Consider the following 72,089-nt stretch of genomic DNA (forward strand, 5'->3'; position numbering starts at 1 on the left):
CAGCACAGCAGACAATAACCGGGGCCCGGCAATTCTCACTACGGCCCTGCAACCGACACATCCAACCCCAAGCTGATGTTTAGAAGCGATCGGGATCTAAATTACTGTGAATGAACTAACACTGAGTTTTGGGGATGAGGCTTTAAAACCGGCATATTTGTGGAGCAGTTTTAACATCTTTTACACCTAATGACCCAATATACCTCTAAATGTACTGCACAAGTACAAATAAAAACTAAATAAGCCCAAGATCATTGAAATACTGTAAATAGTTAATGACTCCTAAATAGTTGCGAAACGTGAGGTGTCCTGGCTTTAAGTGTAAATATGTAAAACAAAGAAAATGTGTTTGGCCGTCTTTGCCTTGAAACAACTGTGCAAATGTTTAAGGTACAGTAAACAAATAGGTATAGAGGTCCTCAAAAAACAGAAACATTTATCAGTCTAGCCCACCAAAAAAACAATAAATTTCACTAAAGACAAACAATGCAAATGGTGATTTTGGTTCCAATTTTAAAGTCCAGGTGGAAACATAAAGAACAGGAGGATCCAAAAATGTTCAGATATCAAAGTCATTTTTTTGCAAATGGATTTTTGGTAGATGGATTACCACAAAACAATAAAAATAGAATATAGTGTAATTCTGCAAGACAATTAAAATTCCTAATAGCAATGAGCTTAAAGACTCGTGCTAAATCTCAGACGCCTCCCAGCATAATCATATTAATCTGTTTGGCCAATGAAGTCAAATACCATTCTCCAAAAGATGCCCAATTCATCGCATCAACATATAAAAGGCTAATTAAAGCTTGACAGGGAGTTTTTATGTAGACTTCATCATAACTCCCAACAAGGGTACAAGTTGTCCACCAATATTTCCTCAGTAAAACATTAAGAGGGCACATGGTGTAATACTGTTCAAATGATTTATTTTAACATATAATACAACCAAAGAAGTTGCCTATACATCAATGTAAATAAAATAAATGCTTATTTAAAGCACAATTATAGAGGTCCTTAAACCAATGTCATTCAAACAGGACCTGATAGAGGTTGTCTAGCTTCCAACGCATTTCGTCATCCCTGAAGAAGTCTAAGGATAAAACAGGTTGGGTCGCACTGGAACACATACCTGGTTGCATCTGGGGATAATATTTATTTTGATGCCTATGATCCTGCCCAGCCACAAAATGATTAGCCGATTCCACTAAGCCAGATCCACCTAAAGCTGAGAAAAAGGCTGCGGGAAATTTTCCTGGAATAAAAAGTCTTACCGTTAGGTTAGGAAAATCCCAAGATATTTGAGTTTTTTATGTTGCCACTTGAAGCTACTGTATAGTAGGTTTTAAGGGATTCAGTGTCACATAGGGAGATGTGAAGAAGCATGACTGAGTTAGAGAAGTTGACCTTATATCCAGACAATACGCTATAATGGTTCAGGAGACTGTAAATGTTTTGCAGAGAAATCCTGGATTGGGAAAGCATTAGCAAAATATCATCGGCAAAGAGAGCTATTTTAGATGTGGTCTCCGACCCGCACTCCGGGATGCTGGGGTACATTCAGAGAAGCTAGGTATTCAATTACCAGAGCGAAGATTAGAGGGGACAAGGGACAACCATGTCTGGTGCCATTTGAAATAAAAAATCTATTGGATGGGATACCATTTATGGAGACCCTAGCGGAGGGGCTAGAATAAAGGACCATGACCATCAGTCAGGAAGTCCCCCATTATTCCAAAGGGCTACAAAGTATGTAATATAACATTCCAGGAGATCCTACCAAACACCTTATTGGCAATAAGGGCTTAGAATAATAGCTGAGGAACCCCTTGAGTTCATGACATGGATTAAATCTGTGTGTTGTCCCATGCCTGACACTCTGGTATGAAATCTACTTGATCATAATGAACCAACAAGGGAAGGACCTGGTTAAACCTATTGGCTAGTATTTTAGCATAAATTTTAACATCCAGATAGAGAAGGGATCGATAGGGACACTTTGAACGCTTAGTTGTACCTTTTGGTTTATCAAATGCCCTTGCCAACTTTCAATTTTTTGTTAGCAATGTGTTCCATGACATTCTTGATACATTTGTCATAATTTATCTTGACAATATATTAATTTACTCTCAAGACCCTATTGAGCATGTTAAAGGCACGTTAAAACAGGATTGGTGCCGTTGGAAACTATTGATGGGTCATCAATCATATTAGGAACAGTTTTGTAGGACACGGCACCACTAATAGTTGCAACTGTTCAAGGACAATGTAATACTTTCATTGGACATTGTTTATTCTCCAAGGATTCAGACTGTGTTGGGGATTCCCTGTCTAAAGAAGCATAATCCCAACATCAATTGTCAGAGTCAAGAAATCATTTTTCAGTCCATTTTCTGCTCTCAGCAATGTCTTCCATCCACAGTTAAAACGGCAGAAAGTTCTTTTAGTATATTTGGAATACGCAAATGTAACAAGAAGCAAGCTGGAACACTTCCTCTTCATATGCAATATAACTATCCAGTTGATTTGATGCCAGGAGTGCCTATTCCCTGTGGACATATTTATGCCCTATCTGAACCTCAGGAAAAGGTCCTGACAAACTATATCGAGGATAATCTGGGTAGTGGTTTGATCAGACCCTCCACATCTCCAGCAGGGGCTCCAATATTCTTTGTAGAAAAGTAAGATGTAACTTACACCCCTACATTGATTATAAAGCTCTCAATGGCTCAGACAATCACAATTGCTCTCCATTGCTTTTGTTTCCAGAACTTTTTAAAAGGCTTCAGTTTATTAAAAACTTCACTAGACTTGATCTGAGAGGTGCAGGGGCGTATCTATAATGGCTGCAGGGTGTGTGGTGCACATCCTGTACCCATTTATTCAATACTTACCTCTCTGTGTCGCTGGTAGAAGTGCTGTGCAAATCACTGGCAAAATGGCGTTTTGGGCAATTTCCTGGCATTTTGCGCATAAGCAGTAGGGAAATTGCTGTGAAAATGGCTAACCGCGCCATTTCCCCAGTGACCCACGCATGCGCAGGAGACTCTGGCATAATCTTAGAGTCTACTTTAATGCCCGGAGTCTTCTGTGCTCAGTGGGGTTCGGACGGAGACTGTACACGGACCCCCTCCTCTCTTAATATGCCCCTGGAGAGCGGCCTACAATTTGACCCAAGTTCGCACTGGAGATGAGAAACCTGCTTTCAGATCTCGATATGGGCACTTTGTATACTTAGCTATGCCTTTTGTTTTATAAAATGCGCCTGCATCTTTTCAATTGTTTATCAACGTGTTCTGTGACATGGTGAGTGTAATAATATAGGAATTGGTATGAAATACCGCCGGCCGCATGTAAGTACTAACTAACCTAACCTAACCTCCTATCCCTAACCCTCCCGGGGGGTGCCTGACCCTAACCTCCCCCCCAAGTGCCTAACCCTAATCCCCCTCTAAGTGCCTAACCTCCCCCCCTTCCCTGCTGCCTAAACCTAAGTCTCCCGGGGGGGTGCCTAACCCTAAGTCCCCCCCGGGGGTGCCTATCCCTAACCCTCCCTCACCCTAACCTAACCCTCCCGGGGGGGTGCCTAACCCTAAGTCCCCCCTGGGAGCCCTAAACCTAACCCTCCCCCCCCCCCCCGCGCGGCTGTCCGCTCGCAGTGCCCGGCATCCCTTCGATCGGGATGCTGGGCGCCGGTTTCCCGGCGTCGGGGAAATGTCAGGCGTCTACATCTAGACTGCCGGCATTTCATCCCCCGCCAGGATATGACAGTCGGGAAACCGGCTGCCAGTATTAAGGCAGCCGGCTTCCCGATTGTATACCATTATATATGTTGATGATATATTAATTTACTCCTAAGAACCTACTGAGCATCACAGGCATGTCAAAACTGTCCTGGAAAAACTACAGCAATATGACCTTTATGCCCAATTGAAGAAAGTACTTTTCATGTAGACATTATCAAGTTTTGGAGTTTTTGAATTCTACCAAGACACGACCTATGCAAGACTGACCCACTCCCCTTGATGTCTGGAGTTTGCAAAGTTTTCTCAGACTTTCAAATTATTAAGATGCTTTATTAAGACCTTTTCAAAGACTGCGCTACCTCTCACAGACCTAACATGGAAGAGAACACCCTTAGTCTGGTCCACCACTGTTACTCATAAACATATTTTGTTCAGGTCTTTAGACACACTGTCAAAGACACCTCTCACACTGTCAAAGGCACCTCTGATTGGTTGCTGTGGGCAACATCACTTTTAAATCTCACTTCTAAAAACTCTCACTTTAGTAAATTTACCCCAAAAAGTATTCCTGACAAAGGGACTAAGCAAATTATATATAAAAGATTCCAAATGACGTATATGATTTAGAAGCAAAACTTCTACTACAAATGAAATAAAATCTGTAACATTTTACTCTTTGCCTCAACTTACTGTTGCCTAATAACGGTTGCACGTTGGATGTTCCTGGGACCGTGAAAGCACTGCCACCTAAAGTTAGGAAACCACCATGATTACATACAAATGTATCAACTGTTCCTAGAGAGCTGCTGCTTTCTAGCAAAAACATGCAGAGGATGTCATGTTACCTACTGTAGCCCCAAGGCTTTGTGAGGAGCTTTGTGTGACTTAGATGTTTATTTATCTAAGGGGGAGGGAAGAAACTACTCAGTGACTCCATAATTAGGTGATGCTAGGCATTTCTATACAGCCAAGGATTTGCATGCTGTGCTTCATTTATTATCAGTTATTTATATAACGCACTCATTTTCCATACAGATAATATTTGGCCATTCACATCAGTCCCTGTCCCAGAAGAGTGTGGGAGGAAACTGGAGTACCCCATGCAAGCACAGGGAAAATATACAAACTCCACACAGTTAGGACCACAGTGTGAATTGAACCCACAACCTCGGTGCTATGAGGCAGTAATGCTAACCATTACACCATCTGTGCTGCATAGAAGCATCTTACTAAGACAGAACAAATGTCATATTTTCTAAGATGTTAGACAATTCATGCAAACCCAGCATCCAGCACACTAGCCGGTTGTTCCTCCCCATTAACTCAATGAATGGACAGCTTGCATGCTGCCAAATTCACTAACGTAATTCTGCAGGGCAAAGACTGACATCATTTTCTTCTACACAGCGCCATCTATCGTCTGCTTGGTGGAAGTGCACATGGTCCATTATTTAGAGATGGAAATCAAACAAAAATTCAAGATCAATGGTTTAGCACCGATGTTCGATGTTTTACCCTGCAATGGTGAGGATCCAATGTTTTCTTATCATCGATAGTTTACTTCTGATGTAGGTTGGCTATGATTATCTCCCTCCCTCTTCAGCATCAGCTGGGCACGCAGAGCAGGAAGGCTGGGCAGTAGGCAGTTGCTCTGTGCCTGCCAGTGCGTTTGTGATGGTGGCACTCAGCTCTATGGTTTGTGTAACTAACAACTCCTGGCAGGCAGACAAATAAAGCAGCAAAGTGTGTGGGTCCCACATAATGCAGGAGTATGCAACCTGTGGCACCCCAGCTTCTGTGGAACTATACAGCCCAGCATGCCCTGCCACAATTTTGGCTGCTAAAAATAAGTCACAGCATGCTGGGATGTGTAGTTCCACAGCAGCTTAGGGATGGACATCGGAAGCCGGTGGTTAGAAACCATCGATGTTCCTGATTCAATGGAAGCACTTTTTTCAACAAATTACGGGTATTCAGAGGTTGCCAGTTCTCGTATGCAGCTTTCCGATGCCCATCCGATGGTTAGCTGCTTCAGTGCAACTGCAGATGAACAGAAGTGATGTCTGCAGCTCAGATAATGTGTGCAAGCGTAAAGCTCTGAATGCTTCTGCACATTAAAACCATCAAAAGGTTGCGATGCGATGGCGCATTGCCGGATTTAATGTTGGAAGCCCGGCAACCTTTCGATGTTGGTTTTCCAAAGTCCATCCTTACAGCAGCTGCAGTGCCACATGTTGCCTGTAGTGTGTGTTCAGCAACAGCCCACAGTTGGTGAGCGGGCAGAGTGACCACAATGCAGCCTGGCATCTGATGCTTCCTGAGGTTGGGGAAGCTGCGACAGGGAGCGATGATGATAAATCGGTACATCTACGAACATCTGTGTTTTTCGGGCGACCCACCGCCCGCCTGTACACTTGACGCTGGAACCTCCAAAACTGACATCACACCTGGGCGGGCATCAATTGTGATGCCTGGACAGACCAATTGAGCATCCGATTGGTAAGTGTGTATAGCTTACCAAATTGGCCTTGCGGTCAGCGCAACAGCCGGCCTACCCTTGTCATGGGCTGACCCGGGGAGATGCTTCACAATTTCCCCGACCAGATCAATCACTGACAGGGAAGTTCGGACTGACAGCAGCGTCAGTGGCAAGCATGCCGATGGCGTGAGAATCTGGGGAGCAAGCGCGCTCTTGGGCAGTCTCGCAGTACACAAAGCAGTGTAAAACAAAAACACCCAGGATGGTCACAGAAGGTTGTAAGTGTAATACGAATTAACGTAGCTACTTTACTTCAAACAAGTAGAAGCATCGGCAAAAATCAGAAACCATCAATGTTCCGAAGCCAGTGTGTAATTGGTCCAAACCATGTTTTGTGACCGATGGTAAAAAAAAAAAAACATCGGTACCACCGATGTTCTTTTCCGATGTCCCATCCCTGCCATTATTGTGAATGACATTTGCTCTGAGAAGTAACTGGCCCCCTAGAGAGGAGTTAAGTCTGGTGTTATAAACATTGCCATTGCCCTGGGGTACTACTTTCTTGGAAATCTGCTGTGGAAAAAAAAAACTGCTCTCTTTCTGTCTCCATACAGTATATCCCCTGCTAACTTCCCATACCAAATAAATCCCATAAGGGGTGTATTGTAGCAGGCTGCAACTCTTTCCCTTTAACCCTTTCAGGGCTTGAGATGCTCCAATGTTCTTTGCTGTAATAACCATACTGTAATTGGGTGATCAATAACCACGGCACACAAAGCTGTCTGAATGCGACAGTCCCAATATAAGGGATCGGTATGAAATACCGCCGGACGCGGTTCAAATCCCGAACCTGGAAGACCAGCAGTGAAGATCCCGACAGGTTAGTATTTTAACTATTACTAACCCTACCTCCCCCCGTAACCCTAACCCTCCCTTAGGGGTGCCTAACCCTAACCTCCCCCTCAAGTGCCTATCCCTAACCCCCCTGTAAGTGCCTAAGCCTAACCCCCCCTTCCCCGCAGCCTAAACCTAAGTCTCCCGGGGGGGGGATGATTAATCCTGATCTTCCCCTGGGGGTGTCTGACCCCCCTTCCCCTAGCTTAACCCTAACCCTCCCGGGGGGTGCCTAACCCTAGCCCCCTCTTCCTCTAGCTTAACCCTAACCCTCCCGGGGGTTGCCTGACCCTAAGTTCCCCCCCCCCTGGAAGCCCCTAACCTAACACCCCCCCCCCCGCAGCTGTCCGCGCCCACCGCCTGGCTAACTTTCATTTGGTATGCCGGGCGTCGGGCTTCCGGTGTAGGTAAAATGACAGGCGTCGGGATTTCGACGCCTGTCGTTAGACCCCTGTTGGGATTAGACAGTCGAGAAACCGGCGGTCGGCATTTCGACCATCGGCTTCCTGACTGCATCCCCAATATTTTGTCTCATTGCAGCAAACCCTCAGGGGGTGAGCCAGACAGAACTAGGTCTTTGTAATGCAAGAAGAAGAAAAAAAAAAAAGTTTTGCATCTAAGTCTATACAGAGGGATGATAACGTCGCAGCTATGTCTTTGCAAGTAGAGGAAATATAGTGGTGACAATATTGTGCATTGGAGGATTATGTATGGTTGCAATTAAGTTAATTGAACTGTGTGGAGTTTTTTTCTTCCCCTATAACTAATTCCAGCCAAGTCAAGAAAACTTTGAATGAGCAAGATATTTTTTTTTTTTCTCTTCAAGGGAAGGAGTCTCCTCCTTGTCCCCCAGTCCCTCCGCCCATATTAAAGTCAGGATCACACCAGCATTTGCACTAGTTTAAAGACCCCCTTAACTTGAGGAAAGGAGGAAGAAAGGCTACAGCAAGGGGGGGGAAACGTCAAACAGCGTCTGGAAAGAATTACCCTGCTGATGGGATGGAGAAATCTGCTTAAAGAGGACCTGAAAGCAGCTTATGAGCCCCACACAGGCTGCACCCTGATGCTGCACATCTGGATTGCCCACTGCTGCGTGCCCTTGCAGACCAGCAATAGATGCACCCTGCCAGAACCGGGCAACTGCACAGAATAACATCGTTTAGGCACTTTTGAGCCATTTATTTTATACTTAGTCTAGATAGATTTTTTTTATTTTTTCAAAAAAATTTGGAATACAAGTGGGAAAATAAAGATTTTTTATATATATATATATTTTATTATTATTATTATTTTTCCTCTTCATTTTCTCTGAGTGGTCGTTTTCTAATCACTGCCTCAAACCTTGCTGCCCAGGGCTGATCTCTTATTATTACCTCAGTATTTTGGAAGACCACACATCTCACTGCAGCGCCTGGGACTGTACATAGGACTCTGAGATCGTCAAGGTAAAACTTTACTTTTCTGCTTCTTCACGAGTTGCTGCTGTTAGTAGTTCAGAGTCTCAGGCTGGGAAGGGGAGGGGGAGGGTCTGGGGGTGTCGCGGGGTGCTGCTGGGGTACTGCAGAGCTCAGCCTGCCCTGGAAGGGGCTGCCTGGGCATGCTGAGACTTGTAGTCCCAGAGCTCAACAGCAGCTGAAATTTAAAATGTGGCTGGCAATTATGGCAATGGGAAACTTGATGAAGTTAAGGACTTGTCACTTTATTTAGAAATAATATATATATCACTATTTAACAATTTTTAGAACGGTTGATTGATATATTTGACATCATTGTACCTATTTTACTATATTGTATACTTGCTATATGCTATAATATCTCCTTTTTATTATGAAATGTGCTATGTAGCAGTCTTTGTTATTTTGCTGTCTCAGTTACTGATTACTTTGTATACTGTAAGCTGATAGAATGTATCCATTCATTGCACGGAGCATCTTCCGTTAGAATGATGGTTGTATAGGAGGAGGGGGCGTGTGGCTGCTGGGTGCCTCCAGCAATACAGTACGTTCCAGTTACTTGTCTGGCTATGAAGATGGGGGGGGGGGGTCAAGTCCAACCTCAGAGGCGATGACAAAAGGGGGTTAGAGTGAGGGGACACAGACACCTTCTATTGAAATTGCAAATCCAGGGGGGTGGTCTTTGTCTGGCTGTGAATTCTTATGGCAGAGCCCACTTCACACCTCAGCACAGCATGTGAATGGTAGGAGGCTAGGGTCTCCCTGTTATAGGAGCCAGCTGTGTGGGGGCTATGAGCACCCCCTATACTTGTACTGCCACTATCCATGTCTATGCATGCCATGTTTCAGTCATACAGGGGGGCACCCGCTATTATTTTCAAAAACTGGCTCTGGTGTCTGCATCTATCCCTGCTGGGTCTGAAACGTGGCATCTAATGTCCCCACTCACATGAAGCCTGCTGCATGGTACAGGGTGAGGTACTGTAGTTGGCAGATCCTCAGCATCCAGATAGCCACAATGTACTATAGAACCGGATCTGTGCTCCCTCCCTGTTCGGGCCAGGAACCAGAATTGTGCTGGATCCAGTAGTGAGGGATATAACGTTATTTGGCACACTTCTAGCCAAGCGAAAAGCGAAGTCATTAATAAGGGAGACAGAGGCAGCCAGTGAGACAAACACGTGGATTCATAACATGCTCAATGTGATGGGACAGTGCATCACTGTGTCACTCAAATGCTGATTTTACAGCAGAAAGAACTGGTGTTTCCCAGTGAAATCAGCAGCAAGCTCCCCTGCTCTCTGCTCCTATCACTGGCAGGAGCGAGCTGGGCATTTAAACCATAAAATGCACTGTACAGAGAGGCCAGTGTGTGAGACTTGGCTCTGCTCCTAAGCATCCAGCTTTACAGAGTCATGAAGTTGCCTCTTGTACTCTCCTTGGCCACGTGACCCATTTGGGGGAATACCTTTGACGTCACAGGACTGCAGACACCTCCCTGAGTGACGTAATAACCCCCCATCCTGCCTGTGATTGGATGGCCAGCAGTAGGCTGGGGGTTCCCCACAGTTGAGAACTAAATTTGGAGCTCCTTGAGAGACAATAAAGGAGCATGGACAGTTTTCCAGTAGTGGTGACAGCTCAGAGATTGCATTGGGAGCCTGATGCTGTTGGGGGAGAGGAAGCTGCTTATCTCTACTGACATTAGGACAGGGGATTTTGTTTTTTCCATTGGAGATTTGTAGAACATTTTCCTTTGCCTCAAACTCTTCACGGTCACCTTCTACGTTATCTCCAGGGGCTAAGAATAGACAATGAATGGGTCTTTATTCCATCTATAGCCCTTAGTGGTATAAAGGTGCAGGTCTAAGAGTCACAATGGAAATATATAGATAGGCAGCATCACATACAAAAGCTGGGAGGATCTGGCATGCTTTAGGACATGTATTTTGCCCAGTGATAGCAATAGGTTAGGTATAACAATAGGTGTACCCCACTGCGGACCTTTGTGGCTCCTTATAAATAATACTAATTAATAATAATTATTATTAATAACTACATATATATATATATATATATGACATTTTAAAACATACAGTATAGTGTGATCACTGCTTTACATGTGTTTTCAGTTCTTCTAGGGGCCCACTTATCATTGAACATTTGCAGTTAATCGCAAATATTTAGTATCACCCCCATATATGAAGGAGGGATCGCAGCAGATATCTCCTATATCTGCTGTGGTCCCTTCATTCCTGCCGGCAGCCGGAACCCCCTTAGGTTACTATTGGGATGCGATGCTGCCAGATTTACCAAGATTGACACCTGCGGCTAATGGCATATGAAGATGGCGTTAGCCTGTCATAGACTATGAACTACACTTCACATAATCAGCTGGCAGAGCGTTCCCCCAGAACACTCTCCGTCAATGGTGGCTGCGAATGTGCGGTCAACTGGACTGTGTACGGACAGTAGCCGCAACAGCACTCCGGGTACGCGGCAGGGGCTTCCTCCTTTCGGAGAGCCCCTGTCCCTGCGAGTGTCGGATGAAACATTTAGGTGTATTTTGCAATGTGATCATAGGTGGTAATATCATGCCCAGTTCGCTTGCAAATGCGATCAGTAATAATGGGCCTCTAAGAGTGTAATGCAACGCGTTTTACCAATGTGCAGGTATTAAGCCATTCATCATCATCATCATAGCAATCTGTTGTTCTCTGTATGTCCTGGTTTTTCAAGAAGAGTTCCGGATGACACTGAGAGGGAACCTGTCACTTACACACAGTGAAGGCAGCCATTTTGGGGACATCAATGAAATGTGAAGCAGAAAGTGTATTGACATGGATATTAAGGTAGCCTAAAGAATGGCAGCCTTTACTATATAGATTTTATTGGTGTGTTTTTAACTCATTTTGGGGCAGATGTATGAAGCTCTGGAAAGCGATAAAGTGCAGAGTGATAAACGACCAACCAATCAGCTCCCAACTGTCATGTTACAGGCTGTGTTTGAAAAATGACAGTGGAGAGCTGATTGGTTGGTCGTTTATCACTCAGCACTTTATCACTTCCCAGAGCTTCATACATCTGCCCCATTGATTTACTTTTCAAGGGAATTAATGGAATTATTATTCTTCTTTTATGTGTATACTGTAGCTCCATCATATTATACAGCACTTTCCAGAGAATATTCACCTCAGCATCAGTAATAGTTTTTCTGTTTTGGCTTTCAAAAACTATTAAGGGACTATTTTGCATCTTATGCCCAAACTGGGCTTCCTGTCCAGTCTAATATAGTGTAATAATCAGTGGTACAGTGGATTCTCATAAAATGGATAACGGTGACATGTATTAAAACTTGTGAGTTGCCTCATTATATGGTTGTAAAACTTTTCAAATATACTGTGCATATACAGCTATACTGTGTATATACAGTATATATATATAGAGAGAGAGATTAGATAGATAGATAGATAGATAGATAGATAGATAGATAGATAGATAGATAGATAGATAGATAGATAGATAGATAGATAGATCGATATTAGATAGAGAGATAGATAGATAGATAGATAGATAGATAGATATATGTAGCACCTTTCCTTGTGTATCAACACCTACTGTATTTCCCTATAGATTGTAAGCTTGCGAGCAGGGCCCTCTTACCCTTATGTATGTCATGTATGTATGTCTTTTACAACCCAGTATAATGTTAATCTTGATTCAAATTGTAAAGCGCAACGGAATTGGCTGCGCTATATAAGAAACTGTTAATAAATAAATAATATTAGATAGAGAGATAGATAGATAGATGTTAGATAGATGTTAGATAGATAGATAGATAGATAGATATGAGATAGATATATATTAGTTAGATAGATAGATATGAGATAGATAGATAGATAGATAGATAGATAGATAGATAGATAGATAGATAGATAGATAGATAGATAGATAGATATTAGTTAGATAGATAGATAGATAGATAGATAGATTGATATTAGTTAGATAGATAGATAGATAGATAGATAGATATATATTAGTTAGATAGATAGATATGAGATAGATAGATAGATAGATAGATATTAGTTAGATAGATAGATAGATAGATAGATAGATAGATTGATATTAGTTAGATAGATAGATAGATAGATAGATAGATAGATAGATAGATAGATAGATACTGACTGCTCAGTCCCCTAGTGGTCATTCAGAGAAACACAGTTCAAGGGTGGTCCAGTTACATCCAGGGGGAACACACAGTAGCAAAATGTTTTTACTTGGGATTTCAATGGCCTTTTAAAAAAATATATATATACATATTTTGGGGAAGAGGAAATATTCTGCATTTTGTTACTATGGGAAACCCACAATTAAGTTTTCCATAACGTTCCCCTGTGGGTAACCACATGATAATACTTTTATTTGATGTTACTTTTTCTAAACTTGCAACAAGACATCAATAGAAAAAATAGGATGGACACAGGAAAGTCATACACATTGTTATTATACTAAATAAATAGTTATTACACTTAGGGGTCTATTTACTAAGCAGTGATAAGGTACCAGCCAATCACCTCCCAACTGTCATTTTTCAAACACAGCCTGTGAGATGACAGTTGGGAGCTGATTGGCTGGCACCTTATCACTATTCACTCTGCCTCCTAACACTGCTTAGTAACTAGACCCCTAAATTGTCAGTATTGGTTTCCTTCATTGTGATTGCACCCTGACACCGCCAGCTTGGAACTGTCCAATAAATATTTAGAATGTAACATATGCAGCATCCTAAAATAGAGGGCTCAGTGTTATAGTACCACGTGAAATATTTGTGCATACCACTTGTATTATTATACTCTTCAGTCCGGTTATGTGATGGAAGGTTTACATAGACAACAGTGAAACATCTGTCTCCGCTGTTGTGAATAGCAAGCATATGGCCAACAGAGCTGTCACCTCTTGTCACACACATGTCCTCACCACCTCACTGACCTGCTCATTGGCTCCCAGAGACTGATACAAGTCAGTGACAATTATTAGTAGGTGTTTCACTGTAAGGGATGGAAGTCAGCGATTACTGCACTCTGTGGTCGTCGACCAGAACCTAGGGGAAGGTGTGTCAAATCTTGGGAAGAGACAGAAAGGAGAGAGATCAAGTACCGGTCAATCAACTCCTGTCATTTTTCAAATACAGCCTGTAAAGTGACAGCTTGGAGCTGATTGGTTGGTTTATCTATCTCCACTTTATCTCTCTCCAAGGTTTAGTACATCTACCCTCCTGTCTTTCTCTTATCACAGTTTCTTCTTCGCATAGATCCCAGTTTACTTTGTGTGCTAACAATGTATCTTGGAGTTGTCTTCTGACCTCTACTGTCTAGCAGGACCCGTCCTCTCAACATCTCATACAGAGAAGATATAAATGGTAATCAAGCTTCATTTACACCTTAAACATTTGCTGTTCTTTGTACACGTTGGATCCAGTTCAATGAGGGGAGAAGCTGCAGCAGAGGAAGCAGATGTCTAAGTTGGGATATGCTAAATTCGCTAAGGACTTGCCTGAACTTATTACTGGCGAGCCAATTCGTATGAAGCCCCTTCTTGGAGATCGCACAGGCCGTTGGAGACTTGGTTCCTGTGTGCGAAAGGTTGCTCCATGCTCATATCTTGTGGATATGGAAGGTTCTTTGTACAGATGCCATCGGGTGGATTTGCGAGTAGCAGAGCGGCCAATTCTACATGACAATGTTGGGCATTATGTTCCTGGCCTGAATATGGAACCAGTTGCACCAATGACAGGTCAGGAATTGGAAAGGCCACAGATCGTGTCATCAGAAGAATATGTAGAACATGAGAATATGGAACATACAAGTTTACCAGATGGCAGCCCATTTTTATCACCAGTTAGAGTTATACAGACTTCCGCCCAACAACATTCAACTCCGGCCCAACAAAATCCTGTCTATACTCGAAGTGGGTGCCAGTTACATCCACCTGGCAGACTTAGGGTCTGATTCAGAGCCGGACGCAATTAGCGCTCGCTCGTTCAGAAAAAGGGGGTGGCTATTCAAATTAACTGTTCGCTCTTTGCGGTCTGTTGACGCCTCCATGTCTGAACGAGCGAACAAAACTTGCGGACGTTTATTTGAAAAATACACCCCCTGGCCGCTCGCATCATACGTCATGTCCGCTATTTATTAGATTAATCAAGTACATCGATCAGCGTATGAACTGCTCGCTATTCTTGTGGTTGGTTTTTCCTACCACTATATTGCGAGCAGTTTTGACTACAGTAGTGCCCCCATATAATGCTCCTATAGTAGTACCCCTATATAATGCCCCTGTAGTAGTGCCCCCATAGTTATGCCCCTGTAGTAGTGCCATAGTTATGCCCCTGTAGCAGTGCCCACATAGTTATACCCCTGTAGTAGAGCCCCCATAGTTATGTCCCTGTAGCAGTGCCCCCATAGTTATGCCCCTGTAGCAGTGCCCCCATAGTTATGCCCCTGTAGTAGTGCCCCCATAGTTATGCCCCTGTAGTAGTGCCCCCATAGTTATGCCCCTGTAGCAGTGCCCCCATAGTTATGTCCCTGTAGCAGTGCCCCATAATTATGCCCCTGTAGCAGTGCCCCCATAGTTATGCCCCTGTAGCAATGCCCCCATAGTTATGCCCCTGTAGCAGTGCCCCCATAGTTATGCCCCTGTAGTAGTGCCCCCATAGTTATGCCGCTGTAGCAGTGCACCCATAGTTATGTCCCTGTAGCAGTGCCCCATAATTATGCCCCTGTAGCAGTGCCCCCATAGTTATGCCCCTGTAGCAGTGCCTCCATAGTTATGTCCCTGTAGCAGTGCCCACATAGTTATGCCCCTGTAGTAGTGCCCTCATAGTTATGCCTCTGTAGTAGTGCCCCCATAGTTATGCCCCTGTAGCAGTGCCCCCATAGTTGTGCCCCTGTAATGCCACTTGTACTACAAAAAGAAAAAGCTTACCTTAATCCCCGCTCCTGCATCTGCCGCCATCCTGTCCGCCCGGCTGCCCCTCGGAACTATGGGAGAGACGTCATGACGTCTCTCCCGTAGTGCGCATGGAGAGAGCCGGAAGCTGGAGTTCAGAAGAGAACTCCAGCCTCCAGCTAACGTGGCACTGCAGGGAAGGAGCCGGGCGCCCGCTGATAATAACATCTCAGCGGGCATCTGGCTTAGAGCCTCCCTGGGGCACCGGGCTGGAGGTCACTGACGCCGGGTGCAGCGGGTGCGCCGCTGCACCTGGCGCCAGTAACCTCCATTCCTGGGGGTAATGGACGGACATATGCATGACCGGCTGTCCATCCATTACCCCCAGGAATTTCAGTTTTACCCCAAATGAGGCAATTACCCCTGTTCCCCGACCACTGGTTTATAAGGTGCAGCTATCTGTGATGGGGGTGTGGTTTGTTTTTACCTGTGTTTGCACAACATGGCTATTTGGAACTATTATGCAGTGTTTGTCATTAGTGGATGCTGTGAATCCCTGCCTCGCTGCTTGTGCCTCACAGCCATAGAGGTGCTCATGAAAATGAAAGCTGCAGTAGCTATCCTAATGGTCAATATGAACACAAACGTACATCACAGTGATGTATACCAGCCCATCACCCATAGTTCATTTGACCCCATTGGCTGCTCTGTTGACCAATAGACTCGATCACAGTCTTTACAAATTGTGGTCGACACAGGAATGAATGTTGGGCTTATTGGCTGCTATAATCTGTGTTGTAGCAACAGAGACAAGCATTATGCAACAAGTAGTTTCTTACAGGATCCAGTAAGATGCCATTAATTGACCCCACTGCTGATGGCCGGCACATAAACCCAACATGGGATTCCGCAGTAGCAATAGACAGCTGACTTGGATTCTTGGCAGCTCATTTTAAGAAAGAGTCATGGCCCCCTTTGCAATCGTATTTGATGCTAAAAGGAGTTGTGTTGTCCGTTTAGTAGTTAGCAAGCAACTGTACTCTTAGTGTACTCTTGTTTCCGACTGTACCGCTTGCGCGATCTACAAATGGCTTAAGTGACATGGTCCTCATTGCTGGGTATGGGAACCCAGGAAAGCCTTGCAGGATTTTCCAAGTACAGAAACAGACAAATCTCAGGTGCACAACTCCAAATTATTAATAATATATATAAATGCAATAAAATTTTGCAATCAATAGAGGATGCAGCCCAATGCGCCTGCACAGACGGCCATCACACGTGCGCATTAGTTAGTGTCAGGCTATCGGCAATTCGCCAAAGGATGCGGTGGAGGAGGAAGGCAGCACTGGACCTCGCCAGACACGTAAGTAATGTTAAATGACTAACGATACTAAATACTGTATGCTGCCAGCAAATAGGATAGTTGTTAGGTTCATTGAAGATGATTCAGACGTTGTACAGTCACATGATCATGTCCACAGACCATTCATGAACGCATACTTGCCTACTTTTGAGAAAGCATTTCAGGGAGATTGTGAAAGCAACACCTAAAGCACATATAAAGCACATATAAAGCATATATAAAGCACATATAAAGCATATATAAAACCACTAATAGCTCCCATCCTGCTTTTCAGCCCATTCATTGTTTTCCTAATTTCTGGCTATGACACTTGGCAGCCAATTGATCTGTGAGACCGTTGCAGACATGATATAATTTTCCACCGCGATAGTACATGCATCCAGTAACACAGGCTCTGGTGGGCAATCAACTGCAGTTTACATTCTTTACATTAATCCCTTCCTATATACTTATGAGCTTACACTGTACATGGATTATCACTGAAACTGTTTCACAGGAGACGATATGGCCTTGTCTAAAATCAGAGGAGCTACAGGAATATATATACAGTATACATAGATTATTTGTACTACAACTTTATGCCATTATATTAAAATAAAAGACATACAGGGTAAAGTTTCTCTATTTCACAGACGGGATGGGTACGGGATGCCAGCTCTCGGGATCCCGGCGGTCAAAATCCCAACGCTTGTCGGTCAGTATCCTAACCCTCCCCCTCTTCCTACCTCTATCCCTAACCAGCCCTCTCCAGTGCCTAAACCTAACCTTCTCTCCTCGGTGCCAACCCTTCCCCCTTAGTGCCTAACCCTCCCCCTAGTACCTAACCCTCTGCCCTAACCCCGCTACTTACCTTCAGGATGACAGCGCCGGGTTTCTGACAGGTGTCAGGATTTCTGTGCCGACAGTCTGACCGCCGACATCCCCTTTGTCGGGATACTGAACGTATCCCCCACAGACACTCACCTTTCTCTGATCTGTTACTAGACTGCCACTGACTAAACTGGAGATCTTTCATTCTAAAGAAGACACGGGGAGTTGTTGGCCATAGCAACTAGATTCTAGATATCAGTTATCTATTACATTCTATAAAGTGATAGCTATAATCTGATTGGTTGCCATGGGCAACACCGAGACTTGTCCTTTTTAGATGGTTTGATAAAGCTACCCTTAGTCTTACACAATGGAAACTGACATTTTGTGAACTGAACCATCATCAATTGGTATTCAGCACGCTTGGCGACTCCAGTGACAGGAGGGAACCCTCCAGGATCATGGAATGCGGAGGGCTGGGGGTGGGTGTTATGATGACCCAAAGTGTCTCCTGCACTAGTCACTTCTTCTGCAGGAGTTCCCGGAGGTATGGTCTCCAACTTCGGCAAGTATGTGATGTAGCCAATCAATTTTCAATGAACTGCTGACATCACTGAGGCTCGGAGAACAAAATGGCTGCCTCCACAATGTGCAGACAACAGATACACTGGAAACAGAGAAAATGTAAATTAAAGAATGAGCGTACTGGGAGCATTTTTAGTCATTTATATTTAAATGGTATTTGAACATTTAACACTGTTTATATAACTGAGATATCAGCTCTAGCAAGTATTATGACATTTATTAAAAGCGTAGTGAACAGTCCATTAACAAATTGAAATCAATGTGGCAGAGCGGGAATGTTTTTGAAGTGACAGCGTAGATATATTTAACACAAGAGAATAGAAGTATAATTTGTTACTGCTTAATACTTATTGTATTTTCTTTGTTTTTTCCCCCACACAAATGTGGGTTATGACTAAGGCACTGATTCGCTCTGAATCAGGGCGGGCCAGGTTTTTTTGCCCCGGCCTCCAGGCCGCTCGCTAAGCTTTAGCGGGCGGCCTGGCGATGGTCGCGATTCTGGTAGGGTCTCGTCCACCGCAAGCCCCAGTGAACTTCCTGCTCTAATAGAGCAGGAAGTTCACTACTGACGTGACATCACGTGTGATGTCAGTAGGGCCGCCCGCAAATGGCAGACGTTCCTAAGGGAACGCCTCCATTTGTGCAGCCACCCCCCGACCTGCCTACAAAACGGGGCGAGCTGTCGGTCAACATCGACAGCCGCCCCGTCTTGTAGCGAGCCCCGGAGCAAGTGATTTCTCACTTGCTCCGAGGCTTGCGCACGCCGCTCGTGTGCAATGCCCGGCCATCGACCCGCTTGCGAGCGCTATGCCCTCGCGAGCGGTTCTGAATCAGGCCCTAAAGCCTGAAGGGGATATTTATAAAACTTGCGATAGCGATAAACTGGAGAAGTTGCCTAGAGTAACCAATCAGAATCTAACTGTCATTTTATAGACTGTGCTAGAAAAATGACAGCTGGAAGCTGATTGGTTGCTACCTGTAACTTCTGCATTTGATCTCTGGCTAAGGTTTCATACGTCTCACCGTGTGTGTGATCATCTAATTCACCGGCACTGATGCTAATTGCGTTATGTTAGCATGTGGCACACAAGAGCCTTTGAACAACAGTCCCCGATTCTTTTCAACTATTCAATGAACAACAGCCCCACACTAATGTTTACAACAGTTGTGACTTTGATATATAATTCAGCACTTTCCAAAACAGGGGCAGCTCTTGTTGGCGATTTCTGTCCCCCCCCTCCCCCGAGTTGCAGTTTGTCCTGAAAGGTGATTTTGTCCCTTTCTATGAAAGTAGACTTTTTTGTCATTGAAAAAAACATATGCTATATTGAGGTGAATTCACAGCATTCCAATACCACAGTGAAGTCTTCAAATGTCCTGGCACTCTGCCTGAGAACAAGTGATGTGTGTACAGGCTCCAAGTTAAAACTCCCATTTACAGTATGTAGCATTTAGCCTTCAGCAAATGTGTAACGCTGCCGCAAAACATTGTTAAAAATAAATGTTGCTATCTGCTCAGGTGGGCACGCTATTCAGGGCACTGCTGTGTACCCAGTTCACCCCTAACCCCATCCATTACTGGAAAACTACAGAGTATGTTAATGTTATCCTCAATATATTGAATTGCCATTGTACAGCGCTAAAGAATATGTGGGCGCAATATAAATAAAAGTAACTAAATGTTTCTAAACATCTTGAGGGCTTGCATATGTAGTCAATTAAACATAAAGGACCTATCGGCGCGGAGAAAAGCTCGGTGGTTTTAACGCCCAGAGTTGTTCAGTTGTACTGTATTTTCCCCACGTGCAAAATGCTGGCATCTGTGGGTTTCACCGCGCATTAAATCCAAGGGGGTGCATTTTTTAATGCAGACTTTTTCTCGTAGCTCCTGTAGCTGCAAGGAAATGTGCCCCCTCTAGGTCTTAATGCGGGGGGGGGGGGGGATCGGCAGCTAATTGATCGGCAGCTAATTGCCTCAGTCAGTGCTGTTTGGAAATGGCCGTTCGGAGCAGATGTACTAAACTATGGAAAGTGATAAATTTGGAAGTGATAAACTACCGACCGCTCAGCTCCTGTCATTTTTCAAACTCAGCCTGTAACATGACAGTTAGGAGCTGATTGCTTGGTAATTTATCACTTTCCAGAGCTTAGGATATCTCCCCCTAAAGAATTGATTTTTTTTTTTTAATAAAAGGATGTTTAGCAACTTTTCTTCGACAGGAAAAATCCTGCCGTCAGATGTCAAAGGGAAAAAAATAAATAATTTTAAGCCAAGTTGTTGGGTTTGCAAATCTGTACAGACGTTTCATTCTTCCGCCAGCGAAAATGACTTCAGCATCTGCTCGTAGCTGGGAGATGCTGTCTGAAGTCAAGGCTAATCCTACAATGGACTTTGTAACGTGCAGGCTGCTTGGGCTGGTCGAGGCTGTACAGGAAAGGCAGCGTTCAAAGTTGCATGATGTAAGAGGGTGGTGTTCCAAAAGCCATCTGAAGCCAACAGATGACGCCTGTTGCGGGTAATCAGAGCATGCTCAGCTGGCTGATAAAACACAAAGAAACGAAAGGCCAGCGGCAGGCTTATCGTGCTGTTCCCCGGACCTCAATCTTTTATTTTTTCTTCTATAAAAACAAGCTACCACCTAAGCTTATAATCTGGGGCTGTTATGGGGATCTCAAAGATGGGTGGAAAAAGTTACTTACAGGATCTGTGCCATTGGATCAGTGCCTCAAACCTCTTAATGTAGAGGCTACACCCAGTTTTAGCAAACATATTAGATTAGGAACGCATGTGAAATTCTCCGTTGCAGTCAGAATAGACGCAAGTTCGGTTTGGTAGAAGCGCTGCACATCGACTAAACCAGGGGTTCTCAACCACGGTCCTCAAGCCACACTAACAGTCCAGGTTTTAAGGATAGCCATAGTTGAGCACAGGTGACTTAATTAGTACCTTAGTTATTTTGATTTAACCATCTGTGCTTAAGCCTGGATATCACTAATACCAGGACTGTTAGTGTGCCTTGAGGACCGAGGTTGGGAATCACTGGACTAGACCCTATTCATTCTTTGCGAAGTTTTATTAATATTAACAATGGGCCTGATTCACAGTTGAACAATGTTTCTCTGTTCACACAGTTGAGCGATCATTGGTGGTTTGCGCATGCGTCACAGCGAATAAATTGCTGAGAGGAACAACTCGTAATTGATTGACAGGGAGAGACCGTATATTGGGTGGTCACAGGGAGTTTCAGCCAAAACTCAGGCGTGTAGGGGCCGTTTCCTGGGCATGTACTAACCAGTGTCTGTGATCGCGCACGCAGAGAACACAGGGCCTGATTCAGAGCTGAACGCTCTGACCAGAGCGCTCGCTCTGAATCAGGGCCCTCCTCCATGAAAATGGAGCGGCCTCCTGGCCGCTCGCATAGCTGTGGGTGACCACCCACAGCATATGCGAGCGGCCAAAAAGATGGTCGCGATGGTCTTGACCATCGCGACCATCGGACTTGCGACGGAGACCCTGCGGTAGGGTCTCCCTGCCACAAGCCCTGGAGTGATTTTGGCTCTATCAGAGCCAAAATCACTCCCACTGACATCACTAGTGATGTCAGTGGGGCCAGCTTCAGACGGTAGGCGTTCCCATGGGAACGCCTCCGTCTGGCAGGCATGCCCCCGGCACGCCCACCAAAGGGGGCGTGCTGTCAATCAACATCGAGAGCAGGCCCCCTTTGGTGCGAGACCCGGAGCGATGGAAAGCCCGTCGCTCCCCGGGTCTCGCGCATGCGCACGACGGAGCTCCCTCCGTCGTGCGCATGCACAGTGGAGAACATCGACCCGCTTGCGAGCGTACTGCCGCTCGCGAGCGTTTCTGAATGACCTCCACAGTTTCAGCGTCTCAGTTACCATGGACATTCTAAGTGCCCATATACTCGCTCGTGCCCATTATAGTTCATCATCGCATACCATACTGAAAGAGATAAACAAACCATTTAAGATTTGGAATACAACAAATTTGCGGAATTGCTTCTCAAATCTTTCGGGTCAGTTAATTTGGGAGCAATGTAAAATTTGTGCAATTTAATACACACCCCCTATGGGACTTAATTTGACTTAACTTAAATTCATGATGTAGGGGCGATGTACGGGCAACGTAGGGTGCCATAGCAGTGGCACAGCACCGACATAGCCGCGTATCGCTCTTAACTAAATTGACCCCAATTGAATTTTGACTTACACAAAATTATTATATGGGTATTAGAGATGTGTATTTTTTTTTTTTTTTTTTTAAATGATAAAAGATCACAACCGCGACTCGGATTGATCTGGGTCTCTTTAGGAGATTAGAACTGCGACTTCGATCTATCCAGATTCACGAAATCAAGGTGGATTTGGATTTCAATATAACTGGACAATGGTATATATTTAAACATAATGGGCCTGGTTCAGACTCGCACGCTGTGCCAATTTTAATGCAAACGCCTGTTTTTCTTCTGCGCACGTGTCTTATTCGCACAGTGGATGCGCCTCACTATTGTACATACAGGGTCGCAGTACAGATTTTGACGCAAGATATAAGAAATGGGGTGTTTCTGGGCGGTGACTGGGCGTTGACTGGGAGGTAATGGCTTGGATGGTGTAATGGTTAGTGTTACAACCTCACATCACTGAGGTCATGGGTTCGATTCCCTAACTGTGTGGAGTTTGTATGTTCTTCCCGTGCTTGCGCTGGTTTCCTCCGAGTGCTCTGGTTTCCTCCCCTGATCCAAAAATATCCTGGAAGGTTAATAGGCTTCAACAAAAAAAAATAACCCTAGTTTAATGGTGAATATCGATTGTAAACTCCACTTTGGCAGGGACTTATGTGAATGACCAAATATTCTCTGTAAAGTGCAGTGTAATATGTGCGCGCTATATAAATAAATAACTGCTAATAATTAAAGAATAAATAATAACACAGGGAGGTTGCTAAAAAGATACTCGAAGATGTTGCATCTTATGGGAGTATTGCAGGTATGTCACTAAACCTCTCACATATGAAGCCATAATAGGACTGGATTACAGGACTCGATGGTGTAACTAATTTTGGGGCCTATTCATCAACACTAAAATAAAGTTTTTAAGGACATTTTCCTTAATTACTGTTATTTTAGTATTCATGAAGAGACTTAACACAAGAGATATCACTGATATATCCTGGTTAAGTCCCCCTGCGTTAATTTCCACCCTCCCCATACATTAGTACATTAGTTTGGGGATATGGAAATTAGGCTATTCATCAAATTCTGAAAATTATGTATTTTCGGAATTTGGAGTTACTTATACGCCACTGTGAGGTGGCGAATAGCAGGTAACACTCACCTGTGTCAGTGTGTGCAGGTCCCCCGGCGTCTTCCTCCGGTGCTCTGGTCCCTCCTCTGGCTCCAGTGGCTGCTCGGACACTATGTTCTCCCAGCAGAACACAATAAAGTTTAGAAAAAAAAAGTTGTTTTTTTTTCAAAACTGTACTGTGGTCTGCTGGGAGAACACGTGTCAGAGCTGCCGCCGCAAGCGGAGGCTGCTGCGCAAGCAGGTAAGTCGGGGACGGGGGGAGGTATGCGGAGGGGGGAGGGGGGGTTGGGGGAGGAGACAATATTACCGCATCTGTAGGTAGTGCTGCGCATGTGCTGGTTTTAGAGATGTAACAGCACATGCGCAGCACTGATTACAGCTGCGGTAAGTTAGTGTAGGCAGGGAAAAGTATGTATTTCCTGAAAAGCTGTCATCGCAAAAATGACAGCTTTTTGGAATAGATAGTTATGGAGAGGAGAAATGATGAATTCCTCCGGTAATTATGTAGAACTCCATGCAAGTTCTAAACCTAATTACCTCCAGATAATTTTTAGGTATGATGAATAGGCCCCTGTGTGTCTAAACTAATGACCTAGCTGTATTTCAGCGTCTACTGATACTAACAGTGGGTGTCACAGTCTTTGCACATTCGGGCAGATGGATGTACACAAGGCAAGGACTTTGTAGTGCCATTATCAAAAAAGATTGCTGCAAAAGATCGCTTTCCCTTGCAGTGCCAGTGGTCACACAGTAGGGGGCAGACAGAAGCATGACTCATAAACAGGTGCTACCCCAATAGTTACACCACTGACTATAGTTTTGTCTGTCAAACAGGAAATAGAGTTTGTCTAACTCTAGACTAATATACTGTAGTCTCCAGCATCGGACAAGGATTGGAGGCAGATATAAACGGAGAAATAATTGCAAAATGAAACATTTCTGGCATAAATAGCAACCATGATATGTAGTTAGATTATTTCATACGTTACAAAGCATGGGAAATCTTTAACTCCTTATTTATTACAATTATTATATGTGACGATAACATGCATAAATTGTAAACAGTTTTCGAGTCCTTAATGAATTCCCTTGTACCCACTTATCATCTGTGAAATCTAATATCAACGTTTCAATATTCACTGCAAAAAGTTGTGTAATACTAATAATAATTTAATCCCAGCCGCAACGTATTATGAATGACTTACTAAATTCTTATAATGCACAATCTCGAGGTAGATCTACTAACTCCTAAGCCTTGGTGAGCGATAAACTGAATGGAGATAAAGTACCAACCAATCAGCTCCTAACTGTCATTTTTCAAACACAGTCTGTGACATGGCAGTTAGAACCTGATATCTCCATCCACTTTATTTCTCTCCAAGGCTTTGTACATAGACCCCAAAGTACTAACCAATCAGCTCCTGTCATTTTCAAATACAGCCTGTAAAATTACAGTTAGAAGTAGAGATTTGCTGTTCAGTTCTACAGAAAACCGAATTCACACAAATTTTGTGAATCCGGGTAAATCCGAGTCGCGGTTCTGATCTTTTTTTGTATTTCGGAAATTTGGATTTTAAATCCGAATTTCGGGTTTTGGATTGCATGAATTACATTATTTTACCTGTTTTTAAAACTTTTTATCTATTTTAAAAAATATTCAAAAACCAAAACAGGGGGGGGGTCAGAGCACATCTCTAGTTAGAAGCTGATTGGTTGGTACTTTATCTCAATCCACTATATCTCTCTCAAAGGCTTAGTACAAAGACCCCAAAGTACCACCCAATCAGCTCCTGTCATTTCTTTCAAACACAGCCTGTAAAGTGACAGAAGCTGATTGGTTGGTACTTTCTCTCTCCACTTTATCTCTCTCCAAAGATTTCCCATAGTTGATACATTGTTGCATATGTCATGTCGATTGCTGTAAGGGTAATAGGTGCATCCTTCTGTAGACGTGCCACTGACCAACCTTCTGTAGACATGCCACTGACCATCCTTCCGTAGACGTGCCACTGACCATCCTTCTGTAGACGTGCCACTGACCATCCTTCTGTAGACGTGCCACTGACCATCCTTCTATAGACGTGCCACTGACCATCCTTCTGTAGACGTGCCACTGACCATCCTTCTGTAGACGTGCCACTGACCATCCTTCTGTAGACGTGCCACTGACCATCCTTCTGTAGATGTGCCACTGACCATCCTTCTGTAGACGTGCCACTGACCATCCTTCTGTAGACGTGCCACTGACCATCTTTTTTTCTTTGTTGTTTCAGATGCATTGTGAACGTTTTTTGACCATCCTAAGAATAATTGGAACAACCCTTTTTGGAGTGTCCCTCTTACTAGGAATTACTGCTGCTTATATCGTAGGGTATCAGTTTATCCAAACGGACAACTACTACTTTTCGTTTGGACTGTACGGTGCAATACTGGCGCTTCACCTCCTCATCCAAAGCCTCTTCGCTTACCTAGAACATAGGAAAATGAAGCGATCTCTTGAAACGCCTATTAAACTGAATAAATCCGTAGCCCTTTGTATTGCTGCATATCAGGAGGACCCTGACTACTTAAGAAAATGTTTACTGTCCGTCAAACGGCTGACCTATCCTGGAATGAAAGTCATCATGGTCATCGACGGTAACGCCATCGATGATATCTACATGATGGATATGTTTAGCGACATCATGGGGAACGACCGAAGTGCCACTTACATTTGGAAGAACAACTTCCACGAGAAGGGCCCCAATGAAACAGAGGAGTCGCACAAGGAGAGTATACAACACGTGACTCAGCTGGTACTCTCCAACAAATACGTGTGCATCATGCAGAAATGGGGAGGAAAACGCGAAGTGATGTATACTGCCTTCAAAGCACTGGGGAGAAGTGTGGATTATGTGCAGGTAGGTAATAAGTCAAAGCTTGTTTGCCAATAAAAACATGTCCCGAATAAAGGGCCTTTTGTGCGTTCTGTGTAGAGTGTTACAGGATATGCCAGGCTCTCTCGGACACAGTGAACCATTCAGACTATTTAAAACGCCGTATGCTCCATGAAAGCTGTTTTCTTCCTTGTATAAAGTGGCTGGACAAACTGTAAACTGAAATGAAAGTGGATAACGTCATTCTTGAGAACTGACAGGGCGCCTCCTCCAGACAGATTTACCCCCCAAATACATGTGTTCCTAGAAGACATGACAGATGCAAAAATTAAACTCTTTCACTGGGTGTAGGAACACAGCATGCACAAATGTAATCGCCTGCAACCTGATCAGGGTAAAATCATACTTTTCCAGACAGCGCAGTATTTTTATACTCTGATTGCAAGTAGAGCGCTGCCTTCGGGAATTAATTATCTGTGGGTGCAAGTATACTTTCTTATGGAAACTGAAGTACCAGCTAGTAATCCTGTCTTTCCTATGTGTGGTACCCTTTTATTTAAAAAAAAAAAAGAAAAAAGTTTGTCAATTTGTAATTTACTAACCTGTAGATATTTGCAGGACGTTGCCCTCTTTCCAGGTGCGCAAGGTTATATTTTACAAAGCATCTCATATGGCGCTACCAGTAAAAGCCACCAAACGGAACACTTTTCAACCCTTTACCTGAAAATCACTATATCTAGGGGACTTATTTCCTGCTAATTATTTCCAACAGGAACTACTGTATGTCTCAACCATATAGTCCTTTTATACTAGAGAGTCACATAATCAAGTTCTGAGGAGTGTTTGCAATAGTATGCTCATCCATGTTTTCATAAGGACATTTAAATAATAATAATAATAATAATAATAATAATAATAATAATAATAATAATAATACAATCTAATAATAATATAAAAAAATATGATAACAATATAAAAAAAAATAATAATAATAATAATAAATCATTATAATATTTGAATGGTTAAAATCTACAATAAATAAAATTGATATTGCTAGAAATTATAATATCATTATACAAAGGTAACATTATAACTATTATTCATTTTATGAATCATTACCATAATTATTTAAATTTAACCTGCATCTTGTTTAACCTAAAATGCGGGGCGTATTTCTAACATCCCCCTTAAAAGAAAGATCGACAGACCCCTCCCAAAATAAAATAACTTTCTTCAACATTTGCAACAAAGCTGCCTTTTTATTTCATAGGAACGTGAAGGAGGAACACATGCCTGATTTAAACGATGGTTTCCTGAGCTGCATATGGCATACACATTTCTCTTTTAACTTGTGCTGCATAACACCTGAAGATTGGCTGTCTTCTTTAAAGTTAGCTGAGGTCAAGCCGTTGTAATCCCAGTGGGCTAGGAGTTGGAGGTTTTTGCAGTTGTGAGTTAGGAGCACTGTAGATTTGTTAGGTAAAGCACAAACAGTTTGGCGAGATGAAACAGAAAATATTTCCTCTAGAGAAAGTTGTTTCATTTTTCAAGAAAAAAATCCCTTCGGCATGCATCACCTCCCAAAACAATTCTACTGTCTCCTAGCTATGAGTCAGAAGGGTCTTATTGTCCCTCAGGACCCCTGTATACTGTAGGCAGGGTCTCCTCGCCCCTGCACAAAAAGTACATCTGGCGAAAGTTGTCAGCGTCTGACATTACATATATGAATTTTCAAATCCCAGAACAGTCTATTGGTATTTTTCCAGGAAAACTAGTTTCTCATTCGAAGAACATTTTTTTTGTTTTTTATACTTTTTTTTTTTTAAATTATAATTATTACGCAAGCAGAAAAATTGACTTAAAAAACTTACCAATGGCTCAATTCAACAAGACTAATTTAGCTTTTATTCCGCTGTTACTGTTACTAGATTATTTATTCTCTAATTTAGTCACTCTCGACTCGTAGGGATTATTTGTTTATCTGTTATTATTTATTTTGTTTGTTCCAGTGCTGAACAGCTGCAAATATCCTATTTATTGAGCGGCATAGCAGCAGTGGGATGATATAATAACAAGAGCCTGTTGCTGAAAGCAGATCAACAAGGCATAGTGGCCAAGGCGAACAATTGTATTTGCAGCTCAAAGATGTTCCCACCATGCAGATAGCCTTCAGCAGCCAAGTATCTGTTTCCAATATGGCTGCTTGGACGCCTGCCTCGGTTATACTCCACAAATCAGGGCTATGACACTAAGGGGAGAGATGAGCACTGATTGAGCCAAGAGATTTAAAGATCAGTTCGGGAAAGCTCTTCTCCCAGTTTATTTTGATTAGCTGAGTCTGCTACCTCCAAAACATTCACGTGTCGGCTTCCAGCTCTGTGTGATAGCTTCCACAATGCTTGTTGTGATGCTGTGATCATATTATAGAACTAGGGTTCCCTTCTTGATGATAGCACTGTTTTATTAACCAACCTCCATCTTTATGTTAATGCTATTATCAGCCCTACCCTTGGTGTACAAACATGAGTCTACATGTGAAAGGACTAATTTGAGCATCTATAGACACTGTAATACCATATGATGCGTCTTTAGATGCCACCATCAATAGCACCATCAAAACTTGCACTAGCACTACGATAGGTGCAGATTTTCTCAATCTCATCTTCTCAGTCTCAATGGGGGGTATCCAATTAGCAGCGCAAAAGTAGAACGAATAACAGGGATAATCGGCGAAACACAGGGATTTTTCGCCGATCATGGTTAATTGGATACCCCCCATTATGGTCTTCAAAATGAGCGGTAAAGTGTGAGTGAGTAATCGTTCACATCGGCATCGCGCCCACGACACTTCCATAACACGCCCATAAGACAGACCATTTTCATACGTCTGACCTTCCAGTCACCGACCACGATCGTCCAGCACATTTCCATACATTTCTGGAGTTTTTAAGGAATTTTAGCACAGTAGCGAATAAAATCGCTCAACTTCATGAATAATGGCGTTGGCGGGAGTGTATACAGCACTTCGTTGGTCGCTCCTGTCCAATCAGGTGCCACATTGCCAACACACTCTCAGTTTGTGGTGCTCTCTAGCTGGGCCGACAATGCTCATGACTTTGTGCTATCAGGTGGGGCCACCGCTGCACTACATGGGGCAATGAGAGTTGAAGGAAGGGGATAACCTGTGTAGAGATAAATAGGAGGGCATAGCTGGTTTAAAGGGAGATGTTGGGTCCATATAACTCTTTAGAAATCTTACAGTTTTCCGGAAAATTATTTTGCAATATGTTATCTTTAATTAACTTGATTTTAAACTATGGTATGTATAAATAATACCATCTAACGTTGCTGTTATATTTGTTTCATTTTAGGTATGTGATTCTGATACGGTGCTCGATCCTGCGTCATCTGTTGAGATGGTTAAAGTTTTGGAGGAAGATATGATGGTGGGAGGCGTGGGAGGAGATGTCCAGGTAAATAAAGTTCTATGTTATATAAGATTTAGTCAATATAGGCACTGTCTGTTTCCCAGGGATTGTCAGTAGGGCTTGCAACCAGGGGCCAAGGAGTCTAGATATAGTGGTGCAGGGGGTGCCATTGCTATCGGGCCCAGTGGCTTAGGGCAGGGGCGCCTACAAGGGGGGAAGCAGGTACTGTTAACCTGGGCCCTGGCTTCCTGAGGGGCCCAGCGGGGGCCCAGGTCTGAGCTGAGCTGCAGTGGAGACTGCTCGTGGCTGCACCAACAGCAGTCTCCTATGCCTATGGGGGGGAGCGATCACACTGATCATGCCCCCCTGGCTTTGCTGAGGGGCTCACAGTGCCCCCCTCCCCAGCGTTGCAAATGTGTGGGGGGTTTTTTTGCTCAAGGGGGCTTGGCCACGCCTCCCGCAATTAGGCCACGCCCCCATCTTTACCTGGGCCCGGCAGGGCTCTCTACGCCCTTGGCTTAGGGAGCCCAGCTCCCCTGCACCCAGCTCACATTTACCATCAGTGCTGAACGACACGGAAAGAACAGGTGACCATGTGTTGAATAAACAAAGGGACAGTTTACAAAGTACTCACCAGTATACTAGTGTATCGAATACATTGTATTGAATACACTAGATCACAGGTTCTCAAACTCTGTCCACCAATGTGAGCTGTGGCACTGTGGCATAATGTGAACTGGTAGGACTGTGTGGTATAATGCATACATGCCGACAATCAGCCCCCTCCTTCCGGGAGGGAGCTGATTGTCGGCTAACAGCGGTGGGTGTGTCCGGCCAGATGTGACGCATTGGGGGTGGAGCCGGGGGTGGGGCCATGTGATCACGTCATCGTGGCCCCGCCCCCTCTTCACAATGCCATTATTTTCAGCACTATGAAGCAGGGGGCGTGGCCACGATGACGAGATTCAGAGCGAATCGCGTCACCGGCCTCCTCGCTGTGGGGATTTCTAGTGGATTCTGGGGGGAGGTCGGGAGGGTTGGGGAATGTCGGGAGGCTTGCCTGCCTTTCCAGGGGGGCGGTAGCGGCACCCGAAAATCGGGAGGCTCCCGGCCAAATCGGGAAGGTAGGCAAGCCTGGTATAATGTGAACGATAAGGGGCACTAGAATGTGGTGTAGTGTGAACTGGGAGCACTACAATGTGCTACAAAATGAACTGGGAGCACTGCAATATACACTGGTGGCACACAAATGTGGCACAATATGAACTGGTGGCACAGTGTGGAACAATATCAACTAGGGAACTACTATGGAGCATAAAATGAACAAACTCTGAAAAGAGAGGTTTCTCTCTGAGAACATTGGAGGCCCCTTTCAAAATGTTTCTATGGGGCCCACTATTTGTATGCCCCTGTAGAGGGCCCACTATTTGTATGCCCCAGGACCCTGTTATATTGAACATATGGGTATGGAAGTACTACTGTAGTTTGGAGAAAAAAAGGAGTATAAAAAATAGAATAGAATAGTCAAAACCACTTCTAATAAAACAAAATAAATGTTTTATGACCCTATATCTCACTGGGTATTTACAGAGAATGAAAGCAGCATTAAATGCTTTACCTATGATATTAGTGTTACCATTGTATGTACTAAGGAGAAGACAAGTTAAACACTTAGGGGCTAATGCATAGTTGCCGCGAGTCCATTTTGCAGATAGATCCTGCAATGTTTTTGCACTGCGCTTGCCAGAGCCGTAACTACTAGACTTTTTGGTGCCTTGTGCCAGAAAGAGCATTTGCGCCCCCCTCATTTTTCAAAGGGACATAATGCACCCAAAAAAGGGCCATGGCTTCATGGGGAAGGGTCATGGAAGAGATAGGGGAGGCCAGGAGATGCTGGGGATGAAATAAGAGATAGCTACAAGCAAGAATGATAATAAACAGAAAACTGACAGGTCCAAACAGCGCCCCCTGACCTGTGGTGCCCTGTGCGATGGCACCGGCCGCACTACCCTAGCTATGGCCCTGGCACTTGCTCTGTAGCTGAGCACTGGCGTCTACGACCTGTCCAGAACCTCAGTACCTCCATTTGTGGATGAGTAGGTGTAACTGGTGGAAACGAGGCAATCACGCGTATTCTAAGGTGTGTGAGTGTGCGCCAGGGGCATGTAGATGGAGTTGCAGGACTATGCGCAGCAATGTGCCTAATTTCACAAGGACCCCTTGCCCAAGGTAAAGGACTGTGCACTGATAATGATGGCAGCTCTGTGAACAAGCATCAACGATCAGCACGGTGACACAAATGCATGCCACTCTGCTTTCGTGTGGATTAGTTCTGCACACGTACTACGTGTGCAATTGCGTCCGACTTGCCTGCGTCTCTGAATAAGCCCCCTTAATGCTATTGTTATGCAATCGTCAGAAGAAGTGAAAGATCAAAAAGTACAGATAAAATAGAAAAACAATGAACAGTTTATATACTAAATTTATAATAACATTTCACCTTCAACTTCCAAAAAGGAAGTATGGGGTGATCTCACCAAACTTTACGGCGTATAGGTAAATTTCACAGTCTCTTTAGCCCTAGCAATGCATCTTTAGGGAGTTTGGGGTCTATGCACTTAGCCTTGGAGAGAGATAAAGTGGACGGAGGTAAAGTACCAACCAATCAGCTTCTAACTGTTATTTTTAAAACACAGTCTGTAAAGTGACAGTTAGGAGCTGATTGATTGGTACTTTAAGTATCTCCATTTACTTTACCTCTCTCCAAAGCTTAGTACATATTCCTTTGATTGCACAATATAAGGAGCACATATATAATTATATGTCTCTTTACCCTACAAAGAGCCAATCAGTTATTGCCTACAGAGATGTCTGACTTTAATCCAGACAGGCCCAAGCGGCGTGTCGTTACCAAGAGTCCCGTGCTGGGTTTGGCTAGATCTGTCCCTTTGAAAGTAATACATCCTTATAGTCACTTGGACGACACTGGGCTTGCTGAAATGCTAATTTATGATTATCCCATGAGCTGGCAGGAAGGACGGCCCCGCTAGACAAGCAGTTATGCTTTCACAATTAAAGTACACGAAGGAGAAACACTTAAGACCTTCCCTTTGATGTTCAGCTCAGTGCTCCATGGTTCCTATGCCTCATACATATAATTTGCTCGTCTGATGTTGTTTTCAACCAAGAGTAATTATTCCAGTATTAAATTCCATCCTTGTACTTAGCTGGCATACTGCTGTATGTTACCTTTTTATATGTATTGTTAGCTCTTGTTATTTTTTATTATTATTATTATTATTATTATTATTATTATCAAATGTTACAGAGCAGTGGTTATAAATAGAAAGGAATGCCGGATGCAAAAATAAATTGGTGTAGTTTGCGAAATAAACCTACTGCGGTACCCCATTCTTAAATGCTGGGGCTGCTAGGTTTTGCAAGGATTTCCTGCAAAAATCACTTTAGTAAATATTCCCCTTTGTGTTTTATATCCTCCGAGTATAAAAGGATTTTGGCTGCATTGGGTGATGACATTACGCAACTTGATACAGCTATATGGTACACAAACCCATTTACTAATGAAATATTTTTATGAAATGCACATTATTAGAAAAGGTTTTGCGGCCTATTTATCAATGAATATTTGCGGGATATCCCTTAAAAACACACGTTGTCAGGGGGTACCAATAAAAATCCTCGGCATTCATGTATGGGGGATATCTGAATTGGCATTTCTATATCAGATATATATATATATATATGCTATCCCCCATTTTCATTCGCAAAAGCAGTCCCAAGTTCTATGGTGGCTTCTTTTTTGCAGAATTTACCAAGCTTATCCCCAAATTTATCAAGCTTGGCCTGGGTAGCAGATGGCAGTAAATGTTGAAGCCTATTGGCTAGATTCCATAAGTTAAGGAGAGGGATCTATAGGATCCCTCAGTGGCACTCTCCATTCGTGAATCCATGGTCAGCAGACCGCTCACGTGCAGTAAGGCTCCTGAAGGGATCCAGTCCCAGCAGGGTTTCTTCATACATCCTGGCCTTCTAGCATGTCTTATTGGCGTGAATAGCGGCAATAAGAATTTAGGGCCTGATTCAGAGCCGGACGCTATTTGCGCTCGCTCATTCAGAAAAAGGGGCCGGCTATTTAAATTGAGCGCTCGCTCTTTGCGGTCTGTTGATGCCTCTATGTCTGAGTGAGCGAACAAAACATGCGCTCGCTATTTTGTAAAGACACCCCCTGGCCACTCGCATCCTACGTCATCTCCGCTATTTATTAGATTAATCGAGTACATCGAAAGGCATCTGAACTGCTCGCAGTGCTTGCGGTAGGATTTTCCTACCGCAATCATGCAAACAGTTCAGGCTTAGAAACAACCAAGTTACGTGGTCGATGACGCTGCTTTGTTAATTATGCACACCCTTAAAACACCCGTTTTGACCGTTTGGCACGCCTGCGTTCGGATCACCACTCCCCGTTTTCAAGCACCTTCCCCTGTTACCACCCACAAACGCCTCATCCTGTCACTCAAATTAGCAGGCACTCGCTATTTAGCGAGCGCTCGATTTCCGACCACAATGACTGGTTGGCGCATGCGCATTACGACCCATACGCATGCGCAGATGTGCGAACATCGCTCGGAGCGAACGAGCAGCCGCTTACGAGCGGCTCTGAATCAGGCCCTTAAATTGGTTTGGTCTAGAACCCAGTACTTAATAAATATGCCCTTTTATCTTTAATGATTCCCTTTTGGAAGGCCAGAATTACTGGAGATAAATGTTTCATTTGTTTCTTGTATAGTTTTGGCTTGCATATTGCGTTAATAACTCATACATTTACTTTTATCTTTCTCTGCAGATTCTAAACAAGTATGAATCCTGGATATCTTTTTTGAGTAGCGTTAGATATTGGATGGCCTTCAACATCGAGAGAGCCTGCCAGTCCTACTTTGGGTGTGTCCAGTGCATTAGTGGGCCTCTGGGAATGTACAGAAATTCACTGCTACATGAATTCCTGGAAGACTGGTACAATCAAGAATTTATGGGTTCCCAGTGTAGTTTTGGAGACGACAGACATCTAACCAACCGAGTCTTGAGTCTGGGCTATGCAACCAAATACACAGCACGGTCAAAATGCCTCACAGAGACACCTATCGAGTATTTACGATGGCTTAACCAGCAGACACGGTGGAGCAAGTCCTACTTCCGAGAATGGCTGTACAACGCCATGTGGTTCCACAAGCACCATTTATGGATGACCTACGAAGCTGTGATCACTGGGTTCTTCCCTTTCTTCTTAATTGCAACTGTAATTCAGCTGTTCTACCGAGGACGGATATGGAACATTCTACTCTTCTTGTTGACCGTGCAGTTTGTTGGCCTCATCAAGTCTTCCTTTGCCAGCGTTCTCCGTGGGAATATCGTCATGGTTTTTATGTCACTCTACTCGGTGCTCTACATGTCCAGTTTACTACCGGCAAAGATGTTTGCCATTGCAACCATCAACAAAGCAGGGTGGGGTACTTCGGGGCGGAAAACTATCGTTGTCAACTTTATAGGATTAATTCCTATCACTGTTTGGTTTACAATCCTCTTAGGTGGCGTCGTGTTCACCATCTGGAAGGAAACAAAGAAGCCATTTGCAGAATCTGAACAGACAGTTCTTATAGTCGGTGCAATACTTTATGCGTGCTACTGGGTGATGCTGTTGACTTTGTACGTGGCGCTGATCACAAAATGTGGCAGGCGGAAGAAAGAGCAGCAGTACGACTTGGTGCTTGATGTATGATGATACTCAATGACCTGCAAAGTGTGCAAAATTCACAGATATTATCAAAAGCCTTATTTTCTAGGAGTTTTATGGACATGAGTTCATGTCTTTAAGGGAAATATAACACTGCTGCTGGGACCTCAACAAACACTAATTGTGGCTCATTTTCACGTATCCAAAGCCAAAATAGTTGAACACTTTTGAGAAAATGAACACAAGTTTAAAAGCCAGGCCTCTTCTCGGGTTCAGGGGAGGCCATTTTGTTTGTGCACTTTTTTTTTGTTTTCATTGTGCATATGCCTGACAGTGTTATGTTCTATATACCTCACTGGTCATGCTTATGTTTTCGGTGGTCATTATGGAAGGGAGTTTGAAAGATTTCTAGGCCTCGTTCACTATTGGTTCTTTTCTGCAGGGCTGTGCAAACGTCTCCACACGTAGGGAGAATTCCATACTTAGAGAATATTAACACTTTTTTTTTAAAATGCAACTTTATTGACAAAATATTTGATTCGCAAAATGCAGACAACCTTTGAGAATGCCTTCATCAAAAGAAGCACGTATAGAAATTGTTCTGATGAGAAGGCTGTGGTAAGGTTGTAATGGACTTTAACATGAGAAGTTCAAAAAGACTGGGGGGGGGGGGCTGATGTATCAAGCCTTAGAGAGACAAAGTGGAGTAGTTGCCCAAAACAACCAATCAGCTTCTGTCATTTCAAAGACTGTGCTAGATAAATGAAAGAATCTGATTGGCTGATTTGGACAACTGCTCCATTTTATCGCTCTCCAAGACTTGATACATGTCCCCCTGAAGTGCTACAGACCAAACGAGAAATGGTCGTCCCTGTACATCTCCTGCTGAGTGTCAAAAAGTGTTAATTTTCTCTGCAGTGTGTATGGAATTTCCCCTATGTATAGGGGCTTTTGGTCCACCCTGTATTTTTTTTCCTCTGGAAAAGTTCCTAGTAAGTTGGCCAAGTGGCTCTAGCAATACACTACAACATTATTTATAAACTTTGTTTTTGAAAGTTACTATTTTATTTTTGTTTTTAAGTGATGGCCCAAGGGCCATCAATTATAAATGCCATGGGTGCTTAAAACAAAAAGCACAGTGGCTATGCTGTATTTTTATATTATTATATTAATTATGTTTTTTTATTTGTATGCCAATGTTTAAAATTTTTACATATTTTATATTTACTTATCTGATAAATCATTCGGATCTCTATTCTTTTTAAAATGTGTTTTGTTTTTTTGTTTATGTTTGTGTTTTTTTGTTTTTTTTCCAACAGATACTGGCCAAAATGTGAAGCTTTATAATAGTTCATATTTTTCCACCAAGAAAAGAATAAAATAATTATTTGTGCTTTGAAGCCTGATTATTATATTGTGGTGAGATTATAAGTGTGTATCCAAACAAATTTAGGAGTTAGATGCATCAAACTTTGTAAACAGTGGAGACGTTGCCATTAGCAATCAATCAGCTTCTACCTATCGTACTTGATAAATGCTAGCCAGAAGCTGATTGGTTGCTATGGGAAACTTCTACAATTTTTACAAGGCTTGAACCATTTTCTCCTTAATTCCTTCAGCTGATTTGAATGACATCATCTAAAATATATTGGGGAGATATTTATAAAAACGATGGCACAGGAAAACTGCTCAGTTACCCATAGCAACCAGTGGTGGCTCCAGAGTCGGGGCTGCAGTGCAGTCCAATATTCAAATAGGGGAGCCACACCAACTCATACTTGCCGACAATCAGCTCCAGCCTTCCGGGAGGGAGCCGATTGTCGGCTAATAGCAGGGGGCGAGGCCGGCCATTGGGGGCGGAGCCGGGGGTGGGGGCGGCCATTTGGTGGCACACTGGGGGCGGGGATGGGGGCGGGGCCGCACGATTGCGTCATTGTGACTCCGCCCCCTCTTCACAATGCTGTTATTTTCAGCATTGTGAAGTAGGGGGCGGGGCCACAATGACGCGATTCTGCGCGAATCGCGTCACCGGGCCCCCCGCTGCGGGGGTTTCTGTTTTTTTCAGGGGGGAGGTCGGGAGGGTCTCAAGCTTCCGGGAGGCTTGCCTGCCTTTCCAGGGGGCCGGGAGCGGCACCCGAAAATCGGGAGGCTCCCGGCCAAATCGGGAGGGTAGGCAAGCCTGCACCAACAGCCATTTCAAACACTGCCAAACATCACTGGCTGGGACTCACTGGCAGTTGGTGTGTCTCCCCTATTTGCATTTTGGACAGCGCTGCAGGCCCACCCCTGGAGCCGCCACTGATAGCAACCAATCACTTTCTGCCTTCTTTCGAGGGCAGTTTAGAAAATGAAAGCAAATATCTAGTTGGTTACCACAAGCAACACCACAGATTTTCTGTACAGTACTATTATAATGTCCTAACTGTAGAAAATATGGTGTTAACCATGAAAAAACACCTATGTTTTCATTTTCTAAAGTACATATTATATTATACTTGCCTATCCCGGAATGCTTTGGAGATTCCTTAATTGCGGAGAGTCCTCCCAGGTGTTCATAATACCGGCCGCTGGGATTCCGCCGCTCAGAATGTCGGCACTCAGAAACTCGATACTGGCATCTTGAAAGTAATTAGCGGGATTAGGGGGAGGGTTAGCGTTAGGGGTAGGCACTAGGGGGAGGGTTAGGCACTAAGGGGGGAGGGTTAGGTTTAGGGTGCGGGGAGGGGGAGGTTAGCCTTAGGCACTTGGAAGGGAGGTTAGGTTTAGGCACCAAGAAGGGAGGGTTAGGGAGAGGGGGAGGGTATCCTAACCCTGTTGGGATGCCGGCATCGGGATCCTCACTACCGGGATACCGAGTGCTGGCATCCTGTACCCAACCCCTCCCCCGCTCACAGGACAGTAAGCCACCCGCATCTCTTTCTTGTGAAGTGGGCCCATAATGACACGATTCAGGTCATCGCACCCTACCTCTGCTGCACAATTTGCATCATTCCACCTGTTCCCAGAGAAATGCGACAAAAAGTGGGCTTTGGTCACAAATTTGGTGGTACTGGGGCAGCCTTTGAACCATACTTGTCTGTGCTTTGCCACAACATCCTGAAGATCCTGAAGAGAGCAGCTAGATTGGACCCCGTAACTAGGAGTGTGTGAGTGATGCCAGCACACAGAACGCAGGGCTCTGTGGGTGGCACCATCGCTGCCCCACAGCCCCTGCATCTAGCTAGAACGCCACGCTGCAGCCAGTATCACTGCCAGGCATGCACCCTGCAGTCTGTGTAACCGCCCAGAGCACCCTAGTGACACTTCGGGTAGTGCCAAACTACCCAGTGCTAGTGACCACACCCACTCGGTGCGACGTCATGACATCATGCGTTTAGGCGGCGATGCCAGCATAGGGCACACTAGGGCCTTGTTACACCACTCATACCTGGGTGGATTGCAATTCATTATGCCAAACTCACACCTGTGTCTCTCTTGGGCTTAAACTTCCCCACCCTTCAAAACCATCCATCTTTTAACATATTATTAAAAGTATGTACACGGGCACACCCTATTATTGGCTCAATTGTAAGATTACACAGATATCGCAATTTACCATTTGTCCGAATAAAGAATTTGAAAAAATATTATATGTTATAAAACTGGAACTGATCATTTTGTGTCCTTTGCACTGAAATGGCCGGAAAAGCAGGATCAACATTATCCGAAATCCTGGACTCTGCTTCCATGTTTCATAGATAAACAGTTATCTGTCTTCCAGTTGATTTTATCTGAGTTTTAAAAAGTGATCTTATTATTTGATTAATGGTTTAATAGGTGTGAGTCTAATTATTACGAGATTCACAGCATAGTGCGACAGGTAGAGAACCATCATGACGCGTTTCACACCAATTGTGTCACCAGGCTCCGCCCATCTGGGAGTGGACATAACTCAGCAAATTCAGGTGTCTCCTGGACATTAGTATGATGTGTAATGGGTAGCACCTAACAAGGAATGACTGAAAGCTCTCCCTCCAGAATGTGCATCATAATTAGAGTCTCGTCGTGAACGCCATTCTTGTCACTTGTAGAAGCCATGTGCATTGTAAAAAAAAGATGGCAGGAATTTTGTTCACTGTTATCAATTGTCATTATGTTACGAATATATGATGGGGTCTATGCACTAAGGGCCTGATTCAGACCCACTCGCAAGCGGCTGTCCGCTCGCAAGTGGGTCGATGGTGTGCACTGCGCATCCGCACGACGAAGGACTTTCCTTCGCTCGTTGTGTCTGATCAAAGGGGGCGTGCTGTCGATGTTGATTGACAGCACGCCCCCTTTGGTGGGCGTGCCTCCCAGATGGGGGCATTCCCAAGGGAACGCCTACCGTCAGAAGCCGGCCCCACTGACATCACTAGTGATGTCAGTGGGAGTGATTTTGGCTCTGATAGAGCCAAAATCACTCCGGGCCTTGCGGTTGAGAAACTCAACTGCAGGCTTCAGCTCTCAGTGGCGATGGTCGCGATGGTCAAGACCATCGCGACCATCATCCTGCACGCTTGTATATGCTGTGGGTGGTGACTCACAGCTATAAGAGCGTCCAGGAGGACGCTCCAAAATTATGGAGGTGGGCCCTGATTCAGAGCGAGCGCTCTGGTCAGAGCGTCCGGCTCTGAATCAGGGCCTAAGCCTTTGATAAAGTACCAACCAATCAGCTCCTAACTGTCATTTTTCAAACCTAGCCTGTAAAGTGACAGGAGCTGATTGGTTGGTACTTTATATCCATCCACTTTATCTCTCTCCAAGGCTTAGTACTGTACATAGACCCCTGTATGAGGCTCCTGATTAAACAGAAGCAAATGCAATCTGGAGCCAGGTTTATTGCAGTCCATCCCCCCTCTTCACCTGTTATCCCGGCTGTCAGTATTATCAGCGCATGGCTGAATTTTTGTACCTCCCAAGAAGCACATTGTGGGGAAAGCGTGGGAAGGGGGAAGGGTTGTTACATTTTGGAGATTGGCTAATGGAACACTGGCCCTGATTCAGAGCCAGACGCTCTGACAGAGCGCTCGCTCTGAATCAGGGCCGTTCTTCTTTTTTTGTAGAACGGCCTGGCCGCTCGCATAGCTGTGGGTGACTTGTGATGTCAGTGGGGCTGCCCCCAGATGGTAGGCGTTCTCATGGGAACGCCTCCGTCTGGGCAGCCACCCCCCCGGCCCGCTCACCAAAGGGGGCGCGCTGTCACTGAACATCAACAGCATGCCCCCTTTGGTACGAGACCTGGAGTGACGGATTGCCCGTGGCTATCCGGGTCTCGCGGATGCACACGATGGAGCCGGCTCCATCGTGCGCATGTGCTCTGGGCCACCATCGCCCCGGTTGCGAGCACTCAGCACTTGTGACCGGGTCTGAATCAGGCCCACAAACCCCTGGGTGAGAGAGTTAGGGCACCTGCATTAAACTCTATGGGCTCTATTTACTACAATCCGCATAGTGAATGCAAATTGTAGTGTGATATTATCGACTGCAATATCACAGGGATTTACTACAAATCCCTTGCAGGGACAGAGCTTGTGATAAAGCTCTGTCCCTGCGAATCCCCTCCGCACACTAGTCACGGTATTTTCGCAAAAAATACCGTGACAAAGTGCCCGCGCATGCACCGACCGGCTGCCGCTGCTACCCCCCGGCGCTAAGCAATGCCCCCCGCGATCGCGGACCCCCCTCGACCTCCCGCTCCCTTAATAGCACTTACCTGCATGATCTGGGCCTCCGGTGATGTCCTCCATGCGTCCGGTCAGGTGATATCCCATACTGCACTGGGACCCGATCACCTGATGACCAGGCCGCAGTGCATTATGGGAGACCAGCTGACCGGAGGGAGAACATCACCTGAGGCCTGATCACCGGTCCCTAGAGTAAGTAAAAAAAAACTTTGACAATTTTTTTTCTTTTTTTTACAGTGATCAGCTTGCCGTCTGTTTAGACCACACAGCTGATTACTGGGACCGACTCCCGGCTCTGCTCTCCCCGTTAGAGTGGAGCAGGAGTCTGGTAACCAGGGGAGACCCTGGAGGTGGCGTTATTATCACAGGGCCTCCCTAGGTATTTTTTTCATCATTTATTTTTAGTAACTTTGGCCAGATCACATTTCCCATTACAATTATGGGAAATGCGATCTGATTACTAAAAATAAGTGATACTTAGGGGTTGGAGTAGAATTTTACGAATTCTACTCCAATTGCCCTGTAATAACTATAGGTGATACTAAAATAATGTGAAAAGGGTGTGAAAACACCCCTTTTCACTTTATTTAGTAAAAATAATGTTAATAAATAGAGCCCTATAGGAGAGCACAGGACTTAAAGGTGTGGCATCCAGATATAAGATATAGAAGAAAGAGAACGATCCCTAGGTTAATTGTAGTGGGCGCAGTTCCGTCCTCGCTTTAATAACAAATGCAACTTAACGTATTAACAACATATGTAAACAATAGTGTGAATCCTGTCTCTGCACAGAGTACCAAAAACTTTGTAAAAAATATTTTTAAATATATTTCAATGGAAGGTTTCAGGCCAGCTGGTCATTATTTTAACATCCACGGAATCTTTTAGGCAGTGAGTTTTGGGTTTGGATTGATTGCAGATGCAAATATTCTACCCTTAAACATACCAGTAAGCACATTGGTTTCCCACAGAGATCAAAGATTACTATCCATGCCCCAGATCAGGCGATGATAATTACTTGGCTTAAACCCTGTGGAAGTGTATGTAGTTATGTGACTGGCGGCCGCAAGTCCGCCGGTCCCAATCCCGATGGCAGGGTGTCGGCTAGGGATTCATGATAGGCGTCGAGATACTGACGCCTATCATAATCCCGACGCCGGAATCCAGGATGACGCGGGCCCGAACGTGGTAAGTCTGGGGCTCCCGTCCTCTTATCCGCCCGAGGCAGGGTTAAGTTTAGGGCACCCCGGGTGGACTTAGGGTTAAGCACCCCCGGGGGAGGGTTAGGGTTAGGCTAGGGAAAGGGGGGGTTACGGGCCACCTGGGGGGAGGTTAGGGTTAGGCACCCCCCCCGAGAGGGTTAGGTTTAGGGTGTGGGGAGTGGGGTTTAGGTTTTGGCACCCCTGGGGGGAGGTTAGGGCTAGGCACTAGGGGGGGAGGTTAGGGCTAGGCACCCACCCGAGAGGGTTAGGTTTAGGGTGAGGGGAGTGGGGGTTAGGTTTAGGCACCCCTGGGGGGAGGTTAGGGTTAGGCACTAGGGGGGAGGTTAGGGTTAGGCACCCCTAAGGGAGGGTTAGGGTTAGGGTGTGGGGAGTGGGGGTTAGGTTTAGGCACCCCTTGGGGGGGGTTAGGGTTAGGCACTAGGGGGGGAGGTTAGGGTTAGGCACCCACCCGAGAGGGTTAGGTTTAGGGTGCGAGGACTGGGTGTTAGGTTTAGGCACCCCTGGGGGGAGGTTAGGGTTAGGCACTAGGGGGGAGATTAGGGGGAGGCACCCCTAAGGGAGGGTTAAGGTTATGGTGGGAGAGGGGAGGGTTAAGCTACTTATGTGCCGCTGTCGGGATTTCCTCCCTTTGGGCAGCCGTTGTCGGGATTTGAACCGCCAGCATTTCAATCCGATTCCCCGTGGAACACAGAGAGGAGCAGCTACCGTGTTAGCTCATTTTATAAACAGAAGCTACCACACTACCGGGGGGCCGCGCCTGCAGATGTCAAAGGAGATTAATCAGAGCATTTGTGCACCAATCTGTCTGCTGAAAACAAAATACAAATTAAATAAATGAAATTGAGATAATTTGTCCCCTTTGCAGAGGTCACCAAAAGAGCGAGACATTAGTGTGTTCCTGTTAAGTTTGCTAAAGGGAATAATAAATCTGATCCATTTCTTACAATATCTGTTTGCACTCAGCACCCTAAATAACATGAACTTTTTGCAAGTTCCTTTAGTTTCCATTCTTCCATTCATTCATTCGCTTGATTTTATCTCTAACAATTACAATTTTGGATTCTGTGGGCCTGATTCAGAGATGTACGCTAATGCCGCTGCTGTTGCGACTTTACATGTAACGTCTGTGCGAAAATACCCAAATGTCGCAGCAGCCGGGATTAGTATTGAGACGCCCACAGGCAGCATCGCAAAAATGCAAGCATCGACCGCAGATCCTTCGATATTCTAACTTTTACTGTGCAGGTACAGACACACCCCAAGAATGGTCGAAACACACCTGTGTTTGAGCTGCCATCTGCCCGTTGCTGGCCACAAAAGGTCCCTACCTGCCAATCACACTGCGGGTCAAAAGTTGCTGCGAGTGGCGACGATTATGTACCTTGTTGCAGACGCAGTGCGACAACAGCGTAAATATCAGCATTGCGTACATCTATGAATCAGGCCAAGTGTAGATAATGTATTTACCAATTGAACCCATTTTCTGCATGGAAATACCCCCAAAAAAGTATTTAAGGCAGTGGCTCCCAAACTGGGTGCCGTGGCACCTCAGGGTGCCTCGGGGCACTTGCAGGTGTGCCTCAGGTTGGTGGTCCAAAACCAAATCAAATTATTTATGGTCAAAATGATATGCAAAACCAGTCCTGATAGCTGCTGTGCCAATCATAAAATATATGGACTTGGACAAACAGAGCACAACCCTGTCTACCATCACATTACTGAGCAAGACATTTCAGCACAATTGACTTAATTTAAAAATTTTGCTAAGGGCTCTATTAATTAACATTCTTACTCGCCGCAAGCACTTCTCATAGGGAATGAGCTGGTAGCAGAAGCACTCTCCTTCTGAAGATGGCGAATGCTCCCGCAGTCAAGCTCCAAAAATATTGTGTTTTCGGAGATTGATGAATTCCTGTCCCCATACTAGTATATGGGGACAGCAGGCCATTCCTAGAGAGAAAGGTAAGCAGGAGGTGTGATGATACTGTATGGTGACAGTGGGCCATTCTGCCAGAGGAAGGTAAGCAGAAGATATCTGTAATACTAGTGTATGGGGACAGCGGGCCATTCTGGGAGAGAAAGGTAAGCAGGAGATATCTGTGATATTAGTGTATGGGGACAGAGGGCCAATCCGTGAGAGAAAGGTAAGCAGGAGATATCTGTGATACTAGTGTATGGGGACAGCGGGCCATTCCGGGAGAGGAAGGTAAGCGGGAGATATCTGTGATACTAGTATATGGGGACAGCGGGCCATTCCTAGAGAGAAAGGTAAGCAGGAGATATCTGTGATGATAGTGTATGGTGACAGTGGGCCATTCTGCCAGAGGAAGGTAAGCAGAAGATATCTGTGATACTAGTGTATGGGGACAGCAGCCATTCTGCCAGAGGAAGTTAAGCAGGAGATATCTGTGTTACTAGTGTATGGGGACAGTGGGCCATTCCGGGAAAGAAGGGTAAACAGGAGATATCTGTGATACTAGTGTATGGGGACAGAGGGCCATTCCGTGAGAGAAAGGTAAGCAGGAGATATCTGTGGTACTAGAGTATGGGGACAGCGGGCCATTCCAGGAGAGGAAGGTAAGCAGGAGATATCTGTGATACTAGTGTATGGGGACAGCGGGCCATTCCAGGAGAGGAAGGTAAGCAGGAGATACTGTATCTGTGATATATCCTGTATTACTTTTTTGATGAATGACCCGAAAACATAATTCAACAATTGTAAGTGAAAATGTTCATTTTCACATGCTTTTGTAGAAATTAAGTGATGGTAAATAGAGCCCATAATATCTCAATAAAAAAATGCTTGGCGCAGGGGTGTCGTGAAAAAAATGTTGATAGTCTAGGGTGCCGTGATTCAAGAAAGTTTAGGAACCACTGATTTTAGGCATGAATGTCACGCAGATTTGAGGACATTGACCCCTGCTTATGTTAAAGTATCAGGAAAAGAAACTAGAGATTGTTCCCAGTTGATGGGATTTAAAGCGAAAAAGTTGTTAATTACATCACAACTGACGCATGAATCAGTAGAACTCTACAGATTCCCCTTTAGCCAAAGTACAGTAGCTCTTGCCTAAAGCTTCATCCTCCACAGGTAGAGATTGCTTACCCTGCGGACCCTGTGTATGCTTATCCAGGATACCATGGATATTGGTGAGTAACACAAATAATTGCAAACATTTTGAGAATTAACCATTATGCACAATGCAGGGGTGTTCCTTTTAAAGATTCACTAGGGAAAAAAAATGTACCTCCAAAAGTGACACAAAGCAATTCAATACAGTGACAGATATATTCCTGTTGATGTTTAAATCCATGAGAAGATTTATTCGGCTGCTTAATTACCTCTGGAGGCAGCTGACCTCATTTACATAGTCAGGAAGAGGAAGGGACCATTTCAAAGCCTGCAATTTGATCAGGACTTTCCTCGCTGAATGACACACAGGGGCAGTGATGCTTGTGAGTTGCTGAAAGACAGGCCTGACACTATAGAGGATTTGGAAGCCTTAGATTTATTTGCTTTTGTGCCTAGGTGCCAAGTAAAATCCAAAATTAGATTCAATAACTTCCAGGATTAATGCTTTGAAATTGGAACTTTGGGAAAGGAAACACGATCCGCAACACTGAGTAGCCTCATTAAAGCTGGCCACCCACACGACCAATGTCCAGACAACCCCATGAGTTTTTAGTGTGGTCACGTATAGTTCAACATAACCGATTTTATCAAGGATAAATTTAAGGCAGCAGTAGGCGTTCTTACGCTCGGGTGATCTTCGCAGACATTTATATATTTTCCCTGCTGCGTTACAAAGTTGGCCAAAAACATTGGAGCAAGAGATGTATTTTTATTATTAATCAAGTAAAAGTTATTTATACTGTATAAGCGCACACATATTCCGCAGCACTTCACAGAGGATATTTCACTCACTCACATCAGTACCAGCACCAGTGGAGCTGACATATACTATATTCCCTATCATATATACACTAGGGTTAAAACTTTCATCAGAACCAGTTAACCTACCAGTATATTTTTGGGGTCTACCCGGAGGAAACCCACGCTAATGCAGGAGACCATGCAAACTCCACACTAGCTAGGCCATGACCAGGAATTGAACTCATGACCTCAGGGCTGTGAGGCAGCAATGTTAACTACTGCGCCATAGGTACCCAAAAGACTTTCACCCTATAGTGACCCCTTTTTACAGTAGGTGTGACAATAGCATAAACACTCTGGTAGCTGATGACAGCTTGTACTCCAAAGTCATAATGCATAACCACGGACATAAACATTATATGAAAGTATATAATTATAAATAATGGCACAAGTGGTGTGAATTTGGTCAGCTTTAATGTTTAAACAAAATAGTAAAGAAAGAACGGCCATCTAATAAGTGGAGCCACTGGACGATGCAAGTACACTTCAAACAACACCTGCATGGGCCAATTGCCCTAAAGACAACGGCAGAGAGGTGAGAGGTCTCCGCCTCCCATACAAAGAACACACACAAAGTCCACCCAGGCCGGTGGAGCAGCTGACCCCAGTAGGGTGAAATCACCCTACCCAGTATACTGAATTGGAACGCACTTTACCAGCGCAGCAAGATGGCTACTGGACTGCTGTTCTTTCCCGCCGTGCAAGGTTCTCAGTAGAGATGTGCGCCGACCCCCGTGTTTTGGTTTTGGATCTGGATCTCCCCTGGTTTTGGATCTGGATTAGTTTTGCCAAAACCTCACCTCCCTGTTTTGTTTATGTGTTTTGGTTTTGGATCTGGATTTTTTCTTAAAAAATAAAAAAAACAGCTAAAATCACATAAATTGGGCCTTTTTTTTGTTCCTACAGTATTAATAACCTCAATAACATTTATCTCCACTCATTTCCAGTCAATTTTGACCACCTCACAGCTCACAATATTGATTTTTTTTCATCTAGTTATAGGGCCAAAAGGTTGCATCCAGCTTGCTGGCTCAAAACTGATTGATATAATTATTAATAGAGTTGAGGACTGTGCAAAGATGATGGTTGGGATACCCTTGAGGATTGAAGAATTGATAGTTGATAGTTGGTGCAGCCCCTGGCTGTAAAATTGATAATAAATTAATTAAAAAACAATTCATTGGGTGCAGCCCCTGGCTGAATAATTAATAAAAAAAATCATTGGTGCAGACCCTGACTGTTAAATTTATAATAAATTAATTAAAACCAATTAATTGGGTGCAGCCCCTGGCTATAAAATTGATAATAAATTAATTAAAAAACAATTTATTGGGGGCAGCCCCTGAATAATTAATAAAAAGCAATTAATTTGTAAAGCCCCTGGCTGTTAAATTGATAATAAATTAATTTTAAAAAACAATTCATTGGGTGCAGACCCTTGCTGTAAAATTGATAATAAATTAATTAAAAAACAATTCATTGGTTCAGCCCCTGGCTGAATAATTAATAAAAAGAAATTAATTGGTACAGCCCCTGGCTGTAAAATTGATAATAAATTAATTTAAAAATAAATCATTGGTTCCTAAACCAACCATAACATTAATTTAAAATGTCAGGCAGCAATGCCCCAATCAGCACATAATGGAATGGAAAAAGGTGCAAGATGGAATAGTCCTTGGGCCCTCCCAGCCACCCTTATGTTGTATATGAAACAGGACAGTTTAACAAAACAATCATTTCAGCGACAAGTACTGCCAATTGTGGCTGAAATGATTGGTTTGTTTGGACCCCCATAAAACAAGCTGACAATGTGCATTAGACATGGAAATGAAAATTATCCCATACACAAACTGGCTTTACATTACAAGTTGTTGTCATCCTCGTCCTCGTCATCCCCATTAGTGTGTATATCCTCTCCTTCACACAGTATTAATTCTTCCCTGCTGGAATCCACCATAGGCGCCTCTGTAATTTTTTGATGTAATTGTTGGTAGAGGTCTTCCTTGTGGAATTTGTAATTCATTTTAATGAACATCATCTTTTCCACATTTTGAGGAAGTAACCTCCTACACCAGTCACTGACAAGGTTGCCAGCTGCACTGAAAACTCTTTCGGAGTACACACTGGAGGGTGGGCAACTTAAGTAATGCAAAGCCAGTTTCTGTATGGGACTCCAAATTGCTGTCAGTACTGAAAGGGACTGTCGGACATGCCTATTAGGATGTTATCTGTGAATGGAGACCGTATCACACTTAGTCACGGTAGAAGACATGTCACTAGTAGGCAGTTCTCTCAGGCCCGACCAGATGTAACATTTTGGTGAACGATCTGCATGACCAGCAGGCATTCTGTAAGGAAAATGTAGTTTTTTCCTGGCAGCTGCTGAAACTGAAGGAGGAGATGATGGCATTTCACGTGTGGCTGCAGCTGCCAATTTTTACCAACTGCTCTTTGCACAGTTTTAGATTTGAGTCTGTTGGAAAAAAAACTCACAAGGTAGGACTTAAACCTAGGATCCAGAATGGTCGGCAAAATACAGTTTTCAGATTTCAATAGATTGATGACTCTTGGATCCCGGTGAAGTGAATCATGGGCTTGATCCACCAGTCCGACATACTTTGCACAATCGCTCCATTTCACCTACTCCTTCAGTTTCTCCAGCTGTTTTTGCAAAAGTCTGATGAGAGGAATGACCTGGCTCAAACTGGCAATGTCTGAACTAACTTCACATGTGGCAAGTTCAAAGGGATGTCTAAAATGTCTGGCTATTTTGCGGGCCACCGAGAGTATCTCCTGCACAACTGTGTCAGTTTTTAAAAAATGTTGCACCTCCAAATTAATTGTGTGAGCAAAACATTGGACATGTTGGAATTCACCCACATGTAATGCTCTCACAATATTGGTGGCATTGTCCGAAATCACAAATCCTGAGGAGAGTCCAAGTGGGGTAAGCCATTTAGCAATGATTTCCCTGAGTTTTTCTAAGAGGTTCTCAGTGGTATGCCTCTTAGTGAAACCAGTTATACAAAGAGTAGCCTGCCTCTGTATCAGCTGTCTTTTGGTAGATGTTGCTGCTGCTGTTGCTGTTTTAGGCAATACACCTACCCAGTGGGCTGTCACAGTCATGTAATCCTTAGTTTGCCCTGTCCCTCTTGTCCACATATCAGTGGTCAAGTGGACAGAGGGTACAGCAGCATTTCTGAGGACATTAATAAGGTTTTTTTAATGTCCTTGTACAGACTTGGAATTGCTGTTCTAGTGAAGTGGAATCTAGAAGGGATCTCGTAGCAAGGACACAGGACCTTAATTAACTGTTGAAAACCCTCTGCGGTAATGGCGGATACTGGACGCACATCTAAAACCAGCATAGCTGTTATGGTGTCAGTAATCTGCTGTGCAAATGGGTGATTGCTGTCATACTTGTTTGTGCTTGCAAACGATTGTTTAACAGTTAATTGCTTTTTGGAGGATATGCTACAAGTAGTCTTCCTCCTGGTCCCCTTCTGGGATGAAGATCCATTCACAGCAACAGCAGCAGCAACAGGCGTAGTCATCAAGGATCCTTCTAAGGAATCACGGATAGGAGAGGAGTCAATCATGCTTCAAATACCAACATTGGATGCATCAGGACCACTCCCGATGACAAATGAGGATGTTGATGAAGCAGGTGTTGGTGTTGGAGATTGAAGGCGCTTGGATCTCAGAGAGAGGGAGCAGGTAGGTGACACTGGACTTGTTACGTTTTGAGTTTTGGAACTTGGCGACATACACTTTGATATTTGATGAATGCGCTCCAAGTGCGTAACAAGGAGGAGGTTCCTAGGTGGTTTAGGTCCCTCTCTCTACTCACTCTTGCATGACAATGGTCACATATGGCTTGACAACTGTTGTCCAGATCGGGGTGGAAATAATTCCACACGTGAGAAGTAGATTTTTTTGTCTTTTGTCCCGGCATGACAACAATGGGCTTTGGCTTTTTCAATCCATGGGCAACAGCTGTTGCCTTACTTACACAAAGGACATCCTCGGCATCAACATCCTCATCACCAACATCTTCATCATCAACATCCTCATCATCCTTAGTGCCTTCAACTACCAAAATATCCTCCTCCTCCTACATGTGCAATTCCTTAGAAGCATCCTCAATGACTGCATCTGCAAGATGTTAACTGCCCTTCCCCACATTTACAAAGGGCACACAAATGTTGGAACTTGTAGGATCCTCCAGTGCACTAGTATTTAGGTCTGGCTCACATATGGCAACCACGGACACACTTGCACTCTCCTCTGGGATTTGTGATTTCGATTTCTCAGGGCACACAGTTGGTTTTTCCAAACGGCTATCAGAATCAGCAGAAAGGCCAAGGCATTATCCTTTCCTTGCCACTTCATGTAGTTTAGGGCATATTGCAAATTTTTTGTTTATCTAAAGGCAAATTTCCTTTACATTTTTTTTCTTTATTTCAGTACAAGTGGCTTTACCATATTGATGGCATGACTTAAGCCATGGGGCATGGGCCTTCGTAGAGGACGAGGAAGTTGACGGCTTTGCATTGCTGGCGGCAGCTACAACATGTGGTTCTTGGCCTTGCTCTCCTGTCATGTGACAGCCCTCCATATTTTCTGTGGTCTTGAAGCAGTGTCACAAGCACCAATAGTGTAGCCAAGCTGCGGTTGCAGAATTCACACACGTGCAGTCGTGCACACACACAAAAATATTAGACAAAAAAAAGACAACTCCAGAACTTGAGCCCAGAGCACCGATTGATCACGACTGGAGTTGGGCAGCACTAGGTTGCAACTTGCGTTGCTGGCTGGATCTTGTGTGGTTACGTACATACACAGACAGTAAAAGATAAAAAAAAAGACAATTGATTTTTATTTTTTTTCAGCTCCAGAACTTGAGCCCAGAGCACCGATTGATCATGACTGGAGTTGGGCAGCACTAGGTTGCAACTTGCGTTACTGGCTGGATCTTGTGCGGTTAAGCCTAACACGCACGCACACACAGAAAAATATTACACAAAAAGACACTTTTATTGTTTGGGTTTTTTTACAATTTTTTTTTTTTGAGTCCAGAACTTGGGCCCAGATGGACGCAGCAGAGCCCAGATGTATTCTGGACCAGCCCAGATGGACACAGCAGACAGCACAGCCCAGAATGGATCAGCAGCACCAGCCGAGGACACAGCAGACAGCACAGCACCACCACCCCAGGACACTGCAGACAGCACCAGCCCAGAATGGGTCAGCAGCACCAGCCCAGGACACAGCAGACTGCACAGCACCACCAGCCCAGGACACAGCAGACAGCACCAGCTCAGAATGGGTCAGCAGTGCACAAGCCCAGGATACAGTAGACAGTAGACAGCACAACACCAAACAACACCAGCAACTCTCCCAGCCCTACATTACCCACCCTCCCTGTTCAGTCTCCACAGCCGGAGTGAAATGGCGTCCGCCGCATGGTCCCTATATACTACATTGATCATAGAGACGTAAGCTCATGAACCGCGCGATTTCAGACTCTATGGTTTTACCTCGGTTTTGCGATCCGAGTCAGGCGGAAAACCTGAGCCTGCTTGGATCCGACTCGGATCTGCTAAATTCGGGTGGGTTCGGATCTCTGAAATTGGAACCCGCTCATCTTTAGTTCTCAGTAAAGAACCAAGCCCGCCACCATAACTAGCCTAACAAAAAAAACTCCCTAAACTCTAACACAGGCACTGCCATAACAGATGGGCACTAAAAATGATAGAGTGGAAAAGCGCCAACACAACCCCAAATTGAAATCCATCCAAACACTGCAGTTGAAAGGGAGAACAATCAGCTATTAATGATCTTTTGTAGAACGCAAGGTCAACACCAAACAACGTGCAATGGCCAATCATCCCCTTCTCAACGACAAATGGAAAGTATCCGACACCCACCCCAATACACTCAGAAAAAGGGTAAAATCAGCCTAACCATTGTATTGAAGGGGAGAGCAAGAGCAAGAGGGCTGGAGCAAGCTGGCCGCTGAATTGCCGTACTATCCACTAACCCAACTGAAAGTGCCGAAAAAAGGTAAAAAGTAATAACATCACAAAACAGCAAATTCGCTGCAGCCTAACACATGACAGCCAGGCAAAACTCTGGGTCATGCTATTTCATCATCACCGTTACAGCATATGTGGTACCCCACTAGTTTGGTGGGTAGTCTTGGGCTGCCCACACTACGCAATAAGCAGCTATTTCAGCATTAATGTATTGTATTAAAGGGGACTGTTTGCATTTAATGTAAAATATTGGACTCTGCACTTATGCTAATTATTTTGTGGTAATGGAGAATTTATTGCTGCCCCACTTCAGCAGTTAGCACCATCAGACTCTTTATAGGATGCAGTTTGCAGTGCCAGAAATGGCTGGATGCCTGGGTCTGCTGGGCAGGAGCCGGCAGGTGCAGCCGAGACAGTTGTACTGCCACAGACTCTCTAACTGCTACTTGCCTACCTTTAGGCTGTCCCTTCCGGGAGGGGATGGCCAGGTCGGCTCTCTGAACACAGCAGGTGGGCGGAGAAGGGGGCGTGGAAGCTCAATCGCGTCATTGTGGCCCCTCCCCCCACTGTGCAGAACCGGTAATACAGGTACTGTACAGCAGGGGGCGGGGCTTCCATGACGCGATTTAAAGCGAATCAGGTAATCTGATCCCCCGGATTGCATAGTAAGTGGCTGCAACAGGGGGTGTGGGCTGGCTGTGGCCGGTTCCGGGAGACTTGCCTAGTCTTCCGGGTGGTCAGGAGCGCAACCCGATTTTCAGAAAGCTCCCGACCATTTCGGGAGAGTAGGTAAGTCTGCGTAACTATAGTGCTGACCGATTAGAGAGGAAAGTGGTGAGACGCAGCACACTTACCTAAGACAAAGAGGTGCTCCCTTCTTCAGTACAGCCACTGGTGAGCAACATATTGCAGGGGGACGTCTTCCTACATAATCAGCTGCCAGAGGGAAGAATATTAGAACATTGGGTAGGTCCTGCCAGCTCAGGAGGCAAAGCAAACGCCTAGATAGTGGTTAGTAAGCCCTAGTTACTGACTACACCTACCTGCATCACTAAACAGTGAGTGTCCCAGCTATTACCACATAACCCAGCAGATTGTGCTACAGATAGGGACATATTTATAATGGGTGCAGGGTATATGGGATACAAGGGCCCCTGGGTCCAAGGGGGGCCTGCACTGCACACCCTACACCCATAAGACTTACCACTCCGGAGTCCCACGTTGTCTCCGGTGTCTGCGCCTGTAAAAATGGCTGGAAAATGGGCGTTGGCGCATGCACAGTACAGGGAAAATGGCCGCTGTGGCCATTTTGCCGGTGACCTGTGCATGCGCTATAGACTCTGGGCACACTCTACTGCCCAGAATCTGTAAGAGCGGCGCTGGCCGCACACCGCTCAGTGTGCAGCCGGCTGCCGGACGGAGAGGAGGGGGCCGGTGTCGGATACTGTACACGGGCCCCCTCCTCTCTAGAAACACCCCTGGCTACAGACATCTTATTGAAAGTTTAAAGACTAGTGTACCATCATAAGGGAGTGACCTGTTTAAATCGACACTATTAGGCAGTCAGCCATCATAAGTTACCACCAGCAAAGACTGCGAAGTTAATAAGAGCTAATAAGGAGGAGTAGGCGCACCACCAGTATAGGCTCAGTCAGCCTACTAAACATTATCAGCAGCTCTCCTCAGACTCTGCCAGTACTTTGTAATGCAATAAAGTACAGCATAGCCTCAGCATCTGTGGGGACGTAAAAGACTCAGGGGTCTATTTACTAAGCAGTGTTAGGAGACAGAGTGAAAAGTGATAAGGTGCCAGCCAATCAGCTCCCAACTGTCATTTTTCAAACACAGCCTGTGAGATGGCAGGTAGGAGCTGATTGGCTGGCACCTTATCACTTTTCACTCTGTCTCCTAACACTGCTTAGTAAATAGACCCCTTAGGTAGATTTGCACGTGGAAGAGAGCTGCAACTCTTTCCTTTCAGGAGACAGAAACATTATTTACTCAAATAGAGAAAGTTATCCAGTTCTTAGACGTTGATTTTATGACTTTGATTTGATCATTCAGATATTTAACCCCAAAGAGATCTCAGCTTTATAACGTGCACCACTGTGGCCAATTCAGCTGAGCTTATATAACTTTCTGGGGCTCCATGGTATAGCCAATACATGTGATTGAATTTATATATTTTCAAACTTGGTAATGATAAAACATTATTAAAGTGTTACATGTAGAGTTACTGTATTAACAAAATGTGATGTTCCATAAAAATTGTATGCTATTGTAATTGAAAGTGTTTCATGACACTTTTAAAGCAACTTTGAAAATCTTGCAAAATAGAAGTGTTGTGACAATAAAGTTGAGTTCTCATATGGAAAGTTCAATTGTTCTGAGTTGAAGTAGCCTCTTACTATTCATCTGGATAATAGAAGAATTTGTGTCGGAAGGAAAGGCCACCGAGTCCTGGGTATCACACATATTCAGGACTACTACATCACAGCAGTGCTGAATACTTAAACAAACTTTAGGGATTACTGTAAAAGAAATGCACAGTATCACTAGGCCAAACATGACATTGATAGTGGAAGCAAATGGCTCTAAGCCAGCGTTAGAGGATCCAGAGTATGTGAACTGGCAATAGCCTCATTATTCCGGAGTCCATGGGGATTCCACGGGATTATATATCTGTTTTTCAGTGACCATGGGGTCTATTTACTAAGCCTTGGATGGAGATAAAGTACCAGCCAACCAACTCCTAACTGTAATTTTTCAAACACAGCCTGTGACATGGTAGTTAGGAGCTGATTGGCTGGTACTTTATCTCTGTTCACTTTGTCTCCATACAAGGCTTAGTAAATAGACCCCCATGTCACCATGTGCCTATACACATGACTATTCCACATTTCTTCCTGGACTCTGTCTGTCAACCTTTCTAGATACCACACAGGAAGGGTCACTTCGATACGCATATATATATATATATATATATATATATATATATATTCTACAGGCAGGAAGTGATGTCAAACTTAAACTCCCAATCACCTGATGCCTGTCTGTCCTGTCTCCTTGCAGGTGATCAAGAAAAAAAAGACATATATATATATTAGGGATGAACGGGCTCGGATTTCTGAAATCCGAACCCCCCCGATCTGAGTCGTATCCGAGTCAGGCTCGACTTTTCCTGCCTGACTCGGAACTGAAATCGAGGCAAAACGTCATCATCCCGCCTTCCGGATCTCGCGGGTTTTGGATTCTATAAAAGGTCGGCGCCATTTCTCACTCCGGCTGTGGACAGTGAAGAGGGAGGGTGGAAGCTAGGGCTGGCTGGGCTGTGTTGTGCTGCTGTTGTCCATATGGGCTGGCTGGGCTGTGTTGTGCAGTCAGTTGTCCATAGAGGCTGTGTCCACTTCAAAGTCTATAGGGGCTGGCTGGACTGTGTTGTGCAGTGTCCCATAAAGGCTGTAGTTCTAGAGGGGTGCTGTAGTGTTATTCAGGGGGTGATCTGTGCATCAGGGGTACTCCCCCAAAGTGCACTCCAAAAAAAAATATTTTTTTTTTCTGTGTTTGTGAATTGTGTGCGCAGTAGCCACACGTGCATCAACAAAGTAACGCCAAGTGTGCGCCTGTGTCATAAGTAAAGGGCCGGCTGCCTTGACGGTTAAAGGGTGTTGTAACCCCCAAAGTGCACTCCAAACAAAATAAAAAATTATTTTCTGTGTTTGTGAATTTGTGTGCACTGTGGCCGCACGTGCATCAACAAAGTAGCGCCAAGCGTGCGCCTTTGTCATAAGTAAAGGGCTGGCTGGCTCGTCTGTTAAAGGGTGGTATAACCCCCAAAGTGCACTCCAAACAAAATAAAAAAATATTTTCTGTGTTTGAGAATTGGGTGCACTCTGGCTGCACGTGCATCAACAAAGGAGCAGCGCCAAGCATGCGCCTGTGTCCCATAAGTCTGTTAAAGGGTGGTGTAACCCCCAAAGTGCACTCCACAAAAAATAAACAATTCTTTTTTTTCTGTGGTTGTGTGCGAAATGTATGTGCAGTAGTCGCACGGGCATCAACACAGCAGCAGCGTCAAGCGTGCGCCTGTGTCATAAGTCAAGGGCCGGTTTGGACATCTGGTCCGGATTGAAGGACGTGCCAACAATGTCAATTTCTGACATGTCTACTGTCACTGCATATGATACTGTCACCACTGACAGAATGGTGGAGGAATTATTTTCTGTGTTTGTGAATTGTGTGCACTGTGGCTGCACGTTCATCAACAAAGGAGCAGCGCCAAGCGTGCGCCTGTGTCATAAGTAAAGGGCCGGATGGCTTGTCCATTAAAATGTGCTGTAACCCCCAAAGTGCACTCCAAAAAAAATTAAAAAATCTTTTTTTTTCTGTCTTTGTGAATTGTGTGGGCTGTAGCCGCACCTGCATCCTCAAAGCAGCAGCGACAAGCGTGCGTCTGTCTGTTAAAGGGTGATGTAACCCCCAAAGTGTGCTTCAACCAAAATAAAATAATCTTTTTTTCTGTGTTTCTGTGTGAAATGTATGCGCAGTAGCCGCACCTGCATCCTCAAAGCAGCAGCGACAAGAGTGCGTCTATCTGTTAAAGGGTGGTGTAACCCTCAAAGTGCGCTCCACAAAAAATCAAAAATTCTTCTTTTTTTTTCTGTCTTTGTGAATTGTGTGGGCTGAAGCCACACCTGCATCCTCAAAGCAGCAGCGACAAGCGTGCGTCTGTCTGTTAAAGGGTGGTGTAACCCCCAAAGTGCACTCCAACAAAAATAAAACATTTTCTTCTGTGTTTGTGAATTGTGTGCACTGTACGTGCATCAACATAGGAGCAGCGCCCCCTGTGTCCCATAAGTCTGTTAAAGGGTGCTGTAACCCCCAAAGTGCACTCCAAAAAAATCCTTTTTTTTCTGTCTTTGTGAATTCTTTTTTTTTTTTTTACACAGTGCAGGGTTTTCAGAGCTGACCACTTATTTAAAATCGGATACCGCGGGTATCGGAAGAGCGCATACCCGCGGAATTCCAAAATCGATTTTTTTTACCTCGCTAAACCTCGCACCAAATTGGATATGCCCCTAGGTATTTAGGGCCTGATTCAGACCCACTCGCAAGCGCTATGCGCTCGCAAGCAGGTCAATGGTGGCCCAGTGCACACTTGCGGCATGCGCACTGCGCGTGCGCGAGCCCCGGAGCGAGTGCTTTTTGCACTCGTATCCAAAAGGGGCAGCTGTCGATGTTGATTGACAGCTGCCCCATTTGGAAGACGGGGCGGGGGGTGGCTGAGCAAACGGAGGCGTTCCTGCAGGAACGCCTCCATTTGTGGGCGGCCGTACTGACATCACTAGTAATGTCAGTAGGTGGACTTCCTGCTCTAATAGCGCAGGTAGTCCACTGGGGCTTGCGGCAACGAGACCCTACCGCAAGGGTCTCGTCGCAAGCCCGATGGTCGCGATGGTCTTGACCATCGCGACCATCATCATGGCCGCTCGCATAAGCTGTGGGTGGTAACTCACAGTTATGCGAGCGGCCAAGAGGCCGCAACAAAAAACAAAACACACGCCCTGATTCAGAGCGAGCGCTCGCTTTTTGCAAGCGGCTCTGAATCAGGCCCTTAATCCACAACATGCATATAAAATGTATTCTGGGCCTGATTCAGATTCTGCTCGCGAGCGCTGAGCACTCTCAAGCGGGTCGATGGTGGCCCAGTGTGCATGCGCACGACGGAGCCGGCTCCGTCGTGCGCATGCACAAGATCCAGATAGCGACGGGCAAGCCGTCGCTACCAGGTCTCGTACCAAAGGGAGAGTGCTGTCGATGGTGAGTGAACGCCTACCATCTGGGGCCGGCCCCACCGACATCACAAGTGGTATCAGTGGGAGTGCTTTCGGCTCTGTTTGAGCCGAAAGCACTCCAGGGCTTGCGGCAACGAGACCCTACCACAAGGGTCTCGTCGCAAGCCCGATGGTCATCTTCCTGCCCACTCGCTATAGCTGTGGGTGGTCACCCACAGCTATGCGAGCAGGCAGGAGGCCGTTCAAGAAAAAAAATAGCCCTGCCCTGATTCAGAGCGAGCGCTTTGTCAGAGCTGAGCGCTAGCAAGTGGGTCGATGTTGGCCCAGTGCGCATGCGCACAACAGAGCCGTCTCCGTCGTGTGCATGTGCTAGACCCAGATAGCGACGGGCAAGCCATCGCTCCGGGTCTCGCTACAAAGGGGGCGTGCTGTCTTGACCATCGTGAACATCTTTTGGCTGCTCGCTATAGCTGTGGGTGGCCACCCACAGCTATGCGAGCGGCAATGAGGCCGCTCTAAAAAAAGAGAAGGATGGCCCTGATTTAGAGCGAGCACTCTGTCAGAGAGGCCTCTGGGCCTGATTCAGACCCGCTCGCAAGCGCTGAGCGCTCGCAAGCGTGTCGATGGTGCCCTAGTGCGCATGCGCACGACGGAGGGAGCTCCGTCATGTGCATGCGCGAGACCCGAATAGCGACGGCCAAGCTGTCGCTATGGGTCTCGCACCAAAGGGGACGTGCTGTCGATGTTGAGTGACAGCACGCCCCCTTTGGTGGGTGTGCTGGGGGCGTTGCTGCCCAGATGGAGACGTTCCCGTGGGAACGCCTACCGTCTGGGGCCGGCCCCACTGACATCACTAGTGATGACAGTGGGAGTACTTTTGGCTCTGACAGAGCCAAAAGCACTCCTGGGCTTGCGGCAGCGAGACCCTACGGCAGGGTCTCGTCGCAAGCCCGATGGTCGCGATGGTCTTGACCATCGCGACCATCTTTTTGGCCGCTCGCATAAGCTGTGGGTGGTCACCCACAGCTATGCGAGCGACCAGGAGGCCGCTCCAATAATAGGACGGCCCTGATTTAGGGCCTGATTCAGAGCCGGACGCTATTTGCGCTCGCTCGGTCAGAAAAAGGGGCCGGCTATTTAAATTGAGTGCTCGCTCTTTGCAGTCTGTTGACGCCTCTATGTCTGAGCGAGCGAGCGAACGAAACATGCGCTCGCTATTTTGTAAAGACGCCCCCTGGCCGCTCGCATCCTACGTCATCTCCGCTATTTATTAGATCAATCGAGTACATCGAAAGGCGTCTGAACTTCTCGCAGTGCTTGTGGTTGGATTTTCCTACCGCAATCATGCGAACAGTTCAGGCTAGGAGACAACCAAGTGACGTGGTCGATGACGCTGCTTTGTTAATTATGCACACCCTTAAAACGCCCGTTTTGACCGTTTGGCACGCCTGCGTTTGGATCACCACTCCCCGTTTTGAAACACCTTCCCCTGTTACCACCCTCAAACGCCTCATCCTGTCACTCAGATTAGCAGGCACTCGCTATTTTGCGAGTGCTCGATTTCCGACCGCAATGACTGGTTGGCGCATGCGCATTACAACCCATATGCATGCGCAGTTGTGCGAACATCGCTCGGAGCGAACGAGCAGCCGCTTACGAGCGGCTCTGAATCAGGCCCTCTGTTCCTTATCTGAGATTCCTGTTTGTGTTTTATACCTGAGAGTACTGAGGGGTGATGCCATAAGACAGGCCCACTCTCCCTGATTGTCAGGGAGACACCTTAAAATAGTACTAATCTCCCTGTCTCCCTGAGGAGTCCAGTAATCTCCCTGATTGTACCTTACCCCCATTATGAAGCTGCTACATAAAAAAAACTGAGATATATACATTCAAATGGGATCATTAGTGTTATTTACCTGCATTAGTTATGGGCCTGATACAGCAAGGATCACAGTTGTTAATATGTGATTGACAGGAAGTGCCGTTTGTGGGTGATAACGGGGGGGTGGTCGGCCAAACATAGGCGTGCCAGTGTGTTTGAACGCTGTTGCAGGGGCGTGCATAAATTATCCACTGTGATGCCCTACAAAGTCTGAGGCCTGATAGCGTGCGTAGAAGTTAGCAATTTTTGAGTAAGGTCAGGGCTTGTGCAAATGTGTGTGAGGCTGCGTTGGTACTCGATTGTACCTCTGGTTTTGCAGTCCTGCTACACATTACGGATGTGTGTAAAGTAAAGTGGGCGTCCTTATGTTGTGGATTAGCATACTTTTGCAGCGTATTCGCTGTTGCATTCACATCTGCATTCCTGGAGACATTGGGCCTGATTCAGACCCGCTCGCGAACGCTATGCGCTCGCAAGCAGGTCGATGGTGGCCCAGTGCGTATGCGTACGACCGAGTCGGCATGCACGAGACCCGGATAGCGACCGGCAAACCGGTGCTCCGGGTCTTGTACCAAAGGGGGCGTGCTGTCGATGTTGAGTGACAGCACGCCCCCTTTGGTGGGCGGGCCGGGGGCTTGGCTGCCCAGACGGAGGCGTTCCCATGGGAACACCTAACTTCTGGGGCCGGCCCCACAAGTGATGTCAGTGGGAGTGCTTTCGGCTCTGTTAGAGCTGAAAGCACTCTAGGGCTTGCGGCAACGAGACCCTACCACAATGGTCTCGTCGCTAGCCCAATGGTCGCGATGGTATTGACCATCGCGACCATCTTCCTGGCCGCTCGCTATAGCTGTGGGTTGTCACCCACAGCTATGCGAGCGGCCAGGAGGCCGCTCTAAAAAACAGAAGGTCGGCCCTGATTCAGAGCGAGCGCTCTGTCAGAGAGCACTGGCTCTGAATCAGGCCCATAGTGCATTTAATATGCGCGGAGATAAATTAAACACCCGAACCTGGGGGTGACCTTGTACTGCCAGGAAAGGGTTACTTGTAGTGAGCTGAGAATGTGGATAGGGCTAGGGGTGTAGCTTTAGTGAATGGGGGGTGGAGTTGAGGAGCCATTTTAGTATTGCTGGTTGGAAGACATTTTAGGCACTTTCCCCCTTTTTCTTTGTTTCACTAGTTCTCTCCTTTGCTTTCATTCTCTTGCCCTCCTTTAGTGTTCCCTTCCTCTCTTTTCCTACTCGCGTTTCCCTGTACTTTTCTTTCCATTGTGCCTTCTTCTCCCTCTTCTACTCCCTTCTTACCTTGCTGCTGCCATGTTTCACCCCCGAAGGCATGCTGCGGTCCCCGCTCGTTACCACGTCAATGCGGCGTGTCCTTCCATATCGCTGGCCCCTAGAAGTCCTTCTCAGTCCACAGGCCGCGCTCACTCTATCAGCGTGTCTCGCTCTGTTGTTAGGAGCCAGTTGGCATCAGGCTCCTCGCCGTTAGATGCGCCCGTTCGGAGTGGTGCTAGCTCCAGGGCCCAGCGCAGGGGTTCACATGGTGCAGCGGGCGGCAGGTCTTACAGCTGTTGCTGCACGCTGGGGCATTCCCCTTCTTCCCGCGCTCTCAGCGGTCAGGCAGGCGGCTCCGGGTCTGAGTCCTGGCTGGGCTCAAGGGACTCGCTTGAGGATCTGGGGTCACCTGCAGGGAGTCATAGTCATGCTTACCAGCACACAGGGAATAGTGGGGCTCTGAGGTTGACATGCCTGGATATGGGAGATCCGGCTGGGACTCCACTGTTAAGCATGTTGGGGAGCCCCCGGTGCAGACACCGTTGGGGGTTGGTCGGTGATGCCTACTAATAATAGAGCTGTCTACTATGCTCAAGTGGTGGCAGAGGTAATGCCTGTGCCCCCCCCCCCCCCCGGCTTCTGCAGCCTCTCCTATCACTTCCTCAGCATGTTTGTGTGCACACAGTACAGTTGTCCCCGTGTCCTCACCGTTTGACTCTTCTGCCCTCTCCTCTTTTTTGGTGGCCATGGTTTCTGCTGTGGCTCCCTTGCTTACTGGGGGGCAGGCTGGATCTTCAGCCGTATCGCCTGCAGTTATTGTGCCTGCGTCTGGGGGCTCAGGGCAAGGTTTCTAGCAGCTAGGGACGCGGCTTGTCCCCACTGCCTGCTCAGTTTATTCAGATCTTGGTGCCTGGTCTGGGTCTTCAAGGGACCTTTCCTGCTACTGGGGCTCCTGTAGTAGGGTTGCTGGGTGGTGCCTCGGCAGCTACGGCGGCTCAGCTTGCGGGGTCTACTGCTGTTAATACCCTTGATCCTGTTTCTGTGTCTTTTTCAGGTTCGGTGGCTGTAGTTCTGGAAACTGGCATTCCCACCAGGGAGGGAGACGTGCATGTTGAGACTGGTGATATTGACTACGAGGACGGCTCCGGTGAGTCAGGTGCTACTTCAGATGTAGATTGGGGGTTGGAGATGGCATCCTCCAGAGGCACCTCTGGTACTAGCTGTGGTGCGGGTCGGTTACTCCCCTGCATCGCACGGAAAAGATGCCTAAGCATAGGCATAGGGGACGGTGGGTAGGACAGGCCACCGGGATGGAACTTCCACACCATCCACAGGGTCACCATGACTGAGTCATCCAGCAATAAAAACAGGGGTTCAAAGCGGCGACGGAGGCGGCGGTCTTCTAGCTTTAGCTCCTTCGGTCTAGAAGACCCAGAGGCAGCAGTTTTCATTGTGCGAACTCAGCAATTCTACAGGGTATCCGTCCACGGGTTAGGGAGCAAATTCATGTAGGGCGGTATGTGGACATATTCACACTGATATCAAAGGCCCACAGAACTTTGGTGGCAACACGAAAGGATAAGACAGTTGATTCGTATAGATCTTATATGAATTGGCTGAGTGGTTTTTGTGTCTTCATGGCATGCTATTTGCGCACACGTCCTGATGAGCACATGAATATGATGCGTTATCTACATCTGATACACAGCTTGTATCGGTCTGCGAAGGGTAATGTTTGGTTTTACCTATGATGAGGAATTCCGTAGGAAGCAATATAGGATAGCTGTTATGGAATATGGCGCATGGGACGTTGAGGTTTGGTTGGACATGACTAACCCTCAGCGTTCTGTCGAGAGCAACCAGTGTCAAAAGGTGTGCTGCCTCAGTCAACAGGAGTGGTGAAGGGAAAGTTCTTTGCTTACATTAATGGGTTCCTTTGGGTCGAAATGTCGTTTTCGTCACCAATGTCTTCATTGTAGGGGTGCACACAATGAAAAAAAATGTACACAAAGGGCGGGGGAGGTGGACCCTCATCAGGGGGGCAGGCTGAAGGTCCTGGTGCAAAGTAGGGTGCCCACACCTGTGGACATTCATGCCATGTCCCCTTGGCTTGATGCTTATCCCTGTAGCATGGAAGCGAAAATGTTGCAGGATTGTTTCCTTCATGGCTTTCGTCTTCCCATTGTTGGCACTGTCCATTCAGGATTGCCGCAGAACTTACGTCTGCAGGTGATTTTCCATTGGCAGTGAAAGAGAAGTTCATGAAGGAGGTCAATTTGGGCAGGATGATTGGCCCCTTTTCAGAGCCCCCTCTGCCTGACTTGGTTTTGTCTCCATCCAGGTGGTTCCTAAGAGGGTGCAAGGTAAATTTAGGTTAATAAAACATCTGTCTTTACCTGAGGGTTCTTCGGTTAATGACGAGATCCCAGAGGACCTGTGTCGGGTGTCTTATCAATCATTCGAGGAGGCTTTGAATATGATCAGGTCTGTCGGGACCGGGGCTCTCATGGCCAAGATAGATGTGGAATCTGCTTTTCGGCTGTTGCCTCTGCATCCGGGATTGTTCGGATTCATGGGCTTTTAGCTGGGGGAAGGGTTCTATTTGGACAGATGCCTTCCCATGGGGTGCTCAATTTCGTGTGTGTTTTTCGAGAAATTTAGCACATTTTTGCATTGGTGCATTTGCAGGCAGTCGGGCGAGCGGGGGGTGGATCACTACTTGGATGACTTCCTTTTGGTGGGTCCCCCAGGCTCTTCGCATTGCACTAGTTTGCTCAAGGGGGCTCTTTCATTATTCACGGAATTAGGCATTCCCATCGCCCATGATAAGACGGTTGGCCCCTCAATGGTTTTGTCCTTTTTGGGGATAGAAATTGATACCCTGAAGGGGTTTTCCATCTCCCCATGGAGAAGGTGACTCGGTTACACGATGCCACAAACTAGGAGTGGTGTATGCGATCAATCAGCAGCGTGCTGCTTCATTGCCTGGGCTCCGATTGCTGGCGCAATTTGTTTTGCCTTGTTTGCAATTCAATATCACATTCCGGGCGCAGCATGTGCCTGGAGTGGATAATGATATTGCTGACTCCCTGTCACATTTTGATTGGCCACGGTTCCGCACTTTGGCTCCGTTGGCTTGTCAGGTCGGTGAGTTGTGTCCTTCTAATGTCTGGCAGGTTATCAAGCCAGCATGGAGGGGCTAGCCCATCGATCCCTGGTGCCCGAAAGCCTTATCAGGAGGCTTGGGCTGAATGGAGCAGGTTTGAGTCACGTAGTGAGAATTGAGGTAATGTATCCTCGAGTTTGTTTGAGTCAGGCAGGTCAAGGGGAGTGGTGGTCAAATTGTTGACGGGTATGTCCAATTTTTTCTGGGTGAAGGGTTTGGAAGACCTTTCATAAAGCTTTTTGGTCTAGAAAGCTTTGAAAGGTTGGGCCAGATTGGCTCCAGTTCCTCCAGACTCACGGCGACACATTGATTTGAGACTTCTGGCGAGTTTTCTGCTTGCATTACTATCGGTTTGCTCTTCAGATTATGAAGTCCGGTTATTTGGAGTGGCTTTCGTGATAGCTTTTCACAGAGCCTTTAGGGTTTCAGCTTTAGGAGCACCCTCTAAGTGGGGCCCTCCATCTTTGCTCGGGTCCCATGTTTTAGTGGATGATGCAGCGGTTCTTTGTCAGATACATCAGTCAAAGATGGACCAGTTGGGAAGGGGTCATCGGGTATCCATGCAGGCATGCGATAATCCTGAGGTGTGCCCTGTGGCCATGGTAAAACAATGTCAAGCTCTTCGTCCCCTCATGGAGGGGGCATGGCTGATACATGCGAATGGTTCCCCAATTACTCATTTTCAAATCGGTTGTCCCCACGTGACTTCAGAACCCATTCATTTCGAATTGGCGCTGCTACGTCCGCTGTTGCGTCTGGTTCTTCTGTGGAGCAGATCAAGGCCCTGGGCCACTTTAAGACTAGTGCCTATAAAAAATACATTAGGCTTCGGTAAGTTGTTTTTTTACATCCTAACCTGGGGAGGAGCTGCTCGCCATATTTGGGAGTCTTGAGGAATTTTGTTTTACCACTAGTTTTTAACCCAGGCTTCAGCCGTTTGGTGGAAATTTTGTGTTTTGCCTCAGGCCAAGTCAGGATTACCCCCCCCTTCTTTTAGGATGGCCCCCCTGTTTTTCTTCTCTTCTTTTTCTGTGTTTACCTATCTCATAGTTTGTTTACATTCTTTTACAGGTGCTCATTTGAACTCATGTAACATTCAGATTGTGGGTCATTAATTTGTTTTTTGGGTGGGGAGGTCCCAATTTAGTCGGGATGAAGTTGGTTTCCCAGTATTAGGTCGGGTTAGATGGTTAGGAGTTCGTGGCATGAGTTGGAGTTCTCTCATGACCTTTTTGGCTAGTTCAGTTTGTTCTTGCGGGTTCCCATTGGTGTTGATCATTCACTTGGGAGGCAATTATTTGACGTCTCGAACGTCATTGGATTTGCGGTTCTCCATTTTGGCTGATATTGGTTGAATCGTGAGCATGTGGCCTTTTTGTGTGATTTTGTGGTCAGACATCATTCCAAGGTGGGTGTGGAGAGATTGCGTATCCCATGGGGCTCTAGACATAGCTAGGAGATCAATCAGTGGTGGGGCACCACGTGCGCAGTCTTGGAGGGGGGAGGGGGGGTCATTCCCCATCCTCTGAAAAGGTTCAGGGATGCTCATCTTTTTAGACCAGGTGGAGTCCATTTGAATGAGGAGGGTTGTTTTTTGTTTACTGAGGATTTAGTCAGAAGGATTTCCAAGGTGCAAGATTAGTGTATGATGGTGGCGTGGACCTTAAGAGGTATCCGCTGTTGGCGGGAAAGGACGGTTGTAGTCGCCATCTGCCTTTGCAGCTTGAGGTGCTCTGCCGTTCAATACATGTTTTAGGCTGATTATACCCTAATGGGGTCAGTGTTACCAGGATAATGGGCTGGCGGATCGCCCCTCATTTGGAAGAAGGTTGTTAGTATGCAGGTGGTGATATTGCGTTTTGGGGCCATTCTTTCTACACCACCATACTGTGGGGCCTATTCATCAACACTAAAATAACGTTTTTAAGGACATTTTCCTTAAATAACGTTATTTTGGTATTCATGTAGCCACTTAGCACAGGAGATATCATAGATATCTCCTTGCTAAGTTCCCCTGCGTTAATTTCCACACTCCCCATACATTAGTATGGGGATGTGGAAATTATGGTATTCATCAAATTCCGAAAATTATCAATTTTCGGAATTTGATGCAGTTACTATTCGCCACTGTGAGGTGGCGAATAGCAGGTGAAACTTACCTGTATCCGCATGTGCAGGTCCCCCGACGAGTCCCTCCGGCGCTCTGCTCCGCCCTCAGGCTCCAGAGGCTGGTCGGACATGTGTGCTCCCCAGCAGAGCACAATCTAATCTGGTCTGCTGGGAAACCACATGACAGACCAGCAGGACGGAGCCGAAAGTCGGGGGGGGGAAGGTGAGCGGAGGTGGGAGGCGGGTGGTCGGGGGGGTACACAAACTTAACGCATCTGTAGGCAGTGCTGCGCATGCGCTGGTTTTACAGATGTAACAGCGCATGTGCAGCACTGTTTCCAGATGCGATAAGGTAGTGTAGGCAGGGAAAGTATCTATTTCCCGAAAAGCTGTCATCGCATAAATGACAGCTTTTCGGAATAGATACTTATGGAGAGGTGGAATGATGAATTCCACCTATAATTAGGTAGAACTCCATGAGAGTTCTAAAGCTAATTATCTCCAGAGAAGTTTTATGTCTAATGAATAGGCCCCTGTGTCTGTCTCTTTTCTTTCTCTTATTTGTTAGTTTAATTACAGTTCAATTTATAGTTAAAGTAGCTTATTAGCTAAAATTTTGAATTTAAATAAATTTTAAATAAATTTAAATAAATAAAGCTGACCTTACTGTACTTTACCCTTACGCAAGTCTCAGTGTCGTTATATCAAGGTATTACACTGTGGTTTACCCTGTACTATCAAGGGCACCCGTCAGGTGATGGTGAGGTATTTCTTAATCAGACCCAATGATCCCTATGGCTATATGCATTTTCTGAAAAGTATCAGTGTGTTTTCATCAACACGTAGATCTTACTAACTGCTTTGGGTCTCGTTTACATTAGGATGTCAGTCAATGTTATGACACGTCCCTGAGATGTAGCAGTACACGCCCACTTTACCGCCGCGCTCATAGGTGCTGCTTTCACAATCTCCCCGAACTGCTTTTACAAAAGTAGGCAAGTATGGCGCATATGATGATCTACAGAAAGGAACAGAACAAATTATTTGGTGTAATAACACAGTTGTTATAAATTGCTAATACGCTGGTTTAAAGTTTAAATATTTATTTTAATTTCTGACTATTCCCGTACATCTGCTTATATGCCAGCGGTGTAAAGAGCGTCTCCATCATTGGCCATGAAATTTATAAAAAATAAATAAAACATGCTATCATGTAACAATACCACAGCAGTAATAAATAAGACCGTGATGCGCAAGGTAATAAGTATTGGAATTCAGAGCTCGATTCAGACTCGCTCGCTAGATGCGTACGCTCACACCCAGCGTATGCAAATTTTGGAAGGCAGGCGATCGCACGGCAAGGCATTAGCACACCCACTATGTCTCGGCGTGCGATCGCTCAGTGTATGCAGACGCCCACCAGCCTGATTTAAGATGCCAACTTGCGCACGTCATCTCCATGAAGTGTATGCAACCATCGGTACATCGGGTACCATCTGATGCGATCACATCGCTTTAGGCTGACCATACCCTACCGCAAGCACTGCGAGCACTTCATTGTAAAAACCAGCCAGGTGACATGTACTATGACACTGCCTATAATTTACGCACGACTCTGAAATGGCGTTCAGATGCTCAGGCACGTCTGCGTTCGCATCTCCACTTCCCCGATTAAAGTGGCCAGCCACCGTCACCACCCACAAATGGCTTCTCCTGTCTTTCACTCTGCTGGGCTGTCTATGCGCAGCAAGCGAACGCTTCCCGATCTCTCGCTGTGAGTCGCGCACGCACATTATCGACCAGCTACGAGCGAAAGCATCCTAGCGAGCGGGTCTGAATCAGGTCCTCTGATTCCTGAGTGGTGGTTTGAGATTAAGACAATCCAGGACACAGCTCATCTGTGTGATTAGTACCAAACCAGCGTAGCTGGAGTAGGGTTAGTCAGCTGTAGCTTACCAAAAACATTTGAATTATCATTCCCAGTGGCAGCAATGGAACGGGATTTGTTAGAGGTGATGTAATAACCTGTGGGACAATTCGCCAAGTTGTATATTATGTTGGCGTTTTTGTCTTCTTTAAATAATAAACTGGTGGATCTTACACGGGTAACCTAGAATTCCCTATTGGAGGTCACAATAGAGAGTAGCTCATATTCCCTTTAGTAGCAGAGACAGATTTAAACTTGGTGCTTATAGACAGGAACTTTTCTCCTCTCCCTAATTTGACACTATGGAGATCCCAGATGGAATATGAAATTGTTCCCCAATCATATAGGAAGACTGAGCATTGACAAAAAAGGCATCCGTTTAACAAAAAAAATTGATACATAATTTCTTAGGGGTATATTATTTACTAAAGGTCAATTTTATTTTAAAATCGATCAAAATCAATCAAAATCGACCAATATTGACGTGTTTCTGGGGCTAAATCACACTTTTACTAACAGATAATGTTTTTATTTGTTTTTTAAGTATTAGTAAGTGTGTGGTTTAGCCCCAGAAACACAATACCGATGTTGATCGATTTTGCTGGATTTTAAAATCGACCTTTAGTAAATATACCCCTTACTGGGGGGATCCAGTCAAAATACCAACAGTCAGGATACTGGTGAGAATCCTGGCACCAGCATCCCAACCGCCAGCATACCGGCGGTAAGTCCTGGGGTTAGGGAAGGGTTAGGGATAGGCACTAGGGAGAGGGTTAGGCACTAATGGGGGAGGTTAGGTTTAGGCACTAAAGGGAGAGGTTAGGTTTAGGGACCAGGGAGGGAGGATTGAGGTTTGGGGTAGGGAGAGTGTTAGGATGCTGACTGATTAGTGTCGGTATCCTAACCCTGACGGGATGCCAGTATCGGGAATCTGACTATAGGGATCCCAATCACCGGCATCCCGTACCCATCCCCTTACAGTCAGGGCCAGGGCCGGACTGGGACTAAAAATAGGCCCTGGCATTTAAAGAGCACACAGGCCCACCTTGCGTCAGCATCTGGCTGCTGGCATAGACTCCTCCCCTAACTATTCCTGATCCCTCCCACTTCTTAGTCTATGCTCTTACAAATATAATTAATATTAGAACAGACAAGTACACATCATAATAAATATTAGAACAAGAGACAAGTACACATCATTCTCTATTAAAATACATACAACAGAGCACATCCTGCTGGGAGTCAAACATTTGGCATTGTGTTGGTTCTGATAAGTTGTGTAGACACCTATAGATATATCTGTCCAATTCATGTGGTAGGACAGAAAATCTGGGAATGTATGGGAGCAAATAACAATAGCAATTTGCTCCTAGATGCTGGAAAATGGACCAGATTTTCTTTCCCACCAGACAGATTGGACAGATATCTATAGGTAAAGCTGGCACTTCACTGGTGTAGGTCATACACAAAGAAAGGGGAAGGCATTTTCCCAAGCTCCACTTTAGCAGTTGTAGAAGATTAGATAGTGGTCACTGTCTGACTTTTTAGGACAGGGGTGCTGAACGCAGAGGACACATCTGTGCACACCAAAGCAGAGCTGTAACTACACATTTTAACAAGAGCGTTTGTGCCACCATCTATAGGTGAAGCAGGGAGAGCAAAAAAATTCCGGTGTGGTTTTGCTGGGAAAGGGCATAGCCAACTAATTTTTCACGTTACGTCACACAGTAGTGTCTCTTTTTCACATTATGTCACATAGTAGCATCCCTTTTTCACATTACGTCACATGGAAGTGCCCTATAGTCACGTTAAGTCACACAGTAGTGTCCCTTAGTCACACTACACCACACGGTAGTGTCCCTTAGTCAAACTACACTGCACAGCAGTGTCTCTTATTCATGTTACATCACATAGTAGTGCCCCTTTTCACCTTTCATCAGACAGTAGTGTCCCTTTTTCATGTTATGACACACAGTAGTGTCTCTTTCACATTACGTCACACAGTAGTGTTTCTTTTTCACATTACGTTACACGGTAGTGCCCCATAGTAATGTTACGTCACACAGTAGTGTCTGTTTTTCACATTATGTCACATAGTAGCGTCCCTTTTTCACATTACGTTACATGGAAGTGCCCTATAGTCACGTTAAGTCACACAGTAGTGTCCCTTAGTCACATGCACAAACATGAATATTTGCACATAACAAATATTATAAAATAGAAATATAATAAAAAATATATTGTATACACTTAGTATTAATACTACATGGATCTGAAGGTTTGAAACAGCAACATACTAAAAGAAATAGAGGGAGACAGGAAAAAGAGAGGAGGAAAGGGGGAGCCAGGAGAAAAAGAGAGGAGGAATTTTGGTAGCTGGGGAGAGAGAAAGAAAGAGGGGACCCAACATAGGAGAATTAGGGAGAGCCAGGAGAGAGAGAGGAGGAATAGGAGGAACTGGGGAAGAAAGAGAGAGAACATGGGGAGCCAGGAAAGACATAGGAGAAATATGGGGAGTGGGAAGAGAGAGAGAGAGAGAGAGAGAGAGAGAGAGAGAGAGAGAGAGAAGAAATAGGGAGAGCCAGGAGAGAAAGAGAAGGTATAGGTTGAACCAGGAGAAAGCAGAAAAAGGGAGAGCCACGAGAGAGTGAACAGGTTGAACCAAGAGAACGGGAGGAGGAACTGGGGAAGCTAGAGAGACATAGGAGAAATATGGGGAGTGGGAAGAGAGAGAAGAAATAGGGAGAGCCATGAGAGAGTGAAGGAACAGGTTGAGTGAGAGAAAGGGAGGAGGAACTGGGGAAGCTAAAGAGACATAGGAGAAATATGGTGAGCTGGGAAAGAGAGAAGGAATAGGGGAAGCCAGGAGAGAGAGAATAAATTGGGGAGGCCAGGAAATACATAGGAGAAGGGAGCTGGGAGAGAGTAGGAAGGAATAGGGAAAGACGAGAGAGCGAGGAGGATTAGGGGGGAGCTGGGAGAGACATAGGAGAAAGAGGGGTAGCTGGGATAGAGAAGAGGAATAGGTGGAGACGGGAGAGACATAGAAGAGAGAGGGGAAGCTGGTAGAGAGAAGAGGAATAGGGGGAGATGGGAGAGACATAGGAGAGAGGGGAAGCTTGTAGAGAGAAGAGGAATAGGGGGAGACGAGAGAGACATAGGAGAGAGAGTGGAAACTGGGAGATAGAAGAGGAATAGGGGGAGATGGGAGAGACATAGGAGAAAGAGAGGAAGCTGGGAGAGAGAAGAGGAATAGGGGGGGACGAGAGAGACATAGGAGAGAGAGGGGAAACTGGGAGAGAGAAGAGGAATAGGGGGAGATGGGAGAGACATAGGAGAAAGAGGGGAAGCTGGTAGAGAGAAGAGGAATAGGGGGAGATGG

The 72,089-nt window shown here is 45.5% G+C and overlaps 1 protein-coding gene across 1 annotated transcript; it reads left to right on the forward strand.

Moving 5' to 3' along the window:
- Nucleotides 1-8,081: 8,081 nt before the first annotated feature.
- HAS2 (hyaluronan synthase 2) lies at nucleotides 8,082-36,345 on the forward strand. The gene is made up of 4 exons (XM_088453156.1): nucleotides 8,082-8,564; nucleotides 25,875-26,501; nucleotides 29,849-29,950; nucleotides 34,770-36,345. Exons 2-4 carry the CDS (start codon nucleotides 25,875-25,877, stop codon nucleotides 35,697-35,699), a joined length of 1,659 nt encoding a protein of 552 aa, XP_088309282.1. The 5' UTR covers nucleotides 8,082-8,564; the 3' UTR covers nucleotides 35,700-36,345.
- Nucleotides 36,346-72,089: the final 35,744 nt, after the last annotated feature.

Source organism: Taudactylus pleione, unplaced genomic scaffold (assembly GCF_031769625.1).
Source record: "Taudactylus pleione unplaced genomic scaffold, aTauple2 ptg000571l, whole genome shotgun sequence".
NCBI lineage: Eukaryota > Metazoa > Chordata > Amphibia > Anura > Myobatrachidae > Taudactylus > Taudactylus pleione.

Bases quoted from the DNA above. Each gene is read 5' to 3' on its own strand.
- HAS2 (XM_088453156.1), top strand. From the start codon at position 25,875: ATGCATTGTGAACGTTTTTTGACCATCCTAAGAATAATTGGAACAACC. The intron at 26,502-29,848 runs GTAGGTAATAAG...GTTTCATTTTAG, and splicing joins GAAGTGTGGATTATGTGCAG to GTATGTGATTCTGATACGGT. The intron at 29,951-34,769 runs GTAAATAAAGTT...CTTTCTCTGCAG, and splicing joins GCGTGGGAGGAGATGTCCAG to ATTCTAAACAAGTATGAATC.